Genomic DNA, 72,089 nt, shown 5'->3' with positions numbered 1-72,089 from the left:
TTGGTCAGATGAAAACACAGCCAGATAGTTTTTTTAAACCAACTTCGGTAAATTGTAGTAAGGAGAAGTTAGGAGAGAGTTGCTTCCAAGACGGCGAGCTGGACGGAGCTTCGCTGGCCGCCGCCCCCTGACGAACACCGACAAGGTAATGAACGCACACGATGCCGCATAACAGCGCATAAAGCTTCACTCAGAACTGCAGAAGTCTCATCTGTTACACCCCCTTTTTGCGTAATACTAGTGTCGATCGTCAATTAAAGCTCATGGTGTTCACATTTGCCACTTGAAGTAAAAATCTGAAACACGATGATTTTTCTGTTACATAGTTATTGAGAAGCCACATCAGCCACTGTAATTTACGACAAGTTAGATAAGTAATTAAAGATAACTGAGGGTCACTGTAGACCATTTTGATAGTTTTCTCTCTTGTGAAACTTAATTTAAACCTAGATTATAGATGTGATATGGCATAGGTCATCCTTCGATCCATTGTAGAACTTGGAAACCCACTCAGGGAATATTCGTTCACATTTTTGTTGAACGCAGTTGGTTTTTATCATCCTGTATTAAAACATTTCCTTTTATCAATAGTGCAATTTATAAACAATGTTTTGTGAGCAGAATAAAATTTCCAATGGTAAACTTAACTGCTTTTTCGACGTTATTTTACCAGCTAACTAAAAATAGGAAAGCCTTGAACCCCTTCCACTAAATTTAGTTAATATTAAGATTCTTTTACAGGGAGTGCAGTGGAGCTTACGCTGAAATCATTAAGTATTTGGTTATATCATCGCTAGTCTCACTGAACTCTTCTGAACTCTACATGTCATGTGTGATCTGGCGTATCCTTACCAGCAACAGGTCCCAGGTTCAAACTAGTCAATTCCCTAAAAAACACGCTCAGAGCGTCGTTGCGCGAAAGTGGTAGGGAGACACGATATAGAACAAACAGATACCACGCAGAATGTTAGAAGCTTTCCCATAACGTTCCAACAGTTCTCAATAGGATTGAGATTGGGTCTATTTTCAGCCCATTATAACGTTTGAAGTCCGTTCTGTCTAAAGAAAGCTTTTACGTGAAACTTAGAAACGCGTACAAGTTCGAACACCATCTGCTTCATACTTGATACAAACATTGATCGCAGGACTTACCTTACGAAGCTCTGTGGCAAGGAGGAGAATCATCGCAGAAAATACAACTGGAAACATCTTCAAACTGGTCTCTTATTGTATTGTTAAGTTTCCTTTCAAGGATGCTGATGGATACATTTGCAATGACTGTCATTTATGAAGTCCAGACGACATACTCTGTGGGTATAAATGCATCCCTAGACCATTATCCTACTGGAAGTTTGTCTGTGATATACAGGAAGGCAGAAGTTCTTCCTCTAATATTGGACACGCGAACATTTTGCCATCAGACCCATGCAGATTAAATTTATACTCATCTGAAAAGATTACTCTGTTCCACATCTCTGACGCCCATTTCACATCTGCTTTTTCCCATTTTAGCTGCTGTCGTTGCACTGTTTTTGCCAATAAAGGTTTCTTTCTAAGTCGACGGCCAACGAGTCCAGCTTCCAGCAGTCTGTTTCTAGCAGTTCTACTGGTCACCGATACATCACAGATTTCTTCTAAATCTCGCTTTAGTTCATTTGGTGACAGACGACGATCCATGAGGGAAAGTCTTTTCAATATCAAATCTTGTTTGACCCCAGACATACGTTTTCTACATTTTTCCCTTTCCCCCTGCATTTTTCCAGTGCCCTCGAAACTGTAGACTGATTAAAAGATTAAAACCTATCTTAAAGGCTCTTTCTCTTACTCTGAGACTAACTGTCACATAAGGAAGGGTAGCAGCTTTCTTCATGGGCGTCAATTCCACTGACCTGCCCATCTTTTCAGTTCAGAATGTTCAACACAAAATGACTATATGGTTTCATTGTGACAAAAGTGGCAACAAGAAGTTGCATATTGTTGGAAAAATGGTGATAGGAAGTGAAGCAATAAGGGAAAGAACATGTAACCGACGATTTAACAACAATGAAGTGGTATAACCTTAAGCAAACAACCGCCAAAGACAAAATTATGAAGCAATATTTGATGATTCAATAAATAATTTCACCACTGACTCTACCACACCTAAACTAACTGCCACAGTTTTCGTACCGCAGGAGTCCTGGACGAAATAATCTTGCCCCAGCTAGTTAGTGAGATAAATACTGGTAGGCCATCGGGATCTCTTGCTATTATTCTACCCAGTATCAGACCGTGGGACTACGACCCTACATGCAGGAGGCCACTGATTTGAATGGATACTGGGGGAAGGTGGTAGAAATCGCAACACAAATAAAATATTTAGAAACTAGCTGAAAGAGATATATTCTGAAATTAGCACAGAACGACGTACCCTTAACCGAGGGCAGCCTCCACTGACGTGGGCACATTCACAGAATAACATACAGAAATAGCATTCACCTAAAGTTACACAAATTTAACTGAGCTCTCTTCAGAGAGAGAACACTGAATCATGAGAACTAGATTTCAGCAACAAAAATGGGTTAGTTGGCAGAATTCTGTGAACCTTTCGCATGGCTGGCGTTGCTGCTCTGCTATGGTATCGCGAAATACTCGCGACCGACAAGCGACCGAAACGGTGATCGGATCCGAGCATCATTATTATACTGTGCCCGAAGACACGAACCATTAAGATCTGCCGTCGTACGGAGGCCGTGGGCGAGACGGTGGCTATTGGACCTTCCAAGAAGACGTTCCAGAATGGGCTGGAGCGGCGGTGCTCAGAGCTTTTGTGAGCTGGTCTGCACATCACATGAGTGTGTCTGTACTGAAGAAAGTAGTGCCGGTGCCAACTTGTTGGATGGTCAAACGGCTAACTATCGCCTGCTGGACCACAGACCTGGCTGCTCCCTTTTTGCCCGACAAATTTCCTAACCTGGCACGGCCTCGTCCGTTGGGACGGCAGATGTTCTGTAATCGTGCGCGCCTCAAGACGAAGAAGTCGTTCACTTTAAACTTGAAACTTTTTAACGGCCGCCGCCATTTTGAACAACCCATTAATTCCTCTCAAAAAGACGGCAGCGGAGATCGGTTTACAGATTTCGGTTCCTCTATAGCCTACGTAGGTAATTACACTACTGGCCACTAAAAGTGCTACACCAAGAAGAAATGCAGATGATAAACTGGTATTCACTGGACAAATGTATTATACTAGAACTGACACGTGATTACATTTTCACGCAATTTGGGTGCATAGATCCTGAGAAATCAGTACCCAGAACAACCACCTTTGGCCGTAATAACGACCTTGATACGCCTGGGCATTGAGTCAAACAGAGCTTGGATGGTGTGTACAGATACAGTTGCCCATGCAGCTTCAACACGATACCACAGTTCATCAAGAGCAGTGACTGGCGTATTGTGACGAGCCAGTTGCTCGGCCACCAATGACCAGACGTTTTCAATTGGTCAGAGATCTGGAGAACGTGCTGGCCAGGGCAGCAGTCGAATATTTTCTGTAGCCAGAAAAGCCCGAACAGGATCTGCAACATGCGGTCGTGCATTATCCTGCTGGAATGTAGGGTTTCGCAGGGATTGAATGAAGCGTAGAGCCACGGGTCGTAACACATCTGAAATGTAACGTCCACTGTTCAATGTGCCGTCAATGCGAACAAGAGGTGACCGAGACGTGTAACCAATGGCACCCGATACCATCACACCGGGTGATACGCCAGTATGGCAATGACGAATACACGCATCCAATGTGCGTTCACCACGATGTCTTCGAACACGGATGCGACCATCATGATGCTGTAAACAGAACCTAGATTCATTCGAAAAAATGACGTTTTGCCATTCGTGCACCCAGGTTCGTCGTTGAGTACACCATCGCAGGCGCTCCTGTCTGTGATGCAGCGTCAACGGTAACCCCAGCTACGGTCTCCGAGGTGATAGTCCATGCTGCTGCAAACGTCGTCGAACTCTTCGTGCAGATGGTTGTTGTCTTGCAAACGTCCCTATCTTTTGACTCAGGGATCGAGACGTGGCTGCACGATCCGTTACAGCCATGCGGATTAGATGCCTGTCATCTCGACTGCTAGTGATACGAGGCCGTTGGGATCCAGCACTGCGTTCCGTATTACCCTCCTGAACCCACTGATTCCATATTCTGCTAACAGTCATTGGATCTCGACCAACGCGAGGGGCAATGTCGCGATACGATAAACCGCAATCGCGATAGGCTACAATCCGACATTTATCAAAGTCGGAAATGTGATGGTACGCATTTGTCCTCCTTACACGAGGCATCACAACAACGTTTCACCAGGCAACGCCGGTCTGCTGTTTGTGTATGAGAAATCGGTCGGAAACTTTCCTCATGTCAGGACGTTGTAGGTGTCGCCACCGGCGCCAACCTTGTGTGAATGCTCTGAAAAGCTAATCATTTGCATATAACAGCATCTTCTTCCTGTCGGTTAAATTTCGCGTCTGTAGCACGTCATCTTCGTGGTGTAGCTATTTTAATGGCCAGTAGTGTGGTATTAGAAGGTTCTTTTCGTTGCTGTGATTATTTAGATGCTTCAATTCGCAGTTGAATCATTAGGTACTTTCAAATAAAATTGATACGCACATTATGGATAGAGCCAGCGGTTTGTTCCTCGCCAATATGTCCGGAAACTGTCATTTGGTTTCATATCCTTTAATAAGTCTCCACTCATTCCTTATTCCCGGCCTTGCGCGTCTGCCCACGCTTTCGTCACTGCACGTGGTGCTCTTGGGAGGATTTGTAGCACGATGTGTTACATTACACACTTTACCCTCACTCTCTCTCTCTCTCTCTCTCTCTCTCTCTCTCTCTCTCTCAAACACACACACACACACACACACACACACACACACATACACACACACGCACACACACAGGGTAAGTGAAACTGAAATTTGAAAATATGAAATGAGGCATAAGAGAGGTATGGAGGGAACGTTCTGGGCGCTGGGGACTGCAGTCAGCTGAACGGTGGGTGACATGTTGCAGGGCAGCGAGACGCTGCCACGTGGGCGCCGTGGCCAGTAAATCTCAGCGAAGGCTGCGGTGGGCGAGGGCAAAGCAAAGGCAAAGAAGGGCAGCGGCTGCGGCTGCGGCTGCAGTGGTGGGCGCGCGCTTTGGCTGCGGCGGCGCCGTCCGCGAGCGGGGCCGCGCCGGTCCCTGTCCGTTGCCACTCGACACCTACACCCACCACAGTTCTTAGACGGGTTCCACCGTTCCACTGACATGCAAACCACACAATGCCAGCCGAGTGTGTGAAACATTAATCTGTGTTTGAGAAGGGTGTCAGGTAACGAGATCGCAGGAAGTGCTCGGAGTAGTCTGGCGAGAACAATTTCCGGCCGACCACCGACCAGTGAATTCCAGAGGCGCCTTTCCCGAAAAAGCCGTCGCTGGACGGGCAGCCACTTCCTTTCGCTCGCTTCCCGTCGAGAGGAGGGAGATATTCAAACGGACAGCGTAACCGTGGGACAGGACCATGGCGCGAAAGTAGTACAAGTAATTAGCACAATGTGCGTTATGGTTTAATGAGGGAACAAAGAGAAGAGGTCTGGCTTGTGGTGGGGGAATGTCGCGATCGCGTACCGGCTCAATTCGAAATCGAGCAGTGAGTGATGTACGAACACCAGCCTCCTAAATAAAGTACTTCAGTCTTGGCTACGACTTGGTGCAATGTGTCGTGTAACAAGTCGCAGCCAAGAGTGAAATCTTGTCTCTCCTTCCTATAAATTACTGATCAGCCAGAACATTATATAAACCCGTCCAGGCGATAGGAGCGTCACCTGGCGAGGAATGACCCCTAGTCACACGCACGCACGGCGCACGGAGTATCAGTGAGCGTGCTGCCCGTAGAATGGTTCAAATGGCTCTGAGCACTATGGGACTTAACATCTGAGGTCATCCGTCCCCTAGACTTAGAACTACTTAAACCTAACTAACCTAAGGACATCACACACATCCATGCCCGAAGCAGAATTCGAACCTGCCACCGTAGCAGCAGCGCGGTTCCGGACAGAAGCGCCTAGAACCACTCGGCTACAAAGCCCGGCCCGTAGAATGGTTACGGCGCGCCATCTGCCTGAGGTTAACAAGCTGCGACGTGGTCGCGAATCGAACAGTGACCCGAGTATAGAATAAATTTCCTTTACTTCAAGTCTATGGGCACAAATTTCCAGTCATCAGATTACCGGTTTCGGTCTATAATAACCATTTTCAGATCTGTTTTATAAAAACATGTCCTACGGCTCCAGTCTATTAGGACATGTATTTATAAAACAGATCTGAAGATGATCATTACAGACCGGACCCGGTAGTCTCACGACAAAAAAATTGTGACCATAGACGTGAAGTAAATGAAATTTTTTTCTACTTGAATTTGGCCGATGGCAGATTGTTATGGCCTGGAGGCTCGGCACGAGCATTTCGGGGACTGTGCGATCTGTCCGTTGTTCGAGGAGTGCTGTGGTGAACGACTTCAACACATGGCGAAACCAAAGTGAAACCGCGTCCAGATGTCATTACACATGATGGTCTGGGCAGACTGGTAAACAGGACAGGCGGCGAACTGCGGCGGAACTAACATCAGACTTTAATGGTGGGCAGAGTGTAAGTGTGTCTGAACATACAGTGCACCGAACACTGCTAGCGATGGGCCTCCGCAGCCGACGACCCTTACATGTGTCAATGTTGACATCGCGACATCGTGACTTCGGCTGAAATGGGCATGTGGCCATCGGCAGTGTACGTCGACGCAGTGGTTGCACGCTCTGATAAATCCCGATATCTTCTTTACCATGCCGATGGGAGGGCGCGAACCCGTCATCTTCCAGGGGAACAACATCTTGACACGTGTACTGCGGGACGGAGACAAGCTGTCGGCAGCTCCATTATGCCCTAGGAAACATTCACTTGGGCATCCATGGGTGCTGTGGAGCTGGTGCAAGGCACCATGACGGCCAACGAGTACCGTACACTGGCTGCAGACTACGACACCCTTCATGACGGTCATGTTTCCCGATGACAGTGACATTTTTCAACAAGATAAAGCGCCATGTCACAAGGCCAGGAGTAGTGCTTTGGAGTGATTCGAGGAACACAGTGGCGAGTTCCAATTGATGTGCTGGCTTCCCAACTTACCAGAAATGAACCCGATCGAACAAATCTAGGATGGGATTGAACGACGCGTAAGAGTTCATTGCCCCTCCCCGGAATTTGCGGAAATTAGGTGACTTGAGTGCAGATGTGGTGCCACCTCCAGCGACATACCAAGGCCTCATTGTTTACACGACAAGACACGTCGCCGCTGTCATCCGTGCCAATTTGGTCATACCGGCTGTTAGGTAGGCAATATACAGGGTGTTACAAAAAGGCACGGCCAAACTTTCAGGAAACATTCCTCACACACAAAGAAAGAAAATATGTTATGTGGACATGTGTCCGAAAACGCTTACTTTCCATGTAAGAGCTCATTTTATTACTTCTCTTCAAATTACATTAATCATGGAATGGAAACACACAGCAAGAGAACGTACAGCGTGACACAGGAAATGTTCAAAATGTCCTTCGTTAGCGAGGATACATGCATCCACCCTCCGTCGCATGAAATCCCTGATGCGCTGATGCAGCCCTGGAGAATGGCGTATTGTATCACAGCCGTCCACAATACGAGCACGAAGAGTCTCTACATTTGGTACCGGGGTTGCGTAGACAAGAGCTTTCAAATGCCCCCATAAATGAAAGTCAAGAGGGTTGAGGTCAGGAGAGCGTGGAGGGCATGGAACTGGTCCGCCTCTACCAATCCATCGGTCACCGAATCTGTTGTTGAGAAGTGTACGAACACTTCGACTGAAATGTGTAGGAGCTCCATCGTGCATGAACCACATATTGCGTCGTACTTGTAAAGGCACACGTTCCAGCAGCACAGGTAGAGTATCCCGTATGAAATCATGATAACGTGCTCCATTGAGCGTAGGTGGAAGAACATGGGGCCCAATCAAGACATCACCAACAATACCTGCCCAAACGTTCACAGAAAATCTGTGTTGAGGACGTGATTGCACAATTGCGTGCGGATTCTCGTCAGCCCTCACATGTTGATTGTGAAAATTTACAATTTGATCACGTTGGAATGAAGCCTCATCCGTAAAGAGAACTGAAATGAGGATTGACACATTGTTGGATGAACCATTCGCAGAAGCGTACCCGTGGAGGCCAATCAGCTGCTGATAGTGCCTGCACACGCTGTGCATGGTACGGAAACAACTGGTTCTCCCGTAGCGCTCTCCATACAGTGACGTGGTCAACGTTACCTTGTACAGCAGCAACTTCTCTGACGCTGACATTAGGGTTATCGTCAACTGCACGAAGAATTACCTCGTCCATTGCAGGTGTCCTCGTCGTTCTAGGTCTTCCCCAGTCGCGAGCCATAGGCTGGAATGTTCCGTGTTCCCTAAGACGCCGATCAATTGCTTCGAACGTCTTCCTGTCGGGACACTTTCGTTCTGGAAATGTGTCTCGATACAAACGTACCGCGCCACGGCTATTGCCCCGTGCTAATCCATACATCAAATGGGCATCTGCCAACTCCGCATTTGTAAACATTGCACTGACTGCAAAACCACGTTCGTGATGAACACTAACCTGTTGATGCTACGTACTGATGTGCTTGATGCTAGTACTGTAGAGCAATGAGTCGCATGTCAACACAAGCACAGAAGTCAACATTACCTTCCTTCACTTGGGCCAACTGGCGGTGAATCGAGGAAGTACAGTACATACTGACGAAACTAAAATGAGCTCTAACATGGAAATTAAGCGATTCCGGACACATGTCCACATAACATCTTTTCTTTATTTGTGTGTGAGGAATGTTTCCTGAAAGTTTAGCCGTACCTTTTTGTAACACCCTGTATATGGGGACTGTGCTAATGGAAGAAGCTAAGGAAGTAGGTCTAAGTATAAATCAAAGTAAAATGAAGTTCATGGTAGTAGGAAGAAGAGCTCATTTAGGACCAAACCATCTAAAAATCGGAAATCTAACAATAGAGAAGACAGACACATTCACGTACCTCGGTGTCAACATCAGCCAACAAAATCTTGTAGAACAAGAGATAGTAACAAGAATTAAAGCTGGGGGAAGATGTCTAGGAGCTATACACAACATCATAAGATCGAAGTTACTAGCTAGGCAGGCAAAAATAAGAAATATCAGACCATCATCACGCAAATAGTGTGCTATGCAACTGAGACGTGGACCCTGACAAAATAAACAGAGAAAAAACTCATCTCTTTTGAAAATAAAGTACTGAGAAAAATATATAGACCAGTGAAAGAAAATGAACAGTGGAGAATAAGGAAAAACAGAGAACTCAGACAATTGTACACACTGCCTGTCGTCGTAGCGAGTGTGAAAATTAAGAGGCTAAGACGGTACGGACATGTGAGGAGGAGAGGGGAGAACACGGTAATAAAGGCTGTAATGGATGGAGAAGCTGAAAGAAAGAGACCACTGGGACGGCCGAGAATGAGATGGAAGGATAGTACCATGACAGACATGCAGATACTGGGTCTGGGAGATGAAGATGGAGATGACAGGAAAGTGTGGAAGGTTGGACTGAGTGAGGTCAAGGACCGGCTTCGGTTTGCGTGGCCAGTATACGTAAGTAAGTAAGTAAAACGTTGTATAAGTTAAGGACGGTAGTACCTGACAAATTTTGTAACTCTCCTTTAGTCTGCTCTAATTATTTCCTTTTGAGTGGAATTTTGCCGCATAACAATAGGATGTTTGCCCCAGGCCTGGGGCAAAGATTAATTTTCTTTATTTGTGACATTTTGTTAAATATAACTTTAAGCATAATACAAGCAATCTTGAACTTGTGAAACGTGTCAAGTATGATCCTAGCTGTGTTGTATACAACTTTGATTGTCATGTACCAGAAAAACCGAATCGAAAAACGGAAATGTGTTAAGTGTGCATCTTAGCCCCCAACCTACCAGAGGCTTCAAAATATCTTCCGTTCGCTAAGAACTACAGCAACACCATTAGTCACTGACGGCAGGAGAGACGATATCCGACTCAAGTGCACATGAATACACGGACTTAATTCTACTTTCTGTATACTTCTGCCAATTGAAGACGGAAAGGGAAATCGCAGTAGTCGCTGGTGCTGTAAGCCGGCCAATACTGCATGACTCTCCTCTTGGTATCCCACAAGGCCTGTTAACAACATTAAACTTTAACAAAACTAATGCACTCTGGTGGCCGTACAACTTGTCGTAGAGAACTGGAACTGTATAATCATTTACATGTGACACGTGCACAAATTACGTCGACATCTAACCATGTCATCTGGGTGCTTCATTTCTTTTGTCAGCCATTGTAATTTTCCGTACTTGTCCAATCCGTAGGTTACAGTAGACTTGTTCGCCCACTGCTTGAATATTGCTCACCAGTGTGGAATCCGTACGAGATAGGGTTGATAGAAGAGATAGAGAAGATCCAACGGCGAGCAGCGCGCTTCGTTACAGGATCATTTAGTAACAGCAAAAGCGTTACGGAGATGACAGATAAACTCCAGTGGAAGACTCTGCAGGAGAGACGCTCAGTAGCTCGGTACGGGCTTTTGTTGAAGTTTCGAGAACATACCTCCACCGAAGAGTCAAGCAGTATATTGCTCCCTCCTACGTATATCTCGCGAAGAAACCATGAGGATAAAATCAGAGAGAATAGAGCCCACACAGAGACATACCGACAATCTTTCTTTCCACGAACAGTACGAGACTGGAATAGAAGGGAGAACCGATAGAGGGACTCAAAGTACCCTCCGCCACACACCGCCAGGGGGCTTGCGGGTTTATGGATGAGATGTAGATGCGCACGAAACGCTTTTCTGTAAAGAGGGCAGTGCGCTGAGAGAGAGCCATCAGCGAGCAGCGGTGGCAGATGCGTAGAGCGTGGCGCAAGCGGAACGCAGTGGAGAGGAGTGCAGGCGGCGCTCGTAAACGCCGCGAGGAAATACGGCCGCGCCCCTGCCAGCTGCCCGCGGACGGCGGCGGCAGGAAGCCGAGCGTGGGCCGCCTGCCGGACCGGCAGGCCGGGGGCCGCGAATCCCGCCCCTCCCCTTCCCCGTCCCTGACTAACGGTTTGCAGCAGTCCAACAGCCAAGTAGCAGCACCCTAACCTGAAGGTTCGAAGCAGACAGGAAAATTTCAATAAAATAAAAAACGAGAACATCGCTGATTGACTTCCTATACAGAAACAGAGATAGAACTGACGGCAATAGTCACTGACGCCTTTATATCTTTCCATAAACTTACAAGGTCCAGAATGTATAGGAACCATGATTGTTCTATTCAGATGCAAGCTCAGATGGTGACTCTTCACTTAACCCTTCACTCACAGCTCCAGGCGGTGTTGGCTTCGGTCACACAGCTTGAGGCTGTTGCCAATGGGCATCTCTGAATGGCTGCGTGGGGCGATCAGAGGGACATCCAGCACGACACAGGCATAGCCTGATTAGTCCACTTGTGTGGTCACCTCCAGAATTGCCTGCACTGAGATTGATCTCTCACCCATGGTCGGGTGGGAGGTCAGTCCAAGGTGTAGCTGGCAGTGAAAGACTTTCCGAGGAGCCGATCATAGGTCCTCCCTAGTTCATCTCCCAAAGAGGTTCCCAGCGCTTTCTGTGACTGTCAAAGTGTCTGAGCCAGATGAATTCGCTCATCCTGTTCCAGAGGAATCCTCTCGGTCTGCAAGGTCTGCATATTCACAGTGGGTGGTATTACTGGTAGTATGGAGCTCCAACATTAGGCACGAAACTGGGCATCTTAGGCACGTGGCTGGAAAGGAGGGGAAGGCATCCAGCATGCACTCTGTATGCATGTCGGGAGGAGTCAAAAATGGTTCAAATGGCTCTGAGCACTATGGGACTTAACTGCTGAGGTCATCAGTCCCCTAGAACTTAGAACTACTTAAACCTAACTAACCTAAGGACATCACACACATCCATGCCCGAGGCAGGATTCGAACCTGCGACCGTAGCGGTCGCGCACTTTCAGACTGTAGCGCCTAGAACCGCTCGGCCACTCCGGCCGGCTCGGGAGGAGTCATTCCAGATTTGGAACGGGTGCTAGCCAACTGCAGGTGGTGAGTCAGTACTAACGATGTGTATCGCTTTGGATTGGAAGACACAGTCTCTGCTTTCGGGCGGATAGCTGAATTAGTAACGAGTGCCAGTCTTGCTTGCAAGATGAAGACGGAGCTCACCACCTCTAGCATCATCAGCAGAACCGAATGTGGTCCTTTGGTACAGAGCCGAGTGTAGGTTCTGAATCAGAGACTCAGACGGTTCTGCAACTATGTAGGTTGAGATTCCTCGACTTGCGGCATAGGATGGTGGTTCCGCTAAATAGGTCAGGAGTCCACTTCAGTTTAAAAGATTGTGAAACGATCACAGGAAGATGGTAGACACAGGAACCATCAATACTGTAGTTTTCAACTGTTGTAGCTGCGTTGGAGAAGAGCCAGAGCTCCAAGCGCTAATAGAAAGCACTGAATCTCAAATCGTCGTAGATATGAAAAAGTGGCTAAAGCCGGAAATAAGTTCAGCCGAAATTTTTACAAAGGACGTAACCATGTTCAGATGGCTCTGAGCACTATGGGACTTAACTAAATAGAGTTGGTGGTAGAGTGTTTATTGCTATTGGAAGTAGTTTATCTTGTAGTGAATTTGAAGTAGATAATTCCTGTGTGTTAGTATGGGTAGATGTCATACTTGACAACTGGAGTAAATTAATAATTGACTCCTTTAACGATCCTCCGACTCAGATGATACTGTTGCTGAACAGTTCAAAGAAAACTTGCGTGTCATTTCAAACAGGTACTCCGTTCATACAATTATAGTTGGCTGTGACTTCAACACACCCTCGACATGTTGGCGAAAATATATTTTTAAAGCTGGTGGTAGGCATAAAATGTCGTCCGAAATCGTAATTAACACGCTATGCGTGACAGAATATGTGAAACATTTAGACGGCCAACACAAAACAAGTAAGTACACCCACGCATCACTCGTTGTGCGCATGATACTAGAAGCAGTACCTCTGATGGTTTAGATGTTGACTGGCACAGGATCTAAGTAGCACACTAGCGAAGGACACAAGTCGCACCGTTTAGGTAAAGACCAGCAGTTCTTTACTAGCGAAGTGCCAGTACAAGAGTGCTCTCTTCTCTTTCTCTCAACTTACCTCGCCAGCTCGGTAGCCTAGCACATTTACATCTTAGACTTCTCCCACTTTAGCCCAAGCCAATCACGAGCTGGAGCGCAGAATTCGAAGATGTGAGACTGCCCCTTGTTCTGGATACACAGATGTGACCAACCAGCGACTTTAAAAATTAATTGCCCGCATCTCGTGGTCGTGCGGTAGCGTTCTCGCTTCCCACGTCCGGGTTCCCGGGTTCGATTCCCGGCGGGGTCAGGGATTTTCTCTGCCTCGTGATGGCTGGGTGTTGTGTGCTGTTCTTAGGTTAGTTAGGTTTAAGTAGTTCTAAGTTCTAGGGGACTTATGACCACAGCAGTTGAGTCCCATAGTGCTCAGAGCCATTTGAACCATTTTTTTAAAAAATTAATTGGGAGAAAAGGAAAAAAGATTCAGCTTTGCGCCCACTTTCCCACACGTTTACGCCATGTCTTTGCTAAAAGCATGACCTCAATGGAACCATAGCCCTCCGTAAAATGGTCTTTATCTTCCCTGTTGCGTCCATTTTGAACTACCCGAAGAACAGCCATAAACTCCCTAAAAGCCTCATGCCTTCACAAATATGTTTTGTAGCAGAGTATGGACGTCTGAGCGCCACTGACCTGTTCCACGGTTATTCACAGAAACACACAGTCATCTCATTGGGTCCCTGACTAAGAAGGGCCCATCCTCTGCTTTATTGCTGGTCATCAATGCTCTGTCCGTAGCAGCGGCGACTCCTCGGCGCTAGTCAGCCTACCTGGATGTGGCCACCGACCGACCGGCGCCATCCAACGTGCCTGCACAATGAGACCGAGAAACTCAGCAGTTCGCAACGTTTCCACCTAGGTTCCACAGAAAAAACACTCCCCTCGGCCCTCAGCTGCCGTACAATTTTCCTGCAGTCCTTTAAATCAGCACCCTCTTCCTTCAAGGTAAAGCTTACGGCTATTCCTTCAGTAGAGCACACAAGCAAGAGCATTATCTAGCACCAACCATTTCATCATATGAATGAAGCCAGGTCGGATACAAGTATAGCAACCAAGTAATAAATATCAACTTCCCTAAGAACATTACGCAGCATAACACCATATCAGAAGTGAGAGTGCCCAGCAATCTCTCATGCCCTTCCATCACCCTTTAAATTAGCTTCCAGCCAAAACTCATGCTGTAATATGTGGCCAACCAATGTATTTATTCCATCCCTTAGGTTTTTTTTATTTTGTGTTTCCACTCGTTGACTCATTTTTATTCGTTACTCTATCAGTCAGTTTGATTTGGAACAGTGTCCTGTAATACCAGTCTTCCAAGAATTCTAAGGGTTTCATTTTTGTCTCCCCATTGTCGTTGAGTTATCTACTATATATCATAGAAAGAAGAAGGACAAACTCACTTTAACAGATCTCTTGGCTGGGCCCAAAAACCTCAAAAAATTTGAAGGAGGACACTTTTCTATCAGGTTGTGTTTTAAATTATTTTATTTGCTCTACTGTTTCGGGTACTGCTCATTTTCAAGTGCGCCCGGAGCTAGCAGTTGAAATAAAATAATTTAAAACAAAGCCCTGTGGAATAATGTTCTCTCACCACATTTACAGCATTTGTAGATTAAGTAAAAAAGCATATGATAATTTTAACTGGAATACTCTTTGAGAATACTCTTTGAAATTATGAAGTTATCATGGATGAAATACGGGAAGTGTCTCGTTATCTACAACAAATGGTCCAAATGGCTCTGAGCACTATGGGACTTGACTTCTGAGGTCATCAGTCCCCTAGAACTTAGAACTACTTAAACCTAACTAACCTAAGGACATAACACACATCCATGCCCGAGGCAGGATTCGAACCTGCGACCGTAGCGATCGCGCGGTTCCAGACTGATGCACCTAGAAAGTCTTTTTCTAAAAATATTCGTGTGGACTGATTCCCTACGTGAAAGTGATACGAGAACGATAGTACAGGGTGAAGTATAATAGAAAGTTTTAAAACGTGGCGTTACAGGAGAATGCTGGAGATTAGATGCCTAACTAATGGAAAGGTGCTGCTTGAATACGGAACTCTTGAGCTGCATGGCACAGCTTGATTACATCAAGGGACAGATTGCTATGACGCAACGTGACGCATAACGGAGTAGTTAATTTGGTAGTTTGAGGAAGTGGAAAGGAGTGGTTAATAACTATAGAGAGAGAAAGAGAGAAATTAAGTCTTGGATGTAGAATGCAGCAGTTAAGCAGATACAAAAAGAAATGTACACTTGAGATCACTAACAGTCTCAATTGTTTTTCAATACGAGAAGTAGTTGTCTCAATTGGCACACAGCAATACGGATTTAGAAAACATCGTTATTGTGAAACACAAGTAGCTCTTTACTCACATGAAGTGCTTATGGAATATAGTCTCAGTTATGTGATAGGATTCGTGATTTCCTGTCAGAGAGGTCACAGTTCGAGTTACAGGCCCTTTGCTGTCCCTTATTTACATAAACGATTTAGGTTGTTTGCAGATGATACTGTCGTTTAGTACCTACACTCCTGGAAATGGAAAAAAGAACACATTGACACCGGTGTGTCAGACCCACCATACTTGCTCCGGACACTGCGAGAGGGCTGTACAAGCAATGATCACACGCACGGCACAGCGGACACACCAGGAACCGCGGTGTTGGCCGTCGAACGGCGCTAGCTGCGCAGCATTTGTGCACCGCCGCCGTCAGTGTCAGCCAGTTTGCCGTGTCATACGGAGCTCCATCGCAGTCTTTAACACTAGTAGCATGCCGCGACAGCGTGGACGTGAACCGTATGTGCAGTTGACGGACTTTGAGCGAGGGCGTATAGTGGGCATGCGGGAGGCCGGGTGGACGTACCGCCGAATTGCTCAACACGTGGGGCGTGAGGTCTCCACAGTACATCGATGTTGTCGCCAGTGGTCGGCGGAAGGTGCACGTGCCCGTCGACCTGGGACCGGACCGCAGCGACGCACGGATGCACGCCAAGACCGTAGGATCCTACGCAGTGCCGTAGGGGACCGCACCGCCACTTCCCAGCAAATTAGGGACACTGTTGCTCCTGGGGTATCGGCGAGGACCATTCGCAACCGTCTCCATGAAGCTGGGCTACGGTCCCGCACACCGTTAGGCCGTCTTCCGCTCACGCCCCAACATCGTGCAGCCCGCCTCCAGTGGTGTCGCGACAGGCGTGAATGGAGGGACGAATGGAGACATGTCGTCTTCAGCGATGAGAGTCGCTTCTGTCTTGGTGCCAATGATGGTCGTATGCGTGTTTGGCGCTGTGCAGGTGAGCGCCACAATCAGGACTGCATACGACCGAGGCACACAGGGCCAACACCCGGCATCATGGTGTGGGGAGCGATCTCCTACACTGGCCGTACACCACTGGTGATCGTCGAGGGGACACTGAATAGTGCACGGTACATCCAAACCGTCATCGAACCCATCGTTCTACCATTCCTAGACCGGCAAGGGAACTTGCTGTTCCAACAGGACAATACACGTCCGCATGCATCCCGTGCCACCCAACATGCTCTAGAAGGTGTAAGTCAACTACCCTGGCCAGCAAGATCTCCGGATCTGTCCCCCATTGAGCATGTTTGGGACTGGATGAAGCGTCGTCTCATGCGGTCTGCACGTCCAGCACGAACGCTGGTCCAACTGAGGCGCCAGGTGGAAATGGCATGGCAAGCCGTTCCACAGGACTACATACAGCATCTCTACAATCGTCTCCATGGGAGAATAACAGCCTGCATTGCTGCGAAAGGTGGATATACACTGTACTAGTGCCGACATTGTGCATGCTCTGTTGCCTGTGTCTATGTGCCTGTGGTTCTGTCAGTGTGATCATGTGATGTATCTGACCCCAGGAATGTGTCAATAAAGTTTCCCCTTCCTGGGACAATGAATTCACGGTGTTCTTATTTCAATTTCCAGGAGTGTAGTAAGTTCATCACAAGATCAAAACAAACAGCAAAACGATTCAGAAAAGATATCTGGATGGTTCGAAAATTGGCAATTGATCCTAAATAATGAAAAGTGTGAGGTCATCCACATGAGTGCCAAAAGAAATCCGTTAAACTTCAGTTACACGATAAATCAAATGTAAAGGCCGTAAATTCAATTACATACCAATGAATAACAATTACGAAGGACTTAATTTGGAAAGAACACAAAGAAAATGATGTGGGGAAGACGAACCAAAGACTGCGTTTTATTGGCAGAACACGTAGAGTCTTAGACGATAGTGCTAAAGAGACTGCCTACACTATGCTTGTCCGTCCTCTTTTGGAGTACTGCTGCACGGTGTGGGATCGTTGCCAGATAGGATTAACAGGGTACATCGAGAAAGTTCAAAGAATAGAACATTTTGTATTATCGCGAAATAGGGGAGAGAATGTCACGGACATGATACAGGATTAGGGGTGGACATAATTAAAACAAAGGCGTTTCTCGTTATGGCGGGATCTAGATAGGTTGACGGAGGACACCGAGAAAGTTCAAAAAAGAGCAGCACATTCTGTATTACAGCGAAATAGGGGAGAGAATGTCACAGACATGATACAGGATTAGGGGCGAATATCACTAAAACAAAGGCGTTTCTCATTACCGTGGGATCTTCTCATAAAATTTCAGTCACCAACTTTCCCCTCTGAACGCGAAAATATTTTGTTGACGCCGACCTACATAGACAGGAACGATCATCATAATAAAATACGGGAAAGCAGAGCTCGCCCGGAAAGATATGTGTTCGTTCTTTTCGCGCGCGTTTAGAGAGTGGAATAATTGCGAAAGTGATGCGACGAACCCTCTGCCAGACACTTAAGTGCGTTTTTCCGAGTATCCGTGTAGATGTAGATGTATCCAGTTGTGAATTTGGGCTTCGGTCAAACATTGGTTCGGTAGTGCGAAAATCGTGCTTACATGCATTTTTAAAAGCAGAATCTGATATTGCGTTCTTTGTCTGTTGTCCTCAGCGCACTCTCAAGCGCTCTGGGTGCGCCACCTCCATTCAATTACCTGAATTCCACGAAGCAACGTTGCGGTCGGTCTCACGGTTGGGTTGACCTTTCCGCGGGAATTCAGCTAATCGCATGCACAATGACTTCCAGGAGGCGAGCGTCCATTCATGAAGCGGCGTTCCAGCACTCCGTTGACCGCTGATGTATGAGCCTGTGGGAATGAACGAAAACATGTTAGGAATCAGAGAGATCGGAATGAGATGTGCTGTATAACGATGCTATTTCGCTGTGAAGTACAACGTTCAGCCTTTCCGGTAGCTCTCGTGAACGTTAGTATTAAGTATAATTGTTCCGGATTTGCCGTGGGTAGGAATGTGATCAGTTTCTTCAAGTGTAACAAACAAAAGATAGCTTCTTAAAATTTGCTACCGTCTATGAACTCTTTATTGTTATGTTCCTTGAACCTTGGTTTAAAGTTTCTTCCTATCTGACCCACGTTCTTCATTTCACTGTCTTGACATTTCTTTTCCTTTACTCCTACTTTTCCCATTCAATTTTCATCCGTGCCAGTCTTATGTTTCAGCTTTGCCTCCAGTTTCTTATCTGTCCGAATTGCAGTCTTAACTTCTTTGTTGTTGAATAATCTCAGCAGTAATTCTCCAGCGTATAATCTTTGTAATCCTGTGGGCCTGTTGCCTAATAAATGTCTTTCAAGTACGTAATAAATTTGTATAACCAGTTATGCTACTATGAGTATTACTTTTATTTGAACCCTGACCCTATTCCAACTATACAGAGATTATCTGTAACAGTACATCCTATAAATTTTGGTAAATTTGTTGTATCACATGTGAGTTACTTGCGAATAATATGGTTTTACATACGTTTTCAAGTCCTGACTTCAATGCAGTGTCATTGTTTCTGTTACTGTATATTTGTTACTAATTATGTTTCACTTTAATGTAGGAGTAATTATCATTTTAGTAGCATGTTATGACTATTCATTTAGTAGTGCTCAGAAATAAACCTTAGTCTGTAGTTGATCGACGATCATAGATTTTGTTATTTCCGTTGCTGTTATTTGTTTACTGATTTTTTTGTTGTTATTCTAGCAGTAATCAATTGTGTGTTATGTGTGGAAAAACTCAGGTATATATAAAATTCACAGCAAAGGCCATGAAAAATTCTACATAGGACAGACAGGCAGAAACTTCGCCACTAGATCGTGAGAACTTGTTAGACTAAGTGACGACAACCCAGCCACCTTTTTCCATCAAATTATAAATGAATGACACACAACAGATTGATTGGAAAATACTGTCGATATTTTACACATAATGATGAATATATTTGAGGAAATTGAGATATACTTACACACAAGAAATTATCCACATTTAATCCTCAACGAACAAATTGACCTAAAAATATAAACAATTTATCGAGAATTTAATGAACACTAGCCATCAAGATCCTGAATAAACAATAATACAATCAGAGACAAAATTTAATTTAAATAACACAATAGATATTCTCTCAGTATAACAAAATAACATCGCAGATAGAATTGTCAACAAAGCAGATGTAAGAATACAATATTACTGATCGTCTAACATAATTACTGCCACGAAATTTCAGCTGCAAATTAAGTTTATTTCTGACAATTATGAATGAAACTTCAGACCATAACACACACCAGACTTACACAGAGAGACTCTAATCAGAAAAAAATAGACAGTTACCTAAATAACAAAACCGCTGATCAGCTGTCACAAATGCTATCACTATATGTTAACAACAGACTAAAATTTATTTTTGCGCACTACTGAACGAAGTCAGAATATTCTACAAAACTGATTATTATTCCTACATTAACGTAGAATATAATCGGTAACAAATAGACAGCAACAGAAACAATGATAGTGTACGTAAGTCAGGACGTGAAAACGTATGTAAAATCATATTATTCACAAGTGACTCACATATGGTACAATAAATTTACCAAAATTTACAAGATTTTTTAGATAACCTTACGATGGAGGCCCACAGTTCAAATAAAAGTAATACTCGTAGCAGCCTGAATGGTTCTACAAATTTATTATATCCTTTGGTATGAGGTTGACAGTTAACTTTATTTAGTAAAGAGAGCTCTGTGCGAGTGTTGAGCACCATCGACAATTACGAACGTTATACCATGATATGTTTAACAGAGTGTTCAAATGGTTCAAATGGCTCTGAGCACTATGGGACTTAATTTCTAAGGTCATCAGTCCCCTAGAACTTAGAACTACTTAAACCTAACTAACCTAAGGACATCACACACACCCATGCCCGAGGCAGGATTCGAACCTGCGACCGTAGGAGTCGCGCGGTTCTAGACTGTAGCGCCTAGAACCGCTCGACCACCTCGTTCGGCTAACAGAGCGTCTTATATGTTTGCCAGTGCATGTCTGCTGCTTCCTTATTTCGACTATGCCTAACGGCAAATTAATTTTAAGGTTTATAATACAGTATGGCACTACTGATGGGTTCCCGTTACATTTGTATTGGTATGTGTAACAGTGCGAAGAATATATTTGTATTTTCCTTTTCATGTAGAACGTGATAATGGGATAACGTTGTCCCAAAATACGTCATGTTAAATAAATCATCCATTTAGACAACTGGTGGATAATAATCTCCTTACTGATAAATTTAGTGATATAACTAGTTTGTAGTTCTGACAGTGAGTTACTTAGTAAAAACAGAATATGTGGATTTCCGTGCGTTATTGCGGGCTCCTGAATGGAATGTCGACAGGATACTCCCACTCTCCACTCAACGTTGAGAGAGGCGTACACATCACCTATCGCTTTCCTCGTTGGCGGTATATCCGTGAAGAGTTGCGTAAACTTCCAGCTGCCGCGCCATTCAAACGGCTACAGAAGCAGCACAGCAATTCTTTATATTCACTGTACGTTTACTCTGCAATTCTTCATAGTACCTGCAGAGGAGCTATATCACCGAATTCGTTTCATAGAGAACTGATATTCTGGTGCAAATAATATAGTTTCGTTAAAAAAGAGTTGGTTATCAGTGAAATTACGAAAATGTTTTGATCTACGGTTCGTGAGTACTCTGATCACTGTTTGCCAAGCTGAAAAGAAATTACAAATATCTTTACCAAGCCAGACGTTACTGGGGGGGGGGGGGGGGGGGGAATTACTGACAGTATTTCTGTCGTTATTATTTCAGGGCTATTTTTCATGTATTTTGGTATGAGGGACCCCTGGTCTCTGGTGACTCGTTACAGAGTAATACCCCATTTATTTACGTATTCATCCTGGAATGAAAATATCTGCACTTTGTATCTTCTCTGGAAACTAACTTGTTCTCTTCACTCATGGTAACCTGTTCTTAACAACGGTAATGCCTGCTTTGCTCTTCGTCCACAAGTTTGAATTCAGTAGTCCTCGCCTCTATTTCCTACAGTGTTCATTATGCATTGACGATAATAAATAGGGGTACGGATATTATCCCTGATGAAGAGTTGGCCGACACGCAGCCTGCTTATGGGTTCACTGACTGCAATGGAAGAGCGGGACAATGACGCTATGCTGAACCGTTAATTTTAGACGCATTCACATCGTGTGATATAATCGTAACCAACTGGGCCAACAATGGCAATCGTCAGACGCCTTCGACTTTTCTCTTTTTTCCTACTGCAGCATCTGAAGGTTGCCATTGTAAGTCGAAAATGGTTATGATTGTATCATATAACGTGATTGTAGGTTTTCTTATTTTTTCCTTCTGTTACATCTGTAGGCAGAAACTGCTTATGAATGTATGACAGACTGTCGTAATCTCTAAACTGAACAGACGTGTTCATAAACAGTCATCACCGATCTCCTTCAACAGACTGTCATTTTTTCACTTCAGAGTGGTTTTAGACGTGTGCGAGTTGTTGCATTTCGTGACGGACGGCTTCGTGATAGCATACTACAGTCTCTCACACTGTTACTAAGATATTTTCACAGAAACAGATGTAGCTGGGGTAAAAAACCACATAAATCATAATTACATTACTATTCTGTAGCGATCCGCAGAAGACCACGAGTATCTTATATGAAAATACTCAAGAATATCCCTGAAAAAACGAAACGCAGTCCTGGGCGAGTGAGTGTGGAGTTCCGCCGAAGCTTCATCAAGAGAGTTGCTGATTGCTAGTCGCCTCTGAAACCTGTCTATTACTGTCTCCGTGCGTCCGAGGGAATAAGTGTAATAGAGTTCTTGGCATAAGCCACTGTTACCGAGCGAGGTGGACGCTGGACTCGCATTCGGGAGGACGACGGTCCAAACCCACGTCCCGTCATCCAGATTTAGGTTTTCCATAATCTCCCTAAATAGCTCCAGGCGAATGCCGGGACTGTTCCTTTGAAACGGCAGGGCCGATTTTCTTCCCATCTTTGACACAATCCGAGCTTGCGCACCATTTCTAATGACCTCGAGAACCGGGACGTTCCTTCCTTCATGAGCCACTGTTGATAGTGATCCATAGATTACTGTGCTATCACGGTTGCAGCGTTGTAACGTTTCCACTATATTTAGTTTCTGTACGGAATTTAGCCCAACTTTGCCTCCCAATCCGTAGAAGTGTATGTATTACCAAAACTATGTCCACACTAACTGTTATCCAACATAAACTCGTGTACTAACTTTTGACTAAACAGAACTTAAATGGTTTACATGGCTCTAAGCACTATGGGACTTAACATCTGAGGTCATCAGTCCCCTAGACTTAGAACTACTTAAACCTAACTAACCGAAGGACATCACACACATCCATGCCCGAGGAAGGATTCGAACCTGCGACCGTAGCAGCAGCGCGGTTCCGGACGGAAGCGCCTGTAACCGCTCGGTCACAGCGGCCGACAAACAGAACTTGATTTGAACTGAAATGTAACTGATATGAATGTAACTTTTTCTTTATAATGAATGCGTAACTGAAGTAAAACAATTATCTGGCCCTAATCAAAATTTCCACATACCACTTGTCTTGACAAAATTATTTCAGATTTCTCTACAGCACAACAGCAAACAGCAAGCAGGGAGCGGCTAAGCTATGTTTCTCTTTCTAAATACGTACACAAACTGTTGCATGTGGTAATGCGTAATGACAAACGGTGGGGTCGGGAGAATAACGATTCCTATGAAATGATATCCCAAGACAACGATTTCAGAATGAAGTATGTATTCAAAAAGACAGAGTAAATTTAATTTTATCCATATTTTGCAGCTTAAAACGTGACTGTGTTCAAAACATTAGAGGTATGAATTAAACAACTCCTTCAGTCAACTGTTTCGTGTTTTATTAACTACACGATGCATTTCGGACCCTGGGGGTCCATCGTCAGGTGTAATTTGTCTTAATACATATTTTATTTATTCTCTTGAGTGAGGTGAAATACATATTTCTGTCACGAAAAGAATTAATGTTAGGTTATGAATTTCGTAAGTGGAACGCGGAAAATATGTGCAAAATAGTGGAAAATGAACAGTGTAAGCTTACCACATAATCCAAAGAAAGAGTTTTTAACGTTTTAGCACCGGCAAACATTCTTTTCTCCTTCGTTTTAGTACAAGTCACTTCATACAAGCGGTACATTTGTACACACATGTTTATAAACACTTGACAGATGTTTTTGTACATGGTGTTGTCAAAGATGAAACTTCGTGTGATCTTCACGCACAACATAGGTCTGAACAGTACTGTGCTTAACAAAGTAAGCAATGACATAAAGAGGTTTCAATGTTAACAGAGAATTTCTATAAAAATCAATCAGCTTAATCGATTAATATGTTATTGCTTGACTTAGGGAAGTGCCTGGTGTTTTCCTCGGCTCTGAGCAAGTTAACTAGCTGACAATAATCATTCCTGGCAGCGCAGTGCTGCAGTCTCAAACTTCTTCTCTTCAAAAATAATAACATTTTCAAAATTTATCTCCTTTTCGCCTTCCAATTCCTTCGCCTTCATATTAGTCCTTGCTGCCCAGTACAATAAATCTTTCTTCACTTGACAGATACCATTACAAGGCAACACGGCTCTACAGAATACGTCCATAGCCTACCCCACTTTGACTAAGAACGTATCAGACTGCGCAGAGGGCAAGACCCTGCCACGACGAAACCAAAGATTGTTTAACAATAACGTAACTTGCTCTCTCTCCGACGTGCAAATCGATATCATGCAAGAACGATAATGACCACCTGACAGCGTATTTGGGAAGAGGTACGACGTGTTTGGTTTAAGGGAGCAGCTTACGGAAGCAGCGAGTGCGTCGCGAGAGCCGTGCTGGGCGCATCGGGCGGTCCCGGGAGCTCCGTGGGCGGCGGATGTCGCTGGCCGCTGCCAGGCGCCGCTCTTGCAACCACCGGCTGCGGTTTTCCGCATCTCGCCGCACGCAGAGGCGCTCCTCAGATCCGAGGCGCACTGCACTGTGCAGAGCCCGTATCACTTTAACGACTTCAGAACGTTCGTTCAGAACAAGTAATGTTAGGTGAAAACGGAAATGATGCAACTCTACAGCTAGCCTGCCGTGTGCCTGTCTCTACACCTTTTCACAACTACTGTGCCACACATCCATTTGAACCTGCATGCTGTAGTCAGGCCTCGGTCTCCCTATACATTTTTGGCTCCACTCTGCCTCCCCCGCCCCCTCCTGCCCACCGCCCCCCCCCCCACACACACAAACACACAAACACACACACACACACACACACGAACACCTCACTCAGTAACCAAACAATTACCTGATCAGAATCTGTCCTATCATCCGATTCCTTCTTTTAGTCAAAAAGCGCCATAAATTTCTTTTCTCGCCAGTTCGTTTCAGTACCTCATCAAAGTTAGTCTATCTTATCGTCTGATCATCAACATTAATTTGTAGGACCACATTTCAAATTACCGTGTTTAACAATTACAATACAAAAACGCTATGAAATTTAGTGATAGAGCAGGATTTTTTGAGCTATGTAAACACACGAGTACAAAATGAAAAGGTCATAGAAAGAACAGAGCACCTAAGACTCGGGAATACCGAGAAGCAGGAATATGGGGACAGATATGAAAGCACTTTGAAAGAAGAAGCGGTGAAGGAAAACAAAATTAAAATATGTGAAATAGAGCATCAAGAATGTGTAATAAGTAAACAGAGATGAGAAGACCAAACAATTCAACTTACCGGTGGTGATAAGAAGAAAATATGATTTATATTACCTATAACACGTTTTATAGTGACTATCTTATTAATGTGGCAGACAGCATAGTTGTACATATTTGATGGTTCTAAAAATATCAAATTTTATCACCTTAATTTTACAAGCACTTTTTTTATATTTCATTTACAGACAGGACAAAGTAATTTGACAATGTATTTTCGTTGCCATATAAGTTTTCCACAACGATACTTTCAAGAATGAATATACTACGTTTTTCTTGAAATATAGACGTACGATTAGATATTCATACATAAATTCAATTCAAACTTAAGGAAATTTAAATTGTCGCTCAATAACATCTGAAGTGTCATTCTGTTCACAGGTATGCACACTATTCCGTTGTTTTGTGGTCTTCAGTCCTGAGACTGGTTTGATGCAGCTCTCCATGCTACTCTATCCTGTGCAAGCTTCTTCATCTCCCAGTACCTACTGCAACCTACATCCTTCTGAATCTGCTTGGTGTATTCATCTCTTGCTCTCCCTCTACGATTTTTACCCTCTACGCTACTGTCCAGTACTAAATTGGTGATCCCTTGATGCCTCAGAACATGTCCTACATACCGATCACTTTTTCTAGTCAAGTTGTGCCACAAACGTCTCTTCTCCCCAATTCTATTCAACACCTCCTCATTAGTTATGTGATCTACCCATCTAATCTTCAGCATTTTTCTGTAGCACCACATTTCGAAAGCTTCTATTCTCTTCTTGTCCAAACTATTTATCGTCCACGTTTCACCTCCATACACGGCTACACTCAATACAAATACTTTCAGAAACGACTTCCTGACACTTAAATCTATACTCCATGTTAGCAAATTTCTCTTCTTCAGAAACGCTTTCCTTGCCATTGCCAGTCTACATTTTATATCTTCTCTACTTCGACCATTATTAGTTATTTTGATCCCCAAATAGCAAAATTCATTTACTACTTTAAGCGTCTCATTTCCTAATCTAATACCCTCACCATCACCAGATTTAATTTGACTACATTCCATTATCCTTGTTTTGCTTTTGTTGATGTTCATCTTATATCCTCGTTTCAAGACACTGTCCATTCCGTTCAGCTGCTCTTCCAGGTCCTTTGCTGTCTCTGACAGAATTACAATGTCATCGGCGAACCTCAAAGTTTTAATTTCTTCTCTATGAATTTTAATTCTTACTCCGATTTTTTCTTTTGTTTCCTTTACTGCTTGCTCAATATTCAGATTGAACCTTATAACTGCCATCTGGTTTCTGTACAAATTGTAAATGGCCTTTCGCTCCCTCTGCAGCTTGGGGACCATTCCTATAAGAGAGTGCAAGAATTCAAATACCTAGGGGCACTTCTCACTGAGAACTCGTCATGTGAAGCAGAGATCAATGCCAGAATACAAGCAGGAAACCGATCTTACCACAGCCTAGCATAACTGCTTCGGTCCAAATCTCTCTCCAGACAGTTCAAGATTCGACTGTACAAAACCCTGATCCAGCCTGTTGTTCTATGTGGCTGTGAGACATGGAGTATCCGGAAACAGGACTTCCATAATCTCCTTGTCTTTGAGAGAAAAGTGCTTCGGAAGATCTTCGGCCCGGTTCTGGATGCAGATACAGGGGAATGGAGGATCAGATACAACCAAGAGCTTGAGGAACTATACCAGCAGCCCAACATAGCAGAAGCTGTCAAAGCCAAACGAATGCAGTGGGCCGGCCATGTGGCCCGGATGGAGGATCACAGATGGCCTCGGAAGCTCCTGGATTTCACACCTACAGGAAAGAGGCCGCCAGGGAGACCCAAGAAGCGTTGGAGGGATGGACTCCATGAAGATTTAAAACAAATGTCAATAGATGTGGACGAATGGCGGATAGCAGCAATGGACAGAATACAGTGGAGGAGGAAACTTGTAGATGCGGGCGGTCCACTGGGCCTGATCACGTAGTAGTAGTAGTAGTAGCAGTAAATAGCAAAATTCATTTACTACTTTAAGCGTCTCATTTCGCAATCTAATACCCTCACCATCACCCGATTTAATTCGACTACATCCATTATCCTTGTTTTGCTTTTGTTGATGTTCATCTTACATCCTCGTTTCAAGACACTGTCCATTCCGTTCAGCTGCTCTTCCAGGTCCTTTGCTGTCTCTGACAGAATTACAATGTCATCGGCGAACCTCAAAGTTTTAATTTCTTCTCTGTGAATTTTAATTCTTACTCCGAATTTTTCTTTTGTTTCCTTTACTGTTTGCTCAATATTCAGATTGAACCTTATAACTGCCATCTGGTTTCTGTACAAATTGTAAATGGCCTTTCGCTCCCTCTATTTTACCCCTGCCACCTTGAATTTGAAAGAGAGTATTCCAATCAACATTGTCAAAAGCTTTCTCTACGTCTACAAATGCTAGAAACGTAGGTTTGCCTTCCTTAATCTATTTTCTAAGATAAGTCGTAGGGTCAGTATTGCCTTGCGTGTTCCAATATTTCTACGGAATCCAAACTGATCTTCCCCGAGGTCGGCTTCTACCAGTTTTTCCATTCGTCTGTAAAGAATTCGAGTTAGCATTTTGCAGCCGTGACTTATTAAACTGATAGTTCGGTAATTTTCACATCTGTCAACACCTGCTTTCTTTGGGATTGGAATTATTTTACTCTTCTTGAAGTCTGAGGTAATTTAGCCTGTCTCATACATCTTGCTTAGCAGATGGTAGAGTTTTGTCAGGACTGGCTCTCCCAAGGCTATCAGTAGTTCTAATGGAATGTTGTCTACTCCCGGGGCCTTGTTTCGACTTAGATCTTTCAGTGCTCTATCATATCTCCCATTTCATCCTCATCTACATTCTCTTCCATTTCTATAATATTGTCCTCAAGTACATCGCCCTTGTATAGACCCTCTATATACTCCTTCCATCTTTCTGCTTTTCCTTCTTTGGTTAGAACTGGGTTTCCATCTGCGCTCTTGATATTCATACAAGTGGTTCTCTTTTCTCCAAAGGTCTCTTTAATTTTCCTGTAGGCAGTATCTGTCTTACCCGTCAATTACAATACAAAAACGCTGTGAAATTTAGTGATAGAGCAGGATGTTATGAGCTATGTAAACTCACGAGTACAAAATTAAAAAAATCATAGAACTAACAGAGCAACTAAGAAGACTCCGGAATACCAAGAAGCAGGAGTATGGGGACAGATTTGAAAGCAGTTTGAAAGAAGAAGCGGCGAAGGAAAATAAGATTAAAATATGTGAAATAGAGCATCATAATGTGTAATAAGTAAACAGAGATGAGAAGACTAAACAATTCAACTTACTGATGGTGAAAAGAAGCAAACATGTTTTTTAGTGACTATCTTATTAATGTGGCAGACGGAATAGCTGTACATATTTGATGATTCTAAAAGTATCAACTTTTATCACATTAATTTTGCAAGCATTTTTTTGTTTCTTTACCTACAGGAAAAAGTAATTTGACAATGTATTTTCGTTGCCATGTGAGTTTTCCACAAAGATACTTTCAAGAATGAATATGCTACGTTTTTCTTGAAATATAGACGTATCTTAAAAGTGATTAGATATTCATACATTAATTCAATCCAAACTGCAGGAAATTTAAATTGTCGTTTAACAACATCTGAAGTGCCATTTCGTTCTCAAGTATGCACACTATTCCGTGTAAGGTAGATATTTTTAATTTGAATATCCAGAGAAGAATTTCTACAATTTATACTACAGAAGGGATCGAATGTAGGATGTTACAGCCAAGCCCGTAACATTCTTGTGCTCTGAGATAGGTAAGAAGATGTATTTTTACAGAGATAAGTATTTTTTAACGGCAGTCGAGAACTCATGAAAAGAGAACTTCGCAAAGCAAACTAAATTTGCCGTATGGTGTCAGTTTTGATCAGTGGATTCCCTTCTTCTTCCAGCCAAAGAAGCGTTGCGCTGTTGTACACTTAATTTCAAAGGAGCTACGATTTGGTTCGAAGTAAACTGGACGGAATCTGTCTCATCTAAATACACGTCTCATCCATTTTCGCCCTCACATGTTTCAGTAATGTTTCACCATGATCAGAGGAGTTTCCTTTAATTTTCCATCGAATTACAAGTAAAATGTTACGTGAGAATAACTATAGTTTTGGGTCGTAAGATTCACAAAAAAATTAAAATAATATATCGCTTAATAGTACATACTATTGTTATCTATCTGTCATCTGCAGTACAGTTGATATTTCAGTTCAGTTTCTCGTCTGTAAATAATAACAATTTCTGAACAGGATGTTGCTGTATACGGAACGAGAAATTTCAGCCAAAATGAAACTTCTGTTGTCTGGGATATTTTGGGTTTTGTTGTTGTTTGCTATTAAGCTACATTTTTTTGTTAAAATGTTTTGAACACAATCACTACAAACCTAAAACCACGTAAACTCATGTAAAATCTCACATGTTATCTACTTCTACACACATAATCCGAAAAACGAATTTACAGAGCCCGGATGAAGGAACGTAATACCAATATTATCGATCTTCTGTTCTAAACCATTTGCACATTGAGCGAGGCAAAAATTACGGGTTGTATGGCTCTGTCTGAGCTCTTTCTGATAGTCTCTACACGAGATACACGATAGTGACAAAATGACCTTGGAACAGTTTCCTTCAAAGACAAGGTCTCTAAATTGATCCACCATGATTTCACGAAAACTACGTCGTCTTTCTTCTAAGAATTCATATTAGAGTTCCCCGAACACTTCTATCATATTTTACAGTGACGAACCTAGATATTATGACCACCGGTTTAATAGCTCGTATGACCGACCGTCTTTGGAAAGTAATATATAATTGATTCTGCATATCAGGGACCCGACAGTTTCTTGGCAGGTTTGTTGTGGTATGTGCCATTAGATGTCTCTCACAGGTCATATAAGTCGCTTAAATAACGGGCAGCTTATTTGCATATGCGGTGATGGTGCCTGATAGCGACTCAGATTGGTTCCATAGAATTTAAATCAAGCAAATTTAGTCGCCGAGGCATCAACGTGAGTTCTCTACAATGCTCCTCAAACCACTGTAGCGCTGTTCTGGTTCCGACACACGGACAGCTATATTGCTGAAAGATGTTACCGACGTAGGGGAAAACATCAAGCATGAATGGATGCAGGTTGTTCGCAGCTGACAGCATGTCTTCGATTACAAGCGCAGGAGAATGTCTCCCATGGCATAATAATGATCCCATTAGCCTGCGTCTGTGGCGCGCTGCACATTTCGCTGATGGCATTTGTGATTCACACGAAGAGCCGACAAGTTTCCGTTGATCGATGGTCCACCGCAATCGTAATTGACGATGTCGTTGGGTCACATGTGAGCACGTAGGGGTGGTCTGCTGCGGAGCCCCGTGTTCAACAACGTACAATGAACGGTATGCTCCGAAACACTTGTGCGTGCACCAGCATTGTGCTCTTGCGGCTGAGAGCCAACAGATCACCATCTATCCTACTTTACAGAGCAGACAAGCCTCCGAACCCCATGCTCTGTGAAGAGTCGTGGACGTCCAACCATTTAGGGTATAGTGGTAGTTTCATTGTCCTTCCACCTCTTTCCATGGGTACTCACGACAGTAGCACGTGGACATTCGACCAGCTTCACCGTTTTCGAGATAATCGTTTAGAAGCTCTGCGTAATAACAATCTGCCCTTTGTTAATGCCGTTTATCTCAACGAATTTACCCGTTTGCAGCCCATATGTTCGCTAGGGTGATTCCCCTGCCGTATCTGCTTCGCTTACATTCTTCTGTTAACGCGTCACGTGTTCGCAACGCCACCAGGCAGCATCCAACTTTGCACTGGACAGTGGTCATTATGTTTTGGCTTATCAATGTATATGGGTTTAACCGCTTTGTTACGAGCCTAGTCGCGCGAATGAATTCATACGTTGTATGTTGCCAGACGTACTTGATAAGGACGCCAAACACTGGAAGAATAGAATTTGTCACATTTGCTTCTCGTATACATTTTCCTTTATAAATGCATTGCGTTTGCCCAGAACGCTAACCAAAAAATCCAAGCCTTCCATTTCTCTTACCAAATACTGATTTTAAACAATAGTCCCATTTGATACACCTAAGTATTTATAAGATGTGATTTGCTCAATATGTTCATTACTAACCATGTAATTACATAATTTCATGTTCTCTCTCTTTTTTATGAACAGTATCTTACGTTTCTTCACATTTAAAAAGAGCTGCTGTTCATTACAAAAATGAATTTTTTTTTCGACAGAATGATAAACGGAACCAATCTGATGATGGTGAAACGACACTGAAATATACGAGGCGTGTTTTTTAAGTGAGTACCGTTTTGAAATTAAAAAAAGACGTACTAAGATATCTCAATAATTTTATTTTTACATGAAAGCCTGTACCTTAATCTACGCACTGACGCCATTACATCTGATTCTTCCTTGTTTAGCCCGCATCTCGTGGTCGTGCGGTAGCGTTCTCGCTTCCCACGCCCGGGTTCCCGGGTTCGATTCCCGGCGGGGTCAGGGATTTTCTCTGCCTCGTGATGGCTGGGTGTTGTGTGCTGTCCTTAGGTTAGTTAGGTTTAAGTAGTTCTAAGTTCTAGGGGACTTATGACCACAGCAGTTGAGTCCCATAGTGCTCAGAGCCATTTGAACCATCTTCCTTGTTTACGTTGTGTACTGAGTGTTTAAGATGCCTCCGATAATCGTGAGTCCCGCCGACTGTGAAGTGCGGGCTGTTATAAGATTTCTTAGTGCTAAAGGCCTAAAAGCGATCGATATTCATCGTGTGATCTGTGCAGTTTACGGAGAAAACATTATGAGTGATGGAATGGTAAGAAAGTGAGTGAGAGCATTTAAAGATGGCCGCACAAATGTGCGTGGTGAACAACGGAGTGGACGTCCTTCGGTCGTTAATGAAAGTTTGGTGCAGGAAGTGGACAATAAGGTGAGAGAAAACAGATGCTTTACGATTTACTCCTTGCGGGATGACTTCCCTAGTGTTTCTCATAGTGTTTTGTACGGCATTGTGACCGAGCACTTGAATTACCGAAAATTGTGCGCACGTTTGGTACCTAAAATGTTGACATATATGTGCACAAAAGCAAACGTTTAGACAGTGCATTGACTTTCCTTGAGCGGTACCACAACGACGGTGATGATTTCTTAAGCCAAATTGTTACGGGCGATGAAACATAGGTGGCCTACGTCACACCAGAATCAAAGAAACAGTCCATGGAAGTTGAGCAAGGGCATCGTTTTGCTGCAAGACAATGCCCTTCCGCATGTGGCGAATCAGACCAAAGATCTCATCACATCTTTCGATGGGAAATTCCAGTTAATCCTCCGTACAGCCCCGATCTTGCGCCCAGTGACTGCCATCTGTTCCTGCACTTGAAGAAACACCTGGGCGGTCAGCGTCTTCAAGACGCTGGTACAATGTTATGACAAGTGTCTCAATATGACGGAAATTATATAGAAAAGTAGATTAAGGTACAGGCTTTCATGTAAAAATAAAATTGTTGAGATATCTTAGCACGTCTTTTTTTAATTTCAAAACGGTACTTACTTAAAAAACACGAATCGTATTTGGGCGAGAAAAGGAGGTTGAAAAAGTGCTTTCTAACGTCGGTAGCGAAATACTCGCTCCCTTCCATGGCAGCGTGGCGAAAACATTTTGTCCGGACCTTGAACCGTCCACTAAATATCCGGGCTGTGCACTTCAGGTGTTTAATCAGCGACCGTGTACTTGTAAGCTTAACAGCAAACAGCTTCTCTTATTACTGCTTACTCTCTCCGCTGTGAAACTCTACAGGTGTCGACGTTTCGTAATGGCTCTTGGCTTCTGCAACACGACGTTACGTTTACGACTTGTAAGTTACGCAATCCCGGCTACCTTCCTCGTCGCTTCGCTAAAGTGATGTCCCTTTTTCTGACCGAATTAAGTGCATTTTTTTGCTGGAGCTGTTGCAGTTTACACTGTCTTCCATTATGTTGTAATTAATTCTACGAAGTCGCGAAACAGCAGCTCGTTAATGCTCTCCACCATTTTACCTCTTGACCTTTACGGCAGCAAAGAAGCGACAATGCATTGAGTGTCCTTCAAGCAATGAACAAGCTATTGCTAGTGCGTCCTCACTATCAAGGTCCTCTGTGCTAGCGTGTTAAGTTCTTGGGATTACAGCTTGATAATAAATTCAACTGGGAGGAGCACACCACAGAACTACTGAAGCGTCTTAACAAATCTCTATTTGCAATGCGAATTTTGTCAGACATAGGGGACTTTCAGTCAATAATGTCATATGGGATTATTTTTTGGGGTAATTCATCAAGTCAAGCTAAAGCTTTCCAGGCACAAAAACGTGCAGTAAGAGTTATATGTGGTGTGAACTCAAGAACATCCTGCAGAAGCCTGTTTAGGGAACTAGGGACTAACTACTGCTTCCCAATATATTTATTCCTTAATGAAATTTACCCCCCCCCCCCCATGAACCACGGACCTTGCCGTTGGTGGGGAGGCTTACGTGCCTCAGTGATACAGACAGCCGTACCGTAGGTGCAACCACAACGGAGGGGTATCTGTTGAGAGGCCAGACAAACGCGTGGTTCCTGAAGAGGGGCAGCAGCCCTTTCAGTAGTTGCAGGAGCAACAGTCTGGATGATTGACTGATCTGGCCTTGTAACACTAACGAAAACAGCCTCGCTGTTCTGGTACTGCGAACGGTTGAAAGCAAGGGGAAACTACAGCCGTTATTTTTGCCGAGGGCATGCAGCTCTACTGTATGGTTAAGTGATAATGGGGTCCTCTTGGGTAAAATATTCCGGAGGTAAAATAGTCCCCCATTCGGATCTCCGGGCGGGGACTACTCAAGAGGGCGTCGTTATCAGGAGAAAGAAAACTGGCGTTCTACGGATCGGAGCGTGGAATGTCAGATCCCTTAACCGGGCAGGTAGGTTAGAAAATTTAAAAAGGGAAATGGATAGGTTAAACTTAGATATAGTGGGAATTAGTGAAGTTCGGTAGCAGGAGGAACAAGACTTTTGGTCAGGTGAATACAGGGTTATAAATACAAAGTCAAATAGGGGTAATGCGGGAGTACGTTTAATAATGAATAAAAAAAATAGGAGTGCGGGTAAGCTACTACAAACAGCATAGTGAACGCATTATTGTGGCCAAGATAGACACGAAGCCCACGCCTACTACAGTAGTACAAGTTTATATGCCAACTAGCTCTGCAGATGAATAAACTAAGGAAATGTATGACGAAATAAAAGAATTTATTCAGATAGTGAAGGGAGCCGAAAATTTAATAGTCATGGGTGATTGGAATTCGGTAGTAGGAAAAGGGAGAGAAGGAAACGTAGTAGGTGAATATGGATTGTGGCTAAGAAATGAAAGAGGAAGCCGTCTGGTAGAATTTTGCACAGAGCACAACTGAATCATAGCTAACACTTTGTTCAAGAATAATAAAAGAAGGTTGTATACATGGAAGAAGCCTGGAGATGCTGACAGATTTCAGATAGATTATATAATGGTAAGACAGAGATTTAGGAACCAGGTTTTAAATTGTAAGACATTTCCAGGGACAGATGTGGACTCGGACCACAATCTATTGGTTACGAACTGTAGATTAAAACTGAAGAATCTGCAAAAAGGTGGGAATTTAAGGAGATGGGACCTGGATAAACTGACTAATCCAGAGGTTGTACAGAGTTTCAGGGAGAGCGTAAGGGAACAAATGGCAGGAATGGGGGAAAGAAATACAGTAGAAGAAGAATGGGTTGCTTTGAGGGATGAACTAGTGAAGGCAGCAGAGGATCAAGTAGGTAAAAAGACGAGGGCTAGTAGAAATCCTTGGGTAACAGAAGAAATATTGAATTTAATTGATGAAAGGAGAAAATATAAGAATGCAGTAAATGAAGCACGCAAAAAGGAATACAAACGTCTCAAAAATGAGATCGACAGGAAGTGCAAAATGGCTAGAGGACAAATGTAAGGATGTAGAGGCTTATCTCACTAGGGGTAAGATAGATACTGCCTACCTTTGGAGAGAAGAGAACCACTTGTATGAATATTAAGAGCTCAGATGGAAACCCAGTTCTAAGCAAAGAAGGGAAAGCAGAAAGGTTGAAGGAGTATATAGAGGGTCTATACAAGGGCGATGTACTTGAGGACAATATTATGGAAAGGGAAGAGGATGTGTGAAGATGAAATGGGAGATATGATACTGCGTGAAGAGTTTGACAGAGCACTGAAAGACCTATGTCGAAACAAGGCCCCGGGAGTAGACAACATTCCATTAGAACTACTGACGGCGTTGGGACAGCCAGTCCTGACAAAACTCTACCATCTGATGAGCAAGATGTATGAGACAGGCGAAATATCAGACTTCAAGAAGAATATAATAATTCCAATCCCAAAGAAAGCAGGTGTTGACAGATGTGAAAATTACCGAAATATCAGTTTAATAAGTCATGGATGCAAAATACTAACGCGAATTCTTTACAGACGAATGAAAAAACTAGTAGAAACCGACCTAGGGGAAGATCAGTTGGATTCCGTAGAAATGTTGGAACACGTGAGGCAATACTGACCCTACGACTTATCTTAGAAGCTAGATTGAGGAAAGGGAAACCTACGTTTCTAGCATTTGTAGACTTAGAGAAAGCTTTTGACTATGTTGACTGGAATACTCTGTTTCAAATTCTGAAGGTGGCAGAGGTAAAACACAGGGAGCGAAAGGCTATTTACAATTTGTATAGAAACCAAATGGCGGTTATAAGAGTTGAGGGGCATGAAAGGGAAGCAGTGGTTGGGAAGGGAGTGAGACAGGGTTGTAGCCTCTCCCCGATGTTATTCAATCTGTATATTGAGCAAGCAGTGAAGGAAACAAAAGAAAAATTCGGAGTAGGTATTAAAATCCAAGGAGAAGAAATAAAAACTTTGAGGTTCGCCGATGACATTGTAATTCTGTCAGAGACAGTAAAGAACTTGGAGAGCAGTTGAACGGAATGGATAGTGTCTTGAAAGGAGGATATAAGATGAACATCAACAAAAGCAAAACGAGGATAATGGAATGTAGTCGAATTAAGTCGGGTGATGCTGAGGGTATTAGATTAGGAAATGAGACACTTAAAGTAGTAAATGAATTTTGCTATCTGGGGATCAAAATAACTAATGATGGTCGAAGTAGAGAGAATATAAAATGTAGACTGGCAATGGCAAGGAAAGCGTTTCTGAAGAAGAGAAATTTGTTAACATCGAGTATAGATTTAAGTGTCAGGAAGTCGTTTCTGAAAGTATTAGTATGGAGTGTAGCCATGTATGGAAGTGAAAAATAAACGACAAATAGTTTAGACAAGAAGAGAATAGAAGCTTTCGAAATGTGGTGCTACAGAAGAATGCTGAAGATTAGATGGGTAGATCACATAACTAATGGGGAGATGTTGAATAGGATTGGGGTGAACAGAAGTTTGTGGCACAACTTGACTAGAAGAAGGGATCGGTTGGTAGGACATGTTCTGAGGCATCAAGGGATCACCAATTTAGTATTGGAGGACAGCGTAGAGAGTAAAAATCGTAGAGGGAGACCAAGAGATGAATACACCAAGCAGATTCAGAAGGATGTAGGTTGCAGTAAGTACTGGGAGGTGAAGGAGCTTGCACAGGATAGAGTAGCATGGAGAGCTGCATCAAACCAGTCTCAGGACTGAAGACCATAACAACAACAACAATGAATTTTGTCATTAAAAATATATCACTTTTCTAATCCAACAGCTCAATTCATGGAATCAGTACTAGAAATAAGAATAATCTTCACAAGGATTTAAAGTCACTTAGTCTTGTACAAAGATGTGTGCATTATTCAGGAACATACATTTTCAATAACTTGCCAGCAGCCATAAAAAGCTTAACAACCAATGAAATTCAGTTTAAGAGAAGCCTAAAGGATTTATTGGTGGCCAACTCCTTCTACTCCACTGATGAATTTCTCAGTAAAACCAACTGATTTGTGCGTATGTATAAGTACAATATAACTTCTGCACAATTTCAGAGCAGTAATGTGTTCATTGTAAATGTGTGTCTGTGGGTGTGTGCTTGTAAGTACAATTTAACTTCTGCACCATTTCAGTGCAGTAATGTGTTCATTGTAAAAAAGTATTATAGTAGTTGTATTACACATTTATTACCTTATAAATAAATAAAAAACTTTTTTATTTTAAATTAATTAATATTTGTAAAATGGCTCTTTCGTATAGTTTGCATTAAAAAATGACGATCATTCCACTTGGGACCTCTGGAATGGTACATCAGCTTATTTGTTTTAGTTGTAAATATTTGTCATGTATTGTTGTTTTTCTGACATGTTCTACATCCTGGAGGACCTCCTCACTACGGATCAATTGGAATGAAAGTAAATCTAATCTAATGTAATGCCACTTCGCCGTTAACGTCCGGACGCATCTCAATCGTGTCTTCCCTGGTCGATGAATCGGACGAAGGGGTCCACTTGCATGGCCTGCTAGGCAACACGTATCGTGTATGTAGAACCCATTCCCGATGTGGAGACTCTGGAGTAGCGTATTCAAGTTGTCCTTGACAATGAGTGAATAAATGGTCCCTAGCATGGAAACTATGCATTTCTAGACATAAGATCATTAGACATTTTTAGCAAAATAACTGATGATGGTCGAAGTAGAGAGGATAGACTGGAAATGGCAAGGAAAGCGTTTCTGAAGAACAGAAATTTGTTAACATCGAGTATAGATTTAAGTGTCAGGAAGTCGTTTCTGAAGGTGTTTGTATGGAGTGTAGCCATGTATGGAAGTGAAAAATGGTCGACAAATAGTTTAGACAAGAAGAGAATAGAAGCTTTCGAAATGTGGTGCTACAGAAGAATGCTGAAGATTAGATGGGTAGATCACATAACTAATGAAGAGGTATTGAATAGAATTGGGGAGAAGAGGAATTTGTGGCACAACTTGACAAGAAGAAGGGACGGTTGGTAGGACAGGTTCACAGGCATCAAGGGATCACAAATTTAGCATTGGAGGGCAGCGTGGAGTGTAAAAATCGTAGAGGAAGACCAGGAGATGAACACACTAAGCAGTCAGAAGGATGTAGGTTGCAGTAAGTACTGGGAGATGAAGAAGCTTGCACAGGATAGAGTAGCATGGAGAGCTGCATCAAACCAGTCTCAGGATTGAAGACCACAACAACAACATCCTCCATTCGATCAATCCCTAGAGTTAGTACACTGAGCAAAAAATCACTCTGTATACTACATACCAAAACTTTTCACGTTAAGATTCTAGACCCCATGTAGACATGTGAATTCGTTTTGCAGTCCAATTCGCTCACACTCTGTTAAATCATCAAAACTACATTTCTTACAAAATGGCTCTGTGGTTAGTGGAGTACAGAAAATGCATACACTGCTTCTCTATAGCCCAGTTTTATCGATGAGCGATACACTTTCCATATTCTACTGTGACATTACCGACACATATCACTAAGTGATAGTGTTTAATTTTCTGCTACTTTTTTGTGGTTATTTTATAAAGAGCACTGGATTGGTGTTTAATTGGATGTGTAACTGACAGGTCTCAGAATAGGACCACTACAAGGCCTTCAGTACAGCAAGTGGCAGTGTTGGTCGTAAAGAGACGTGCAGCGATTAACTGCTACTTAGAGTTTCGACGAATGGCATGTGCCATACATGGGTGCCGACTGCAATGTTTCGCTCGTTAAGGAGCGTGCCACGCTTGGGCTCCACGCTGCCATTAAGACGAGACCTCCCCAGTCCGCTGTCTCTGTTTGTTAAGGCGTGCGCGCACATGTTTTACGAGCTCGTCCTTGCGTCTGGCTACGCCCACTTCCCTCACGTGTCTACCATCAAGCCTGGCCCGGCCGACTCTCTGGTAAGCTGTCTGTTCGGCGTTTTAACCCTTTAAGTGAGTCTGGTAAATACATTAACCAATCTTAAATACTATTTATTACTTTATTTTACGACAGGCAATAGATTTTACTGGTATTAATAAATTCACAGTAGTTTCTGTGATACTTGTGAATACAATTTGCCTATTTCTGAATCAGCAGGCTTGATATCAGCGAACCAGGGAGTAATAATACGAATATTTCAACCTTCCGAGGTGGATCTTATTGTTCTGACATTTTCTGATGTAACGAAGGCACTTTTAATTCACAGTAACATTACCTGCATTACAAGGAATAAAATAAATTCGCTCGTCTTGCGTAAGCATATTTACATCTGGTTTTCTTCCATGTCGTACATGGTAGCAAATGGATTGTAGTGAATTCGGTTCCTAGTGACATCCGGTTGCACTGATTATACGCTATGATGCTTCTAATTATGTCGAAAATATTAGCCGCTGACAATGCACATGTAAGAAGGTTACTGAAAATATACAACAAGACGAAACACGCATTTATGTACTCACCTGAATATAATGGACATATTATTTATTCATTTTTCGTTGGATTTTATAGTTAGAGGAATCATAATGGCATTCATGTTTCTTTTAGATCTACAGGGTGTCCCAGGAGTTGTGGTGGATATTCAGGCATGTGACAGGAACGATCATTCGAAGTAAAAATGTCAAGTACATATGGGCTCTAAAATGCATACTTCAAGAGCTAAAAGCACTTGAAATGTCCCCTTAAAAAATTAAGCATGACTGTGCTGGTAAACTTCTACGTTATTTGATTTTCAAACAGCTGAGCAAAACTGAACGTACTCAGACAATTTTCTCTTTACTTATTCTGATCATCACTAAAATGACACACAATATTTTTAGCGCAACGCAATCTGACTTTCAATAATCCCTACAAAGAATGGCCCTGACTAACAATAACCTATACCTTTCATGAATCACTTACCTCACAAACATCTTCGTTACTCGAACTACTGCAATACAGCGAGCGCCAATACTGCCAGCTAAATAAAAGATTCTAAGTACTGAAAGCACTAGCTACTGATAGGCATAGTTAGCAAATGAAAGATTTTGATAGGGAACAAACAATGCATTTACCTTAATAGTGTTCAAAAGTCATAATGTATATATTAGTTCATGACATCCAGTCTTACAAATTTCCTTTTTCTGCCGGACACACGTCCAAATCGTCCGCTCTCAAAACTCTGGCATCTCTCTCCCCACATCCACCACTGCTGGCGGCTCACCTCCAACTGCCCAAAGCTACGCGCTGTTCACATCTAACTGCCCACCACTACACAAGCAAATATACCAACAATCAGTCCAACCAGCCACAGACTGCACACAGCACAGTCAGCGATTTTCATACAGAGCACTACGTGGCGTTACCAACATAAAAACCTAAACAGACTACTTAAACACTTGTTAATTTTCCATACTCTGAAACAAAATTCCCTCTATTGCAAGCTCTTTGCTTTCCATATTTTGCGAGGAGGCAGTAGGGACCAAAATAAGAAAACCCTATCCAGCAAACATGGGCTCCGGAACGCATTCCTTTAGAGCTATGAGCATCCGTATCACAGTAGAGGAAATGAACAAGTCCTCATTGCCTTTAACACCTTAACGTACACACTATAGAGCCCATCCCTATTGGATATTTTTCTTGTTTTGGTTCATACCAGCACCTCTCAAAATATGGACGGCAAAGACCTTGCAGCAGAAGAGATTTGCTTCCCAGTAACGAAAATGAAGAAATGCTCATAGCTCTTAAGGTATCCCTTTTAGAATCGATGTTTATTAAACTTTTCTTACGTCGAGTGGTCACTCCGTCATATCGCTTAATATGGAGCATTCCTCCTGGGACACCCTGTAGAAGAATGCTGTCATGGAGGCGGCATGGGTCCATGGCAAATGAAGTCCTGGCCGAACTTGTAATAAACAGCTAGGAAGAGGTTACAGAAGAGCACGTAAAACATTCAGAATTTGGAGGAGACTCTGATGCAGATGATGTAGCCACTGTCTCTACTTCAAACACTACTACAGCAACGTAGTAGTCCAGGTAACACAGTGTCAATTGGACGAGTGGGTGACACGTCTAATAAAGATACAGCAGGTAGAGCAGACTGTTTGCCTGAGCTTGAAGAAGCAATTTAGGAATGTCGTGAAACTGACTCTGATACTGAAGTGGCTGCAAAATTAGATTTATATGCATGATCTAAAGTTGATTGTGAACCCCTGACCTTTGGGAAATATCTTCCTCCTGAGAGCAGAACAAAAGCTGACAATGCTAATTTCCTGCAGATTTTTTTTTTCAGTATAGTTTTTGTGGTCTTGATTCATAACAAACTGAGCTGACTACTATTCCCAAATAATACATATTGACATGTATTTCACTGTTATGCTAGGTGCGCCGTGTCATCACTTAAGTAACGGGGTGTCATAACATAAATTGTTTTGGACTTTTGTCTCCAATTCCATTTCGGGTGCTGACGGCTTACTGGGAGTCTGCTCCTTCATCTGCAACCATTACGGAATAGCTGACGGATTTCAAATGTCATCGTATTTCTTCTGAAGACTAAAACGCCGTGAAATTGTATAATACGGATTTGGACCACCGGGATTAAGGCTATGCGTAACAGCTGTCACTATAGGCTTACTTGATGTGCGAGTCTTTCGATGTAGTAACGGTATGTCATTTTTCACTCGTACACTGATTTAAAGTGAGGACGGATATATTTTAACACCTTTAGGTACTGTCGTTTGCTACGAAGGACGCCGCTGATAGAATATGCTTGTGGTCTACCCAATTTACACTGAAAGGCATTTATCATCCTCTAATGTGCAACTCATTTACCTGCCATCATCGTTGAGACAGGTAGACACAGTCGAAGAAATTACTTTTAGCAGCAGCAGTTCCAAGATGCTACTCCAGGCGGGTGTAAAATGAATGTGCGCAACGGAAAATACTGAATGCGAAAATGGAGATTTGGTCCTGACTACCCTCTGAAGCAGATCTTAGGATCTCTTAATGGTGATATTATCTCCTCCTTCTTGCTCTCTAACATATAAATTTCAGTATAAACATAAATGAATAATTAAATGAACTAGTAACTGCAAATTTCTGCTTATACATTTTGTAGATTCAAACCCCTTGATATATTACAATGGACATAAAGAGATACAAATGAATTGCTTAAATATTATGATTGATCAGTTGCCCAAATCTGCCCCTTTTTTTGGCTATGCGATCTAATATAAATAACGCAAGATGACTGACATCATCTACGTACCAAACAGTAGAAGACAGTAATTTCAAAGAAGATCCACAGTGATGTGCAACCTCAGTGGAAACCAAATTTACGTGAACACAGCTGTTTAGCTTTATAGCCCTAATAATCCAAAGCAATTAGCAATATCACCGTTTGTACTGCATCCGGTGTGTCGGAGTGATGGCTCTCGTATATGTCTGCAACGACAGAAGACCTCCAGCCACTATATATATATATATATATATATATATATATATATATATATATATATATATATATATAAACTTCATTCAGACACTGGGACGGCAGAAGACGGTCCTCTGACTAGTATAATCTAATACTGTCTTCTCCTCTCTGTGTTCTACAGTCGAGAAACGCGAACTCCCAGCCACAAGAACGAAGTTCAGATAACGTTTGAACGTGAGTATAGGCAGAAGAAGTGCTCTCAATCACTGAACGCTGCGTACTCAACGACGACTCCCTACCTGGAGGCGAAGTTCAGAATCGTATAAGTTCGCAACAGTACAGTGCCTAACCGTTCTAACTATAAAACCTCCTGAGAGCAAAGACAGCAAGTCTGTCTGCACCAACAAAAGCTGATACTGAGCGACCGTCCAACATGGGCGCTCGAAACGGAAGACCTCTTCTCTCCACCGCTGGCTTCCCAGCAAAACTTGGCTGCCTTCCCTTGTAACTGCACAAAGTGAATCAAATTCTCGAAACCATGGAATATTCTCCCTCTCTACTGATTCTTCCGAACGCCGACCAACCATATTTAGTCTTTTGTCGTCCAGCGCGGAAAGTTTGCGAGGAAATACCTATACTCATACAATAGTACGCTTCTCAGAGATAAAATCCTCGGAAATAACCCAGCCTGCGTGATTTACGAGGTGACGCTTCCTCTTTCCTCTCTGCTGCGTCCAAGATTTTCAGATGTTTCGAAGTATTATCGGGTTGCCCTCCTGGCCCCCGTACAACATCGGCCGGCCGCCACTGTATTGTGCTTCAGCGCTCTGGTGCCCCCATCGTCTGTCTAGTCTACTTACTGTGTCAAGCAGGACCAACACACCTGTGAGGGCTTTTCCACCCAGGGCTTGTGTTACGCCTGCCGTTTCATTTGCACTGACGTTTCAACCTCTACTAGTATAGGCAATCATTCATTACGCCGTTTTGATAATAAAGGCACTCCGTCACCTTTCATGCAATAAGCGTTAACAATTATTTACAAGGTGTACGTGACGATGAGAGTCTTCTTTAAATATTCATATATACGATGCACACACAAACTATCAAATGATACCTAATTCCAGTTGTAAATGAGGGCAAAGTATGCAGATGAGTGCTTGTAAGGTGCGAAATTATAGCCACCTTTCACGGTAAAAGGCCGCTGTTGCCTAACATGGAGATAAACTGACATAAAAAGGCATGAAATTCACCTAATAATCGTATTTGCTATCGCTTGGAACTCAACATGAGCAAAAAAAAAAAAAAAAAAAAAAATCTGTGGAGCGGTAGATGTTGTTGATATATATTAGGTTCGTACACATAAGTTCACAGTGTTTTTGTTTTGCATGTTGGTATTTTTGTTGATACGGGTTGATTTATCAATTGTTATTTTTTATTTGTAGTTCACTGTTTCTATTTGTGTTTACATCTTGTCATTTTGTCAGTTCGAGATAGTGAGTGGAGCCGTGGGCGCTAGAAAATGGAGTGCCAAAATGAGAATTAGGAACAGTTCCATGTATGGGAATAATACCATTGACAGAGCAAGGCAAGAAAATCGTTTTTTCCTTTTAAGGAGGATCGTTTTGACATTAGTAACTGTCAACGTACAAAAAGACTCTTGGGGTTTGGAGAAGATCGTTTAAACGCATTATCCACAAATATCCACGTCAGTGTTCGCGAGACTTGGCAGTTGTGATGAAATGTGATGATTCCATCATCGTTTGACATTTGCATGCAATGGGGAAGGTACAAATATTCTATGTATGGGTACTGCATGTTCTAAGCCAAAATCATAAAAATCAGTGGGTGGACATATGTGCACGTCTACTTGGTCGTTATCAATTGGCTCGTGAACAACACCGACCATTCCTATCCCGTAGCGTTACTGTTAACGAGAAATGATGTCTTTATGCTAACATTTGGAAAAGAAATGAATGGTCGAGCCCAAACAAAGCAGTAACTCCTCGTACAAAGAGCTGCGCGCATCCATGAGATATACCGTTGTGCCCAAGGTGAAACAGCTACGGTGTGGTGTACTATGAACTGCTTCCACGAGGTGTAACCATCATTGCTGACATTTATTGTCAACAACTGAGACGTCTTGAAGACGCAGTCCAAGAATAACAACCAGGAAGCCTGCGTGAAGTGGTGCTACTCCGCGATAACGCCCGCCCACATTCTGCTAGACTGACAAAAGACACTAAACAGGTTTGGGAAGTCATTCCTCACCTGCCCTCCTTACCTGCTCTTGCTCCCACAGATTTTCACCTTTTCCGCTCTCTGTGGAACAACCTTGATGGGAGCTCTCTCTATTTCCGGATGAAAATGCACTCTGAACACGGCTCGTCGACCTCTTCTCCCCAATCCACGTGATTTCTGCAGACGCGGAGTCGAAAAATTGCACCAGCGTTGGCAGACAGTTGTAAACAGTGAAGAAGAATACATTGATGACTAAAGTCTCTTTTACGCGTATCTGTTGTGTTTATTAAACATATGGAAAAATGCTACGAAGTTACGCACCAATCATCGAAATAAACTTTATAACACTTTGTCTAGGTTACAAAAAAGTGTCATAGTCAATAGAGTTCCGCTTAATAATTTCAAACAAAAAATTCCTTCTTAATAAAACAATGCTTCATAGAAATAAAAACTATATAAATCCATGTTTCTGGCTTTGCTGTTTTATCTCAGGGCAGTATTTAAACTGAAGAATATGGAGAATCTATCTACATTTAAACCACTTTCAGGTTTTTGAAGTACGTCTCCTGCAAAACAAAATATATTTCTTTGTTATATTCATTTTAACATGTTTCGACACTTATGTGCTGTCCTGTGTATGTCTCGAGTTATTTGTAAACGTATTATAGAAAGTTCATGGTACTTTTTCAATTTTAGGTCTATTACTGTTTTCATTACTCATCTAAAACATCACTAAGTGTAGAGATGGATTTGTATAGGTTTCCTGGCTTTCATGCCTTCTTATAATTTCATGGCATGTGATTCGCAATGTAGTCAGAAGAATTTATTTACAGAGTTACTATTGTGAATACATTTTCCGGGAGGAGTAGAGGTGTATGTTCTGTACCTATACTTTGCGTCGTACGTACATCTTTGAAGAGTTTATAATTACGTAAGTTGTTTAACCTCTCTTTAATTTCCTCCAACCTACTTGACGAAGGTAGGGACCTCTCGAGCACATCGTCACCCACGCTGGTGTCAACTTCTTTGTCGAGTCTAGCATCTGGAGCGCCTGTTCACCTGACTGGCCAAATCACTTCGCATCCACCTCAAATTTCTTGATCAGTGTCACACTTTCTAAGAGACGCCACCATTATGACAAGTCAGATTAGGATAATATAGTTTTTCTCTCCTGTGTCATGGCTGTACTATAATATATTCTTCCTGATCTATGACGTACGCGTTTGATGCTATTTACACCAAAAATTATACTGCCAAGTTACTTATTCTTTCAGTTTAAAACCAAGAATTCCAAAAGTGAAGCATAAGTCGAAAAAAATATATATTTAAAACACGTTGAAAAGAAGCAGATGAAGTTCTTCAAAAAAGGAGCACTGAATTTTCATTTAAAAGTTGAAGAAAAATGGTTTCAGGGAAAGGAAGCGTTGGGCTGTCTCTAAGGTTGAAGAACGTGCGTATAAATACAGGGGCCGTTGGCTGGTCTCTAAGCAAATGAAGGCAGGAGTTGAGATGGATAGCGGAAAGGCAGAGAGGGAACAGGAGATCTTGGTTCGGGTGCGTCTGGTTGTGGGGATAGGTGTAACGTTGGAGGATAGTTGGTAGCAAAATAGAGCATTCGGGAACCCTATAGCTAGGATGGACACCAGGTCAAGGTTACGAGGGAGGTAGAAAATGGAGGGAAGGAACCAGCGTAACTGGAAAGAGATAAGGAAGGGCAGGTTAAATCTAATACAGGGTGTTTCAAAAATGACCGGTATATTTGAAACGGCAATAAAAACTAAACGAGCAGCGATAGAAATACTCCGTTTGTTGCAATATGCTTGGGACAACAGTACATTTTCAGGCAGACAAAACTTCGAAATTACAGTAGTTACAATTTTCAACAACAGATGGCGCTGCGGTCTGGGAAACTCCATAGTACGATATTTTCCACATATCCACCATGCGTAGCAATAATATGGCGTAGTCTCTGAATGAAATTACCCGAAACCTTTGACAACGTGTCTGGCGGAATGGCTTCACATGCAGATGAGATGTACTGCTTCAGCTGTTCAATTGTTTCTGGATTCTGGCGGTACACCTGGTCTTTCAAGTGTCCCCACAGAAAGAAGTCACAGAGGTTCATGTCTGGCGAATAGGGAGGCCAATCCACGCCGCCTCCTGTATGTTTCGGATAGCCCAAAGCAATCACACGATCATCGAAATATTCATTCAGGAAATTAAAGACGTCGGCCGTGCGATGTGGCCGGGCACCATCTTGCATAAACCACGAGGTGTTCGCAGTGTCGTCTAAGGCAGTTTGTACTGCCACAAATTCACGAAGAATGTCCAGATAGCGTGATGCAGTAATCGTTTCGGATCTGAAAAATGGGCCAATGATTCCTTTGGAAGAAATGGCGGCCCAGACCAGTACTTTTTGAGGATGCAGGGACGATGGGACTCCAACATGGGGCTTTTCGGTTCCCCATATGCGCCAGTTCTGTTTATTGACAAAGCCGTCCAGGTAAAAATAAGCTTCGTCAGTAACCAAATGCTGCCCACATGCATATCGCCGTCATCAATCCTGTGCACTATATCGTTAGCGAATGTCTCTCGTGCAGCAATGGTAGCGGCGCTGAGGGGTTGCCGCGTTTGAATTTTGTATGGATAGAAGTGTAAACTCTGGCGCATGAGACGATACGTGGACATTGGCGTCATTTGGACCGCAGCTGCAACACGGCGAACGGAAACCCGAGGCCACTGTTGGATCACCCGCTGCACTAGCTGCACGTTGCTCTCTGTGGTTGCCGTACGCGGTCGCCCTACCTTTCCAGCATGTTCATCCGTCACGTTTGCAGTCCGTTGAAATTTTTCAAACAGATCCTTTATTGTATCGCTTTTCGGTCCTTTGGTTACATTAAACCTCCGTTGGAAACTTCGTCTTGTTGCAACAACACTGTGTTCTAGGCTGTGGAATTCCAACACCAGAAAAATCCTCTGTTCTAAGGAATAAACCATGTTGTCTACAGCACACTTGCACGTTGTGAACAGCACACGCTTACAGCAGAAAGACGACGTACAGAATGGCGCACCCACAGACTGCGTTGTCTTCTATATCTTTCACATCACTTGCAGCGCCATCTGTTGTTGAAAATTGTAACTATTGTAATTTCGAAAGTTTGTCCGCCTGAAAATGTACTGTTGTCCCAAGCATATTGCAACAAACTGTGTATTTCTATCGCTGCTCGTTTAGTTTTTATTGCCGTTTCAAATATACCGGTCATTTTTGAAACACCCTGTAGATGAAGTTAAGGAATTCTGCTGTCTCGGCAGCAAAATAACCAATGACGGGCTTAGCAATGAGGACATCAAAAGCAGACTAGCACTGGCAAAATGGGCATCCCTGGCCACGAGGAGTCTACTAGTATCAAATATAGGGCTTAATTTGAGGAAAAAATTTCTGAGAATATATGCTTGGAGCACAGCATTGTATGGTAGTGAAACATGGACTGTGGGAAAATCGGAAAAGGAGCGAATCGAAGCATTTTCCGTGCGGTGCTAGAGACGAATGTCTAAAATTAGGTAGAGTGATAATGTAAGTAATGAGGAGGTACTGCACAGAATCGGAGAGGAAAGGAATATGTGCGAAACACAGACAGAAGAACGGACAGGATGATAGGACATATGTTGTTAAGACATCACGGAATAACTTCCATGGTACTAGGGGGAGCTGTGGAGGGTAGAAACTGGAGAGGAAGACAGAAGTTGGAATACATCCAGCAGATAATTGAGGATATGGTTTGCAAGTGCAAGCTCTGAGATGAAGAAGTTGGCACAGCAGAGGAATTCGTGGCGGGCCACGTGAAACCAGTCAGGAGACTGATGACTAAAATAAAAATAAAGGTGGAGGGTGGGAATTAGTAACTTCTTGCATCTTTATACTTAAAAAATGTAAAATGCCAGCATGTTGACGTATTTACAAAATAATTTATGATGTGAGTATAAAATGACTCGTTCCACGTCGCTACGAGTTATCGTGGTAATGATCCATGGAACATGAAACTAACTGACCGGCATTTGTACTACGAAGGAAATAATGGGGTTGCTCGAGTCGAGTTTACGAGAAATATAATGTTTACGGAGGTGTTCAATGTGGGCGAGGAGATGGGGAAAACACAGGTGTTGATGTAGGGTTCCTGTAGCGGAAGGTAAGCAGATTCTGAAAACAAGGCGAAGTGAGTGGCGTTCAAGGATTTAGAGGGATTTATTCAATGTTGGTGGGGCAGAGATCCAGCCGACATTCACGTAAGAGAATAGGTCGGACCAAGGCTTTACAGATGTGGAGTGTGGTACAGGGATCCAAATCCCATATGTAGCCAGTTAGTAGTTTTAATCTATTGTGGAGTTTCTTTTAGACGGTTAGTAGTTGGAGTCCCCATGTGTTTGGTATACGTATAGGATCGTTAAAAATGGAAAGGTGTAAGTCACGGAGGCGGAAACTGCGGGAGATCTGTCCTACAATTATTGCCGGTGTTTTAGAGGGATTAATCTAAAGAAACCACTGGTTGCACCAGGAAGTGACCTGGTTGAAATGGATCTCGGGGAAGCGATTAAATTTCCGGGAGGTAGGGTTAGAAGGCTAAGTTGGCGGCGTGATCGGCGTACTGGAGGAGATGGTTAGGAGATGCTGATTTAGCCATGTCGGTCGTGTAAAGGATATACAGGGTGTTTCAGAAGTTATGGTCAATATTCAGGCATGTGACAGGAATGGTATTGCGAACCAAAACGTTAAGTAAACATGGGCTCTGAAACGCATACCTTACGAGCTACAATTCTTGATTTTCGATACAGTGAAAGAAATCTCTTCTACTGCAAGCTCCTTGCTTTCCATGTTGTAGGGAGTGGTAGTAAGGACGAAAACAGTAAAGTAATGTCCAAGAACATGGGCTGTAAAATACATACCTTAAAAGTTATGAGCACTTGTTCATTAGAAGAGTTGTGTTTCAAAGTAGCGAAGATGAATAGATGCCCATAGCTCTTAAGGTATGCATTTTGGAGAACATGTTTACCGGACATATTTTTCTTGTTTTGATCCATAGTACCACTTCCAAAAACATGGAAAGCAAAGTGCTTGCAGTAGAAGAGATTTGTTTCACGTCATCAAAGGTCAAGAATTGCTCATAGCTCTTAAGATGTGCGTTTTAGAGCCCATGTTTACTCGACTTTTTTGTTTTGAATGATAATTCCTGTATACACCCAAACATTGACCTTCACTTATGAAACACCCTGTATAGAAAATGAAGGTACGGGAATTGGTATTGTTAATAGTGACAAACATCGACGGCTATAGAGGGTGATTCTTATTAAGGCTAAAAAACCTCCAAAGCGATGTTGATGACGCTGAAACAAGTAATTTGATATAAGACATATGGGGCGGCAAATGTTACAAAATGCGCCAAAAGTGGATGACAAACTTTGAATATGTGACGTCAGCAGATGATGTACAGTCTTAGACATAAAAACTGACCACCTGCCGGCCGCCACAGAGTCGTTCACTTCAAGTGGCCAATAAAACCTACCACCCCTGACAACGCTAAATCCGGCCATCTGCACAATCTGACAACAAGATGCGGAAGTGCCAGGAGAAAGTGTTGCCTACTTCCGAGATGTTCTCGCCTTGTGTGAGCCCGTGGCCTAGTGGTAATCATCGTGCATTCTGAACTTATAGTCACGTGTTCGCGTCCAACTGTATCGCCTTTTTCTTTTTTTCTTACCGTATGTAGACCCTCGTCTAAAGTTATGAGTCTGACTGAACATCGAAGATTATTCGCTTCACATTCTACCCACCAGTAATAACAAATGCTTCCAGAAACAATTCCGCAGGACAGCTAGCGGCTTCGTCGCGATCATAACAGCTTACGCTCGGGCGTTTCCTCGCGCTGCAGCGGCTACCGGCCACCGGCCAGACGCCACCCGCCGCCTGAAACCCGGAGCCGCCCATGTGATCGCGGAGCGACGCTGTCAGTGGATGTGTCAAACGTCATTTTCGAATTTGAAGTTCTAGTTATCATCTTGCAGATAAGCATTGGATTTTGCATACTTGAAAATCATGAACTACGGTTAAGTCCACGTATTGTCTCGAGCTCTTGCTGTTTGATATTCCAGATGGTTTCACACGAATGGATTCTTTTGGCTATCGGAATACTCATATGGGAATTATCAAAGCGTAATTGCAAGAACACTCAACTGCCTTAATAATACCTCATTTTGAATTGAATATGATTGGAAAAGAGACGTTAATTTGACGTTTCCGTCCGTCTCCTTACGACTTACTGAATGAAGTCTGAAGTGCACTCACAGTTATGTTGCCTGCCGCATGAATTCTGTAAAGTGTTGTGACAGCTGGCAGTCATTGCTGAATACAGACACGTGCAAATACACTCCTGGAAATTGAAATAAGAACACCGTGAATTCATTGTCCCAGAAAGGGGAAACTTTATTGACACATTCCTGGGGTCAGATACATCACATGATCACACTGACAGAACCACAGGCACATAGACACAGGCAACAGAGCATGCACAATGTCGGCACTAGTACAGTGTATATCCACCTTTCGCAGCAATGCAGGCTGCTATTCGCCCATGGAGACGATCGTAGAGATGCTGGATGTAGTCCTGTGGAACGGCTTGCCATGCCATTTCCACCTGGCGCCTCAGTTGGACCAGCGTTCGTGCTGGACGTGCAGACCGCGTGAGACGACGCTTCATCCAGTCCCAAACATGCTCAATGGGGGACAGATCCGGAGATCTTGCTGGCCAGGGTAGTTGACTTACACCTTCTAGAGCACGTTGGGTGGCACGGGATACATGCGGACGTGCATTGTCCTGTTGGAACAGCAAGTTCCCTTGCCGGTCTAGGAGTGGTAGAACGATGGGTTCGATGACGGTTTGGATGTACCGTGCACTATTCAGTGTCCCCTCGACGATCACCAGTGGTGTACGGCCAGTGTAGGAGATCGCTCCCCACACCATGATGCCGGGTGTTGGCCCTGTGTGCCTCGGTCTTATGCAGTCCTGATTGTGGCGCTCACCTGCACGGCGCCAAACACGCATACGACCATCATTGACACCAAGGCAGAAGCGACTCTCATCGCTGAAGACGACACGTCTCCATTCGTCCCTCCATTCACGCCTGTCGCGACACCACTGGAGGCGGGCTGCACGATGTTGGGGCGTGAGCGGAAGACGGCCTAACGGTGTGCGGGACCGTAGCCCAGCTTCATGGAGACGGTTGCGAATGGTCCTCGCCGATACCCCAGGAGCAACAGTGTCCCTAATTTGCTGGGAAGTGGCGGTGCGGTCGCCTACGGCACTGCGTAGGATCCTACGGTCTTGGCGTGCATCCGTGCGTCGCTGCGGTCCGGTCCCAGGTCGACGGGCACGTGCACCTTCCGCCGACCACTGGCGACAACATCGATGTACTGTGGAGACCTCACGCCCCACGTGTTGAGCAATTCGGCGGTACGTCCACCCGGCCTCCCGCATGCCCACTATACGCCCTCGCTCAAAGTCCGTCAACTGCACATACGGTTCACGTCCACGCTGTCGCGGCATGCTACCAGTGTTAAAGACTGCGATGGAGCTCCATATGCCACGGCAAACTGGCTGACACTGACGGCGGCGGTGCACAAATGCTGCGCAGCTAGCGCCATTCGACGGCCAACACCGCGGTTCCTGGTGTGTCCGCTGTGCCGTGCGTGTGATCATTGCTTGTACAGCCCTCTCGCAGTGTCCGGAGCAAGTATGGTGGGTCTGACACACCGGTGTCAATGTGTTCTTTTTTCCATTTCCAGGAGTGTATCTGCACTGTTCTACGGTAGCTCATGTTTATTGCATTTTTCCATACCGTAATTAGCCAGTAACATAAGGGTCATTCTGCTGAAGAACTTGATGCCCGCATGTCATTAAACAAGAAACTGCAAGCGGTAGCAACGCATGAATGGAAACAGATTGTTAGACAAAAGAATGGAGAACGCCCTGCTTTTTGCGTTTCCGATAGGGCCTACGATAAGAATCTGGCTTCATATTATGCCTCAGAACCCTAAACTGTTTATTTTTTCTCTTCATACTAAAAGAAAAGCTATGACATGAGAAGAGGAAATGACTATATGCTTCTCAGAAACTTCGGCTTTTTGTGTTTATTTTTCTCACTTCATACCAAAACAAGGGCGTTGATAAGAGAGGAGGAAGTGAAGTATACGCTTCCAAGACGTAGTATTTCCTTGTGTACTACTACTGCGTGCATGAAACTTCTGCAGTTGATTTTTGTGTGTCGGATAAATTTTGATATCACCTCACACTTAGTTTGTGAGAAGGTTCCTATTTTCTTGGAATTCAAACAGAGTCAACATTTCTTCACTGGTTAATATTCTGATGACAAGATACCCGTTCCAATTGCTCCATGGCATCTGTGACTAGAGTCTCACGTTGGTTACTACAAGAACATGTGGGCAGTGGCGTCCGATCACTGCAGCAAGAGCCAAGGTGATTTCTTTCTGTTTGTGACGAAGCGTCTGCTGGCCGCGCGTGATTAGCCGAGTGGTCTAAAGCGCTGCAGTCATGGACTGTGCGGCAGGTCCCGGCGGAGGTTCGAGTCCTCACTCGGGCATGAGTGTGTAAGATAATTTAGGTTAAGTAGTGTGTAAGCTTAGGGACTGATGACCTTAGCAGTTAAGTTCCATAACATTTCACACAGATTTGAACCTGCTGCAATGTCCACGCTCAGCCAACATAAGCAATTTGCGGCTGTATTAGGCACTGCTAATCGCTGCACTTGTCGCGAGCCGTGACAACAAGAGCGCACTGTCTCTGCTAACGATATTATGGAGTTAATATATCTTACTTACTTAACGTAATATGCAGGGCATGGGTTGGGTAAAAATTCAGTTTGTGGTAACTAGCCAATGCATTAAATACTTTACAGTTATATCTTATGTCTGTTGAACAACACACGCGCCAATCAATTACGCAGTTACACTGAGACTGAAAGGTGTCTCGGTTGTTGGCAACTAATTCCAACTCTGATGGACCCACCCCTGGAGAAGAATTCGTAGTGCAAAACACACTTTTGGAACTATCAGATGGAAAATATTATGTTCACATTACGCTTTGCTCGCGTTTACGTCTTTTGGTAGGGCTCAGCCTCTCATTTCTACCTAGGAAGTTAACAATAAAAGCATCATAACTCGTCACCAGCCACAGTATTGCATAGGAATGCTGAATGAGCAACCTGATGACGTTCATGCAAAACTGCAATAATAGTCACTCCGTCGATTTTTGTTGTTTCGAATTATAAAAAATGGTTCAAATGGCTCTGAACACTATGGGACTTAACATCTGAGGTCATCAGTCCCCTAGAACTTGGAACTACTTAAACCTAACTAACCTAAGGACATCACACACGTCCATGCCCGAGGCAGGATTCGAACCTGCGACCGTAGCACCCGCGCGTTTCCGGACTGAAGCGCCTAGAACCGCTGTTTCGAATTATAGCATGCAGTAATCCTACACCAGACTACCTGTTGAATGCAAATGTCGCATGATGGTTAAATGGTAATCCATAATTTATGTCAGTAGTCGAGACTTCCTTAATGTGAAAAATCATTCATGCCAGTATGATCTTTGTGGAGACAAGAATATCTTTTTCTGGCGTATTTTCCCCAGAAGCACTCGCTCCACACACAGTTCAAATCCTTCGAGTTGCTCCCTCTGCATTCACCCCTCTATTATACCAAAAGTAAATAATGTGTGGCAGATGTTAACACCTTTCTTCACTTGTGACCCAATTTTACAATGCTGATTTTCAAGTATGCAAAATCCAGTACTTAACTGCAAGATGATAACTAGAACTTCAAACTTGAAAATGACATTCGATACATACACTGACAGTGTCGCGTCGTGTTCACCTGGGCGGCGGGTGACGTCTGCACGGTGGCCGGTTGCCGCTGCAGAGCGAGGAAACTCTGGAGCGAAAGCTGTTCTGATCGCGACGAATCCAAGAGCTGTCCCGCGGAATTGTTTCTGGAAGTATTTGTTATTACTGGTGGGTAGAATGTGAAGCGAATAATCTTCGATGTTCAACCAGACTCATATAGTTGGACGCGAACACGCGACTATAAGTTCAGAATGCACAACGATTAGCACTAGAGCACAGGCTCAAGCAACACGACAACATCTCGGAATTAGATAATTCTTCCTCATGGCTCTTCCGCATCTTACAGTGTTGCCAGATTTTGCAGATGGACGGACTTAGCGTTGTCAGAGGCGGTCTGTTTTATTGGCCATCTCAAGTGAACGACTCGGACTTAGTCACTGTGGCCACCGGCCGGTGGTCAGTTTTTATGTCTATGGCTGTACATCCCGCACGTGCACCGGTTGAGACTCTCAGTCTGTCGCGTCTGACATCACAACCCGAGTGCTCTGCGCCCACGTGCGCGATATTGGCTCGTGGAGCTCAGAGTTCGAGTCTTGCGTCTGACAGTGAGTAATTTTTTCATTGCGTTAGACAACTGTGTGTTTACATTGAGATAAGATTCATTATTTCTTTAACTGGTCTCGAGGTCTCCGCTGGTTTATTGCAAAGTACAAAAAATGGCTCTAAGCACTTCACACACATCCATGCCCGAGGCAGGATTCGAACCTGCGACCGTAGCAGCCGCGTGTTTCCAGACTGACGTGGCTAGAACCGCTCGACCACAGCGGCTGGCTGCAAAGTAAAGTACGACGAAAACCTATCATATTGCGTCACGAGTCAATAAACGTTGTTACCAATAAGTGGCCTACTTTTTCCTTACTAAATAATGCCCGCAAACAAAAAAGAAGGGACAAAAGAACCGCAAAATAGAGCAATTTTGACTTGGTTAGAGCGAGGACAATAATTTTATAACTTCTACGTTTACAAAAGTTCAGATTTGCAAAAGATTCTCTAAATTTGGACTGTTTGCTCGAGTCCAAGTATTACATCACTTAGTCATCCCTTCACAACCAAGCGCAACCGCTGCACTCGCGGTGATATACAGTACGTCATTTGGTGACACCACACGTTCAACATTACTCATCTATTTTTGGTGTTTTTCCCGACATTTGCGACCCTTGTGTCTTGTTACTTGTCTCAACGTCACATACGTCGTAGCATCGGGAATTTTTGAACTTTGGTAAGAATAAACCTCTATATGGAGGAAGTTAGGCGGACGTAGGTAACTGGAAGTGCATACGACTGGAGTTTGAAGAGGAGACCGGGGTGCCTCTAATGGTCGAAGGCTTGTTTTAGATCAACGGCTACAAAAATGGCGGATTTACGGCTATTAAGCTAATGGGATGGGAGACGGAATAATTATGGTTCAGACGCTGAGATTTGAGGGTTCTTCCTTCTCACGTGCCTTTCGAGAGTGGAAGTGTAGAGAAATAGTCTGAATGTGATTGATTCTACCAAACAATGAAAGGTGCACTGCAGAGTACTGATGTAGATGTAGGCTGCTTTCTACACTACTGGCCATTAAAATTGCTACACCACTAAGATGACGTGCTACAGATGCGAAATTTAACCGACAGGAAAAAGATGCTGTGATATGCAAACGATTAGCTTTTCAGAACATTCACACAAGGTTGGCGCCGGTGGCGACACCTACAACGTGCTGACATGAGAAACGTTTCCAATCGATTTCTCATTCACAAACAGCAGTTGACCGGCGTTGGCTGGTGAAACGTTGTTGTGATGCCTCGTGTAAGGAGGAGAAATACGTACCATCACGTTTCCGACTTTGATAAAGGTCAGAATGTAGCCTATCGCGATTGCGGTTTGTTGTATCGCGACATTACTGCTCGCGTTGGTCGAGATCCAATGACTGTTGGCAGAATATGGAATCGGTCGGTTCAGGAGGGTAATACGGAACGCCGTGCTGGATCCCAACGGCCTCGTATCACTAGCAGTCGAGATGACAGGCATCTTATCCGCATGGCTCTAACGGATCGTGCAGCCACGTCTCGATCCCTGTGCCAACAGATGGGGACGTTTGCAACGTTTGCAACAACCATCTGCACGAACAGTTAGACGACGTTTGCAGCAGCATGGACTGTCAGCTCGGAGACCATGGCTGCGGTTACCCCTGACGCTGCATCACAGACAGGAGCGCCTGCGATGGTGTACTCAACGACGAACCTGGGTGCACGAATGGCTAAACGATATTTTTTCGGATGAATCCAAGTTCTGTTTACAGCATCATGACGGTCGCATCCGTGTTTCGCAACATCGCGGTGAACGCACATTGCAAGCGTGTATTGGTCATCGCCATACTGCCGTATCTCCCGGCGTGATGGTATGGGGTGCCATTGGTTACACGTCTCGGTCACCTCTTGTTCGGATTGACGGCACTTTGAACAGTGGACATTACGTTTCAGATGTGTTACGACCCGTGGCTCTACCCTTCATTCGATACCTGCGAAACCCTACATTTCAGCAGGATAACGCACGACCGCATGTAGCAGGTCCTGTACGGGCGTTTCTGGATACAGAAAATATTCGGCTGCTGCCCTGGCCAGCACATTCTCCAGATCTCTGACCAATTGAAAACGTCTGGTCAATGGTGGCCGAGCAACTGGCTCGTCACAAATTGTGATATCGTGTTGAAGCTGCATGGGCAGCTGTACCTGTACACGCCATCCAAGCTCTGTTTGACTCAATGCCCAGGCGTATCAAGGCCGTTATTGCGGCCAGTGGTTGTTGTTCTCGGTACTGATTTCTCAGGATCTGTGCACCCAAATTGCGTGAAAATGCCAGTTCTAGTAAAATATATTTGTTCGATGAATACCCATTTATCGTCTGCATTTCTTCTTGGTGTAGCAATTTTAATGGCCAGTAGAGTAGAATTACTCCGCTCGTGGGGGCTGCTGCTCAGCCACGCTGCGGGCGGCAGCGCGACACGAGCGCCCTCTGGGGTTTCCGCGTGGGGCAGTGCGCAACGTCCCGACCGTCCGCGGGCGTCGCGGCACGCCGAATGGTGTGTGGCCTTGGCATTTGTCGAGCGGCGGCGGACGTGCGCGGGAAGGCGTGCGCGCGCACTAACACCTGTTGCGCAGGAAGCCGCGCGGGTGGACGATGCCCACGCGCCGGCAAAGCACCGCCGCTAAGTGGCACCGACACTACACTGTGTGTGCGCATGCTAATCCGTTCGTTGTGACCGGCTCAAAAGATTAACATTGTCATGCGGTCACAATTTTACAATTAGGATTACTGCGGTGCTACACTGTGCACTGCTCGCCATTAAAATGGCAACAGCATGATGCTGGCATGCATGGGCGAGGCTGCTGTAATCGCCTATTACAGTTACAGATAATATAATTGTTTTTTACTTTTAAAAATTCTTGGTATATATTTATTCTACAATTTCAGTTGCGGACATACACTCCTGGAAATTGAAATAAGAACACCGTGAATTCATTGTCCCAGGAAGGGGAAACTTTATTGACACATTCCTGGGGTCAGATACATCACATGATCACACTGACAGAACCACAAGCACATAGACACAGGCAACAGAGCATGCACAACGTCGGCACTAGTACAGTGTATATCCACCTTTCGCAGCAATGCAGGCTGCTATTCTCCCACGGAGACGATCGTAGAGATGCTGGATGTAGTCCTGCTTGCCATGCCATTTCCACCTGGCGCCTCAATTGGACCAGCGTTCGTGCTGGACGTGCAGACCGCGTGAGACGACGCTTCATCCAGTCCCAAACATGGTCAATGGGGGACAGATCCAGAGATCTGCTGGCCAGGGTAGTTGACTTACACCTTCTAGAGCACGTTGGGTGGCACGGGATGCATGCGGACGTGCATTGTCCTGTTGGAACAGCAAGTTCCCTTGCCGGTCTAGGAATGGTAGAACGATGGATTCGATGACGGTTTGGATGTACCGTGCACTATTCAGTATCCCCTCGACGATCACCAGTGGTGTACGGCCAGTGTAGGAGATCGCTCCCCACACCATGATGCCGGGTGTTGGCCCTGTGTGCCTCGGTCGTATACAGTCCTGATTGTGGCGCTCACCTGCACGGCGCCAAACACGTATACGACCATCATTGGCACCAAAGCAGAAGCGACTCTCATCGCTGAAGACGACACGTCTCCATTCGTCCCTCCATTCACGCCTGTCGCGACACCACTGGAGGCGGGCTGCACGATGTTGGGGCGTGAGCGGAAGACGGCCTAACGGTGTGCGGGACCGTAGCCCAGCTTCATGGAGACGGTTGCGAATGGTCCTCGCCGATACCCCAGGAGCAACAGTGTCCCTAATTTGCTGGGAAGTGGCGGTGCGGTCCCCTACGGCACTGCGTAGGATCCTACGGTCTTGGCGTGCATCCGTGCGTCGCTGCGGTCCGGTCCCAGGTCGACGGGCACGTGCACCTTCCGCCGACCACTGGCGACAACATCGATGTACTGTGGAGACCTCACGCCCCACGTGTTGAGCAATTCTCCGGTACGTCCACCCGGCCTCCCGCATGCCCACTATACGCCCTCGCTCAAAGTCCGTCAACTGCACATACGGTTCACGTCCACGCTGTCGCGGCATGCTACCAGTGTTAAAGACTGCGATGGAGCTCCGTATGCCACGGCAAACTGGCTGACACTGACGGCGGCGGTGCACAAATGCTGCGCAGCTAGCGCCATTCGACGGCCAACACCGCGGTTCCTGGTGTGTCCGCTGTGCCGTGCGTGTGATCATTGCTTGTACAGCCCTCTCGCACTGTCCGGAGCAAGTATGGTGGGTCTGACACACCGGTGTCAATGTGTTCTTTTTTCCATTTCCAGGAGTGTATTTCATATCTGTAAAAAGCACTGTTGACCCGCGGGTATTTAAGACGGAAACGTCTGTCAGAGTGACAGGACACAGAGGCTGCCTAGCTTTATGCTGTACTCATGCAACTTCCCAGCAACAGCGATTAACGGTGCGCGTGCATCAAGTCCATTCCATCTGTCGCTTCCGCTAGAGAAAGCGCAGGGAGGGGGCGGGGAGGAAGGCGGTGGAGCTGTTAAAGGCTGTTGATAAACGATTCTCTAGCTCTTATAAAGACACGCGTGTTATTGTTCCGAGCGCTGCAGTGGTGAAAGTGTTCAGATATAAATCGGGGAACAGTGTTTCATGTCTTATGGAAATGAAGTCCCATGTTTCTTGACAGAGCGTAGGGGAACGATGCGGGAAACCCGCACCACCGTACTAGGCAAGGTCCTATCGGAGGTGGTTTGCCGTTGCCTTCCTACGACCGTAATGGGGATGGATGATGATGATGATGAAGACGAAACAACAACATTCAGTCGTCTCGGGGCAGGTGAAAATCCCTGACCCCGCCGGGAACCGAACCCGGGACCCCGAGCTCGAGAAGCGAGAACGCTACCGCGAGACCACGAGCTACGGACTTGATGTGTTTTAGTACATATTATTTATTCGTTATAGTTTTAGTAAACAGATGATTATTAGTGATTTTAAATTAGATTCTGATTAAGTTGGGGTGCTGACGCAACATGGACAAAGTAGCGGGCTCATCAAAAGATACAAACGTATCATATTATAAATATGTGCTGGAAAGTCTGTGGTAACATCCATTTGGAGAACTTAGTTTTGAGGGTAAAACTGACGTGACCGACTACGGACAGGCTGCAGTACACCAAATCTTCTACATTTGAATACAGTAACTAAACATTATGTCAAACTTTTCAAGAATCTTGGTACTCCTCTTACAAATTGTTATGTGGCTGTATAGAGACACAAAAATTGTACTGTTGTTCATAAGTTTTGTTTACTTCCGATGTGCTGTGGTCAAAAAATGGCGCGAGTGACATGAACAGTTTCAACAACTTGAGGAAACGGCACGAAAATTCCAAGAATCGTATTATATATCTGTATGGACACTCTTTAAGTTTTGGAGTACAAGGATAGAAATTTATTTGAACAATGCAATCATATTAAATGTTCAAAGCCGTAACGAATCTTATCTTTGAAATAACACAGACGCAAACTAGACTTTCCCAACTTGCTTTGCTGTCCGCTGAAAAACGGACAAGTGTCAATCAAACTGTGAGTGTCGGGACTTTTAAAATTAAAAAATGGCTCTGAGCACTATGGGACTTAACAGCTGAGGTCATCAGTCCCCTAGAACTTAGAACTACTTAAACCTAACTAACCTAAGGACATCACACACATCCATGCCCGAGGCAGGGTTCGAACCTGCGACCGTAGCGGTCGCGCGGTTCCACGTTGAAGCGCCTAAAACCGTTCGGCCACTCCGGCCGGCTCACTTTTAAAATCATTCTTATTCAAGTAGATCCAATAATATGTATTTTCCGGGTATCCGGTATCGCTTCGTAGGCCCAATCTTCACGATGTTGGGCCTCGTCCTTTTAGTAGACCAGCATACGACGTTATACAGCGTAACACTTGGGCGTAATGGGACACAATAACGGCTTATCGTAAAGAGTAACATAATAGTAACGGCAGTAATAGTAATAATTACAACAACATCGTTACTAGGATAATCGTGAACAATAACATAATAGTGATGCTACTAATAATAATAACAATAACAATAATAATAATATCAGAACTGTTACCTACAACATTTTTAAAAGCGATTACAGTAACGAATACTCCACTTCTCGCCATTGGTGGCATGCCACAAATGTCAAATTGTCAATACGTGTACTACATACTTGGATAAGAAAATGATTAGCATTTGTGCGTAAGTGCACAAGGAAGGTAGGACTAGTGCAATCTGTAATCTTTCTATACGGAAAATTCCTCGCGCAGCAGGGTTCTCATTCTGAAATTCCATATGAATGTGCTATACTTCGTGTGAGTACGCGAAACGAGTATCAGATCATGTCCGAATTCGAGAGCTAGAAGACTCGCGCCTATCGAGAGTGTGGCTTATTGTTCCATGATAATACTGACCACACTGTTCGGGATACCACGACTGACATACGGATATGGAATCGATAAGCTGAGAAGGAGCAGGCTAAACGCCATGTAAAATCTCAGCGTCTATACACGACTAGCGGTCCAGAGGACAGCCATCTTTTTCGCTCGGCCGCGCAGGATGCTACAGGGACGTCACGTGCACCAAGATCCACATAACTAATCTGCAATTCGTACTTGCTTGGCAGGAGGTTCATGGAACTACTCTCAGACTATTTCTCTGCCGTTCGCTCTCGACTAGCACGCGAGGAAAAACTTTCAAATTGTTTTCTTAACTCCTGGCTGTAATTATTAAGCACCGGCAAACCACGCTCTACTTCTAATATTGTGTGACGTAGACAATTATATTGACTGTAACCGGGAACTTGAGTTCTACGTACTCTACACTCGAGTTTGTTGTTAGTAGTTCCTACATTTCTGCAAAAGCCCGCCTACTGCCTACTGCTGCGGCAGCTTGCGCAGTGACTGAAATACCCCGCTTAACAAATAAAGTGAAGCACTCAGAACGGGTGGAGCGAACGAGATAAAACTGCACTGTTTGGGAGGGTCTGTGATGTTATTTAACTCACTACGGAATGGAGTCAAAGAACTTAGCAATATGAGCGCAGTTACCGGGTGGTTAAATTTAAGGTGCAGCTACTCACAGATGTCAAGCGTGGCAGCGTAATGCAGAACGATTTACGCTGGAAAAAAAAAAGTTCTAGTTTTGGCCACCAGTTGTAAATGTGTCATAGTGAATGCAAGAAAGACGTATAGAAATATTTCCATATATAATGTATTAGGAACGGGACGTGCCAGAAAAGGTCAAACATGTGAGGAATTCATAATGTTGATTTTATTATCAACCGCCACTTACACAATTTGTTTAGCACGAGCAAAAAATGGTTCAAATGGCTCTGAACACTATGGGACTTAACTTCTGAGGTCATCAGTCCCCTAGAACTTAGAACTACTTAAACCTAACTAACCTAAGGACATCACACATATCCATGCCCGAGGCAGGATTCGAACCTGCGACCGCTGCGGTCGCGCGGTTCCAGACTGTAGCGCCTAGAACCACTCGGCCACATCGGCCGGCTAGCACGAGCACCAGAGACGCCGACGAGGTGCTGTACAGCGCCTGATTTGCACCTGGTGGCCAAAATTGGAACTAATTTTTTCAGGTGTATATCAGTTCCTCATTAACGCATTAGCGTATCTACCTAGTTTCGCTGCCATATGACAATTACCGCTGCAATTTAATTACAGCCACCTGGTATTAGTACGATATTGCACCCCCTCTGGCCTGGATGCCCTCACTGACTCCGTTGGGAAGGGTCTCATACAGCCGTTGTGTTTGCCCCAGATACTGGCACTGGGACAGATCTCACGTCCGAGCTGGTCCCACACATGTTCGGTTGGGGGCAGATCTGGGTCTCTTGCTGCCCACGGAAGAACCTTAACATCACGCCGGCATTTCATAGAGGTACATGCCATGTGTGGAAGAGCATTGTCCTGTTGAGTGAGTGCACCACGACGCTATCGAATTAGAGCTTACATACGAGGAGTCAGCATGTTCATGACGAACTGCCGTTCCGTGAAAGTTCCATTAATCACTACCAACCGTGACATGAAGTCTTACCCGATGGCTCCCCAACCATGACATTGGAAGATGGAACCGTCCACCAGGTAACAGCCATATTCGCCAACGATGATTAGCCAAGGGGGCGCAGAACTGCGATCGACCGCTGAACACAGAGAAATTACACTCATCAGCAGCCAGTACTTCCGAGTCACGCACTACTCAAGTGTTAACTCAGCCTACAGATGGCGCAGTAATTTTCTAATCCGACTGCTACCAGTCTCCGACTGGTGGTGCAGCATGACACAGAATGTTCGCAGGGAGTCAGTTACTCATTCTCGGATGGCAGGCGCAGATGTAAAGATGTGTCTGGGGCACAAAACGGCGATCCTCATCTGTGGCGATCAGACAACGAGTATAGGGAGGATGCAAATTGCCAGTGCTACATTAGCGGATAACCTTACAAAGTCTTGCAGGAGTAACTGATTACCTTGAAAGCAGCTTGCTAGTGTAAAGGTGACTCAATTTAGAACTTGAAGCTCTAGGTAGGATAATTGTAATTATTCTGTAGTTACTTAATTAGTTACTTAATACCCAGAAGAAAGCTTTAATTTTTTCCCGTTAGTGAGTACATTTAAGGTGTATAAATACACCTGAATGATTTTGAAACAGAGGGCTATCAAAAAGGAAGGAACAGATTTCAAACATTTATTGCCTCCAAACTACAAAAGATAGAAACATAATACCAGTGTTCTGGAAAGAGAAAAGTTCAAATTTATATGCATTCAGTGTGAGGACCATTCGTTACACCACAAATACGAGGGTTGTCCAGAAAGTAAGTTCCGATCAGTCGCGAAATGGAAACCACAGTGAAAACCAGAAACGTTTTATTTGCAACAGTTAGGTACACCTTCCACCTTCTTCTCTACATTGTCGCATCTACAACTTCGAGTTTTGTTGTAGTGTTGTATCAACTTTCCAGTGTCCTCGTCACAGAAAGCAGCCGCCTGTGATTTCGGCCAGTTATCTTCACTGGTTTGCAGCTCGTTGTCTGTGGAAAAATTTTGTCTTCATAACCTACGGTTCTTGTGAGCAGAGAAGAAACTCAGGGGGACCCAATTACGGGCTGTATTGTGGGTGATGAAACACTTCTCATAGGAAACGCTGTAGGAGCGTCTTCATTGCCCCTGCAGTGTGCGGCCGAGAATTGGCACGGTGAAGGAACTGCTCGACAGTTGTGTCATGTGGGCTGCATGACACAGGCGAAATCTCTAACCAGGCCCTCATACTTGGCGGAAGACGCTATTCCCTATGCATCTTTACGTGCTCACTGTTCACTCAGAACTGAAAAGAGCGACGCGACACGATCGACGGGCATACTAGAGACACTGCCCAACACATCTGTGAAAAGCTTTACCGGATTTTCCCCGTGGTTTCCATTTCGCGACCGATCGGAACTTACTTTCTGGACAACTCTCGTATCAAAACGCTGCTACACACGAAGCAGCTGGCCTCTCGTTATCGAAATCACAGCCTCAACAATGCGATGTCGCATACTTTCAATAGTTTCAGGCATAGGGGGGATAAAAACGCGCTCTTTTTCGTAACCCCGCAGATAAAAGTGACAAGGCGTGAGGTCTGGAGACCTGGGAGGCCACTGACGATGAAGTTCGTGTCCTGCTCCACTTCTTAGAGAATTTCTCCGAGCACGTCCGACGTTACCTAAATGACACTAGGACGTTGTATTGAAAGAGGAGGAGCAGAAGATCAACTTCGTCGCCGGTGGCCTCCCAGGTCTCCAGACCTCACGCCTTGTCACTTTTATCTGCGGGGTTACGAAAAAGATCGCGTTTTTACCCCCTCTATGCCTGACAATCTAAAAGTCTGCGACACCGCACTGTCGAACTGTGAATATCGTAACGAGTGACTAGCTGCTTCGTGTGCGCCAGGAAATAAACCACTGTTTTGATATTGTCGTGTAACAGATGGTGCTCACATTGAATGCACAAAAATTTGAACTTTTCTCTTTCCAGGAATATTGGAATTGTATTTCTGTCTTTTCTACTTTGGAAGCAATAAATGTTTGAAATCTGTTCCTTCTTTTTGAATAGCCCTGTAAATACGGCGTTCTCTAAGACATACAGGCAAGGAACATTAACACTGGTGTCTTCAGGTATTGACATTTGCCTGCAAGCGAAAGGCCATTTTACTTCTGTGAGAATACAGCCACAAGCAGACAACACAATCCCGTCTGGGCTGCAACACGACCACGGCTCTTGCTATTTAATACACACACCTGGACGAAAAATTGAGCAATATTCATTGATGGGTAACTGGTCGTTATCTCTACGACATACAACAGCCGGAGAAGTTGGCCTAAAGTGCTTGTTATGAAGGAAGGGCCGTGCCAGCTGATCATAAACAACACCTCTCAATGTTTTAATTTTGTGAGCCTGTCAACTGGCTGATGTGTTTAGTTTCCTCTCCTTAAAGCTATGCTGAAAACCCTGACTGCTCCCTAGCCTGAAAAACAGTATCATGTATCTTACTGGCTTCTATTTTTATTCGGGCGCTGTAGAATTTCTGCACAACTTCAGAACACATGCCGTTGAAAACTAATGACGTCACTCTATCCTTGAAATTACACATATTGTTTAACTTGTAGCATATGTAAATAGCGTAATTACACTGGTCTCCGTCAGCAACACAGTAACGAATGAACATACCACATTCTCTTTGTTCAGCAGCTTCGTTCACCAACGGTTTCACAATTTAATTTTATATAACCTTAGCTTCAATTTTACGAGTACATTCTTCTCGAAATACACTCCTGGAAATTGAAATAAGAACACCGTGAATTCATTGTCCCAGGAAGGGGAAACTTTATTGACACATTCCTGGGGTCATATACATCACATGATCACACTGACAGAACCACAGGCACATAGACACAGAAAACAGAGCATGCACAATGTCGGCACTAGTACAGTGTATATCCACCTTTCGCAGCAACGCAGGCTGCTATTCTCCTATGGAGACGATCGTTGAGATGCTGGATGTAGTCCTGTGGAACGGCTTGCCATGCCATTTCCACCTGGCGCCTCAGTTGGACCAGCGTTCGTACTGGACGTGCAGACCGCGTGAGACGACGCTTCATCCAGTCCCAAACATGCTCAATGGGGGACAGATCCGGAGATCTTGCTGGCCAGGGTAGTTGACTTACACCTTCTAGAGCACGTTGGGTGGCACGGGATACATGCGGACGTGCATTGTCCTGTCGGAACAGCAAGTTCCCTTGCGGGTCTAGGAATGGTAGAACGATGGGTTCGATGACGGTTTGGATGTACCGTGCACTATTCAGTGTCCCCTCAACGATCACCAGTGGTGTACGGCCAGTGTAGGAGTTCGCTCCCCACACCATGATGCCGGGTGTTGGCCCTGTGTGCCTCGGTCGTATGCAGTCCTGATTGTGGCGCTCACCTGCACGGCGCCAAACACGCATACGACCATCATTGGCACCAAGGCAGAAGCGACTCTCATCGCTGAAGACGACACGTCTCCATTCGTCCCTCCATTCACGCCTGTCGCCACACCACTGGAGGCGGGCTGCACGATGTTGGGGCGTGAGCGGAAGACGGCCTAACGGTGTGCGGGACCGTAGCCCAGCTTCATGGAGACGGTTGCGAATGGTCCTCGCCGATACCCCAGGAGCAACAGTGTCCCTAATTTGCTGGGAAGTGGCGGTGCGGTCCCCTACGGCACTGCGTAGGATCCTACGGTCTTGGCGTGCATCCGTGCGTCGCTGCGGTCCGGTCCCAGGTCGACAGGCACGTGCACCTTCCGCCGACCACTGGCGACAACATCGATGTACTGTGGAGACCTCACGCCCCACGTGTTGAGCAATTCGGCGGTACGTCCACCCGGCCTCCCGCATGCCCACTATACGCCCTCGCTCAAAGTCCGTCAACTGCACATATGGTTCACGTCCACGCTGTCGCGGCATGCTACCAGTGTTAAAGACTGCGATGGAGCTCCGTATGCCACGGCAAAATGGCTGACACTGACGGCGGCGGTGCACAAATGCTGCGCAGCTAGCGCCATTCGACGGCCAACACCGCGGTTCCTGGTGTGTCCGCTGTGCCGTGCGTGTGATCATTGCTTGTACAGCCCTCTCGCAGTGTCCGGAGCAAGTATGGTGGGTCTGACACACCGGTGTCAATGTGTTCTTTTTTCCATTTCCAGGAGTGTATATGAAAGATGGCACACTCATCCTCTTTAACCTTTCCAAATATCTCTCGTTTATTAAGAGCTTGCTGACCCTTTGTTGCAAATTTAACTGTGTGCTTGGTCTTTTTGCCTTGAAACATTTCTTCAGCCGTCTCGCGTTATTAGTACAAGCTGCACGGAGAAAGACCTGGATTTTCCCGTTGTTGTAAAACGGTAGGTTTAGAAAAGTCTCTGTCACGATTAATGGTGCAGCACAATGCAGCAGTACATTTACAGCCCCCCGATAGGCCTGCTTTACGTTGACGTTAGCCTTGGATCGCCTTTTTGTCACAGTCTATTCGAGAAAAGTGAGATACTGCACATGCCTCTTATTAAAGTTATGCATATAACATTCTCAGATGGTTCAAATGGCTCTGAGCACTATGGGACTTAACTGCTGAGGTCATCAGTCCCCTAGAACTTAGAACTACTTAAACCTAAATAACCTAAGGACATTACACACATCCATGCCCGAGGCACTTGCGACCGTGGCGGTCGCGCGGTTCCAGACTGTAGCGCCTAGAACCGCTCGGCCACTCCGGCCGGCTAATATTCTCATATTACACAAATACAATAAGCGTATTTAAGCAACAAACTTTCATTTCAAGCGCATAATGTTGTGAGTCATACCAGTTTCTCTTAAACACCTGCCGAACGCTGCCTCTCCCAATATTTTTGAAGGTCTGTGGCTTTACGCTCGTGTCCGGCAGAATGTACAAAAGTCTCGCCTGTCCGGCATTTGCTGGACTTTTTCATTGTGAAGTAGAGAGAATTTCACTTTCTAGGAAAAAATTTCTGTACAAATCAAAAGTCTTGATAATTAATTAATAATTCAATTTTTGTTTATTTTATGATTTAACAGAAATAATTTTATTGCAATGTTATTATCTTAGAACTTTTTGTAGAAGTGATTTTTTATGCTATAGTTTATTGATAATGTAAGTGGGCTATGAAATATTAATTTAAATTTATTATAGTAAATATAATTTGTTATACGGCTCATTCCAAGCTAATGATGTAACCGCGAGGGTAATGTACAAGGAGGAATGAAGAGATATGGCAACTGATACTGTTCTTTGCTTCTTATGTCTTTCTTCGTGGGCCGAACGAGCCTAAAACACAGTGTCACAAGCAAGCTAAGCTAGAGCAAGCGTGGCAAATTAGAGTGTGGCTAGCAGCCAACTGTCTCGACAGTGCTCGAGCGTCGCCCCTACCCGTTTTGAGACACGCAAGTGCGCTTTGTCTTCCTTAGGAAAACGTTCGTTTTAACCATATGCTCTGCCGTTCGGGGACTAGACGGTAGCCCCATTACCCAGCTATATATATTGTGCCCGTAAGAGCGCGAAAAAGTTTAGCACGAGATGGAGGATGCTCCTGTGAACAATGTGAGATAGGAACCTGAGGTCGGGGAAGCCAGTTTAAGGAGATTATAGGGATACTTTTTTATTTACGTTAGTTACAGTTAACTGCAAGTACCAGTATCGACGCAATAAACATACCATTTGTATTGTTTTTACAAAATGTGCTGAAACTGATGCCATGAGCCTCAATGCAAGCATGGCATCGGCGAACAAGATTCTGACGCACCCTGACAAATGTGACTGGAGTGTTTCGAATCACATCACAGGCAGCTACAATTCAGGCAACTAATTCCACCTCCGTATCCACTAGGGTCTCAAACACAAGTCAGTTTAGATGTCCCCATAGTAAGTAATCAAGGGGGTTCAGGTCAGTTGACCTCGCAGGCCATGGGGTAGGATCTCCCCTTCTATCGATCAGGAAATACAGCTTTGAGACAGTTGTAGATATCCACATTAAAGTGAGGCGGTACACCGTCATGTTGTATCCACATCCTCTCAGGAACAGCCAAGGATACGTTCTCCAACAACTCAGGCAGAACTCAAGTACGGAAAACAACACCTGCATCATGAGTTCCTAGTAATGAAGTCCGTCCTCCTTGTCTCCTTGCAGGAAATAAAAAATGTACATGTAAATAAACAGCACACTATGTGTGAACTTGCACGTATGTTCGTTGTAAATAAGCTGGAAAACAGTAATGCTAGACAAAGTGGTAGATAAGTTTATTTCCATATCTGCTTAAGCTGGCTTCTTCGACCCAGGGTTCCCTACCTCAAATTGTTCACTGGAGCATACACAATGTCCTGTTACGTTCTTGCACGGTCTTACGGAAACGCTCTGCAGAAAGACTTTTGCAAATGTACGAACCATTAAAGGCACACTTTCTTTCGTTACCTAGCCAACCTAGAACGCTGAAAGACTTTTTCGAAGACGACTTCTGTACGTGTTATTTATAGCTGTTGCTCTTTTTTATGGCTATATATCAAAGCCGAATCGAAAATCCTGGAACTTCTGATATTTCTGTCAATGAAGTAATCGACCGGTGTTCACAAATCGTGGATAACGTAACTGCAAGACTGTAGTATACTTTTGTCCAATCAGGTTCTAGGCATTTTAAGGCGATTATCAGAGACGAATCAAATTAAGGTGGAAGGGCTTAGAACTACGATTAATAATATCCACATAATCGCCGAAGACTACTTACAATCCTAGACATATGGGTTTGCCTTCAAGTGCTTTTGGTGGAGGGCTTTAGCTGATCTCCTAACCTGGGTGCAAGCAGCTGAAACTATAGATAATTTGTCAGAGAAAACTTAAAGTATAGTGAGAGCATATCATTTCATCAGTGGCTAAATTTCTCGAAATTCATGCAAAAAAGGGACTCTACGTTTGAAAAGCCTTTGGCACATGAAAAGTAGAGAGCTTATCTCAATCATAGCATTTTGGAACTGGCAGAATATTACTTTGCAATTCCATGTCATAATGTCAACGTCTAAAGGGTGTTCTCTTTGATAAACGCCATCGGACAATGAAACGCAATAAACTGCAAACCGAGACAATGACAAAGATAATGCCGTTGATGTATAATTTAAAATTATGCTTTCTTTTAATGTTCCATACCACAAGTATTTTTTCTAATGAAGGATTTTTTTTTTTTTTTTTTTTTTTTTTTTTTTTTTTTTTTTTTTTTTTTGTCATAAGATGATCGTAGAATGGAGATTGAAGATTTCAAAAGTCTGAGGTATCATAATTGCCAATTTGTAAGGCTCTTTACCATTTGCTTTTATTTTGTTTTAAGAACGTTTAACTTTAACATCTCAGAAAGTAACTGTAGCTGATTATTAAAGGAGGCTGAAGATACCGAACTGACTCTATTTCTATTTTTAAAAAGTAGTCCGGCTTTTAGAGTAAAATGTCCGGCTACATGTAACGCAGAGTACGGTTATTCTATTCTGGCAACCCTGCCCACGCAGTCCAGCATCGGGCAACTGTCACATCCGAATGCCAGCAAATGTGGGTATTACACGATTCGACCAATGGTCCATACAGAGACTCACAATAGCGTCCTTTTCAAAGTCTGTCAGGTACGGATGACGCTGCTTACACGTCTCCATGTCCTTCATAGTGATTGCTCAACATGTGACGCTGTTTACGCCTCGTATATACCCTACCAAACCTGGTAAGAAAACTAAACACCAACACACTAATGCACTTCGGTGACTGCTCTATCTGCCGCAGGAAATTTCAACTCTAACGATTTGCATAGCTACCAACAGTATGTACATGTACGAAGTTACGTTGACATCCAAACATAGTTTCTGGGTGCTTCTTTTTTTATCAGGCTGTGTAGTTTTTTAAAATTTGAGTAGCAGAACGGCCCAAAGCACAGATGCTAAGTTCTGAGAAACACAGATATTTGTGGAAATCAAATTTGTAGGCAAATCACCAGTATGAGTTCTTTGATTTGTTTTTAAACTAAGTCTCAACATCCTAATTTCCTATAAAGAGCCGCTTATCCACTTTATGTTATGAAATGTTAATTAATACTTAGGATTATAACTATTAATGTTAATCCATATAATTTTCAAATATGGGCTAGTGGAAATGATGTTTTTTTGACTGTTGTGTAGTTTGTAATCAATTTGAAACTAGAATAAGATCATAAAAACAGATACTAAATGTACCGCATGCACAATCATGACCTATCTCAACACTTCATAGTCCTCGTTATCATCATTTTCATCAAA

Source organism: Schistocerca cancellata, chromosome 6, assembly GCF_023864275.1.
Source record: "Schistocerca cancellata isolate TAMUIC-IGC-003103 chromosome 6, iqSchCanc2.1, whole genome shotgun sequence".
Classification (NCBI taxonomy): Eukaryota; Metazoa; Arthropoda; class Insecta; order Orthoptera; family Acrididae; genus Schistocerca; species Schistocerca cancellata.
Note: the sequence above shows the minus strand (reverse complement) of the source record.